This window comes from Felis catus, chromosome C2 (genome assembly GCF_018350175.1).
Source record: "Felis catus isolate Fca126 chromosome C2, F.catus_Fca126_mat1.0, whole genome shotgun sequence".
Taxonomy (NCBI): Eukaryota; Metazoa; Chordata; class Mammalia; order Carnivora; family Felidae; genus Felis; species Felis catus.
This window is the reverse complement of record NC_058376.1, coordinates 100,565,154-100,637,242: the sequence shown is the minus strand read 5'-3', so window position 1 is coordinate 100,637,242 and position 72,089 is coordinate 100,565,154. Positions and strand designations below refer to the sequence as shown.

At 35.8% G+C, this 72,089-nt stretch overlaps 1 long non-coding RNA gene and 1 pseudogene across 2 annotated transcripts; both read right to left on the bottom strand.

Moving 5' to 3' along the window:
• Positions 1–34,851: 34,851 nt before the first annotated feature.
• On the bottom strand, positions 34,852–35,142 carry LOC101080398 (annotated as a pseudogene).
• Positions 35,143–49,180: 14,038 nt separating this feature from the next.
• On the bottom strand, positions 49,181–64,240 carry LOC111562367. 2 transcript variants are annotated; one of them, XR_002745581.2, is made up of 3 exons: positions 64,098–64,240; positions 62,175–62,430; positions 49,181–49,441 (listed from the first exon to the last, which is right to left on the bottom strand). It is a non-coding gene; the product is annotated as an uncharacterized LOC111562367 (long non-coding RNA). The 2 variants fall into 2 exon arrangements; XR_006585288.1 differs by having other exon boundaries at positions 62,175–62,391; positions 64,098–64,221.
• Positions 64,241–72,089: the final 7,849 nt, after the last annotated feature.

The window sequence follows — 72,089 nt, the reverse complement described above, 5'->3', positions numbered from 1 at the left end:
ACTCGCTCTCTTTCCCTGGTATCTCACCGCTGCGTCGGTGCAGGTAGGGGATTGAGCTCGAGCTAGCTCGAATAAAGGCTCTTTGCTTTTGCATCGGACTCGGCTCCCTAGTGGTCTTTGGGGATCACGAATTCTGGGCATAACACCACCAGTCCGTGTAATGCGCACCACCTCTCCGGCCTTCCTACCCTCTTCCGTGGACCTCTCGTCCATGCTTGGCTCCAGAGAATCCGTTCTTCTAGTCTTCTGGCGGTTTTCTGGGTTATTTAGGCAGGTGTAGGTGGAATCTAAGTGATCAGCAAGACGCTGTGAGCCCAGCATCCTCCTACGCCGCCATCTTCCACCCAAGGTCTGTATATTGCTTTTAAAGTCTCATGTGATTAGATGGGACTCATCCAGTTAACCCAGAATAATCCCTCTATTTTAAGGTGGGTACCTTACTTACATCTGCAAAGTCATGTCACAGCAGTACCTAGACGAGTTGGTTAAGTAACCAAGGAACACAAGTTTTCTTGGACATCTTTAGAATTCTGCCTGTCACACCTAGTCACCTTGAATGAGGTGGGGAACCTTTATGCCTAGGCTTTACTTAACCCACTGACATCAAAAAGTACTTCATGATGAGGTTTTGCCCTCCTCAAGAGGTCTTCAAGGAGATGAAACTCCCTGATAATCAGCTAACCATAAACTTCTTGATTATCCACAGTCTGTGGGAAATCTATCCCTTCTCTCTCTTTTCTCTCCTCTCTGGCTTACCAGACATAATCTTCTCACTGAGATGAGGCTATCACAATGACTATGAGAGATATATCTTTTGTTAGTTTATGTTTTGTATCTTCTTAAACTCTATGTTGACCATTCCCTTGAGACAAGAAAATACAAAATTTCTGGTGATAGTCCCATAATAAGAAGATAGAAGTAGAACAAATGAAAGTTAATATCTCAAGAAATTATTCTGCCATATTAAAAAACTAGGTTGTGGCATTAGTAATTTTTATTGTCATTTATTTGAAATGCTTGCTATGTTTTTTGACATATGTTAACATGGCAGCGTGTTAACAATTAAAAAAATATATGGTATAAATAGGTCCAACAAAATAAGTAAATTCAAAAAGTTCACAGTTAGATTAAGGAAAAGTCAGATGCCTATTAGCTTGCTACAGCCACCGTAACAAAGTATCACAGATTCAGTGGCTTAAACAACAGGAATTCATCTCCAAATTCAAGAGGCTAGAAGTCTGAGGTAAAGATATCCACGTGTTGTCAGTCAAGGCACTAAAGGAAGATCAGTCTCAGGCTTTTCTTCTAGGTTTAGTGCTCCTTGCCTGTGTAACTTCAGTCTTCAGATAGTGTTCTCCATGCACGCATGTCAGTCTCTGTGTCCAAATGGCCCCATTTTATAAGAACACCAGTCATATTGGACTAAAGTTTACCTGAATGACCTCATTTTAACTTGGTTATCTCTGTAATGATGTTATTGCAAAATTATGTCCTATTCTGAAATACTGAGAGTTAGAACTCAAACATACCTTTATCTAGGGGGGATACAATTCAACCCTTCACTTTGGCTTTCTTGACACTTAACATGATATGCTATCACTTGCATGTTTGTTTTTATGTCACTCTAGGTATTTCACAGAAAGGGTATGTGTCTGGAGTTGAAAAGTGGACTTTATTTTAAGTTTGGCTACTTATCTACAGTAGCCAAGCTGTCTTGTGGTTTGGAGTAAGGTAGGAATGGGGAGACAGATTGAGGAAGGCTGAGCATTAAGCATCCTCATGGCAAGCTTCTGGCTTGCCCTCCCTGACAACATTCTTCTGGGATGATAAGACGACTAAATAACATTGCCCTACTATTATAGTTTGGAGGGGATCCCAGAGAGAACCAGGAGCCAAAATAAGGTTTCAAACCAAATTCCCTAAAAGAAGGTATAATAATGGGGTTGTTTTTTTTTTATCATGTGATAGCCTCAGAATTAGTAAAATTTTCATAGATTAGAATGATGGTTTTCTCTTCAAAGCAAAGTGAAATAATAATAAAAGAAATTTATATGACAGATATTTTTGAGAGGCAGTAAACAGGAGTTGCTTTCAAGAGACCCAGGTAAATCCACTGAGGGTAGTGAAGTGGACTGCTCAGGGCTGCTTGCTGCTGGCTAACTGGAAGATGCTAACTGTCACAGATTTTGAATCCAAATGTTGTGAATCCAATGTCTCTACAATACCCAATGGTACTCCCTTCCATCATCACTCATCTCCTACTTAGAGTATTGAGACCACTTGTTTATTGTCCTTTCCTCCAAATTTATTCCTCCTAAGAATGATATGCAGGGAAGCCAGAATGAGCTGGTCAAAACACAGGCATGAGCATCTCTCAACTTAATAATTATATTTCACTAACTAGCCATAGACTTACCCATTTAGTGACCTTGCTCATATAGCTCTTCTTTCTAAAATATTCTACTTCTTTTTCTGTTAACATACATCTACGTGATATTAAAAATTCAACTCAAAAGCCAGTTCCTTTCTCTTAATTTTGTAGAAAAATTTAAAAGTTCACTTTTCAAATGTTTCCAGAAAAAACACTTAATTGTTAACAATATTTTGGCTAAGGTTGACAGGAACCTGCAATAGAGAGACATGTGGGCTTGCATGGTGCCTAGTAATCATTTGGGAGCTGACTCAAATCTACTCCACAGTTGGAGCTTAGAGATGCACAGACATACCTAATTTACTGGAAGAGAACAAGGAGCACAAGACAGAGACTCTGTTTTGTTTTTTCCATGGTGTATATTACACACTGCTATAAGTAAAAGAAGGTCAGTTTTGTTTGCAGGGTAGCACAAAACGGCTTCAAGTGACCTTATCCCCCATCAGAATGTCTGGTGTTTACAATATCCTGTATTGAAATTGCTTTGGTAAAACTTTGTCTCCAGAAAATCCTGTTGAATAATACAAGTTATCTGAAAAATTCTGCATCTCCAGTTTCTCTTGTATCTATGCCCTCCCTTACATCCTTCTTGCCACTATTGGCGATAACATTTATTCTATCCTAGTGATGGTCTCCAGTCTTCATTAACTTCATTAAATGACTACAGAACCATCAGAGTTCTTATTTTAAAAACTCTAAGGAATATTTAAGTCTGATGCTCAAGAGAGCACATATCTCTCAATTGTCTCCTGAATAAAACCCAAACCTGTTTTCAATTTACAGCCCTATGGCCTACATTGGAACCATACCACATAGTTACTCTTTTTAGACCTGCTCTGTAGTTCTCAAAGGGCACCACAGAATCATCTAGGAGGCATGCTTATTAGTCAGATCACTAGTCCCCACTGTTGGAGTTTCTCACTCAGGAGGTCTGGAGAGGACCCAAGAATTTGCATTCCTAACAATTTACTATATGCTGTTGAAGTTTACAATCCTGGGAGCACAATTTGAGAATAGTTTCTTTAAACACTTATGTCTCCATGTTTTGTTCTTGCTGTTTCCATTACTTGGCCTTGCTTTTCTTTCCATTCACTTTTTACTTTTTAAAAAAAATATATGTTTATTTATTTTTGAGAGAGAGAGAGAGAGACAGAGTGTGAGCAGGGGAGGAGCAGAGAGAGAGGGAGACACAGAATCCGAATCAGGCTCCAGGCTCTGAGCTGTCAGCACAGAGCCTGACTCAAGGCTTGAACTCATGAACTGCGACATCATGACCTGAGTCAAAGTTGGATGCTCAACCGACTGAGCCACCCAGGCACCCCACTTTTTTTTAAATGTCAAATGGCACTTTCCTTAAAAAAAGTAATTCCAATAGTTTTTCTCCTTTGTTTCCATAACAATTTTTTTCCTAAAACACTTTGATACATACCTTGATCATAATAACCATTAGCTCATATTCCAATTATTTGTTTTTATATAATTGTTGCATCTTGCTAGATTTGAAATTCTCTTTTAGGCAATTAAATCCCTACAGTGTACCCTGAATATAGCACAAAGCAGGTATACTCTATAGATTCATTAAATGTATGAATAAATAATTGAATGAGTGTAAATTATGAGAGAAAGAGAGATCATATTGACTCTGTAGCATTGATTACAATGGGTTAATTTATTATAACTATTTACTACAGACTATAACAATTGAAGGGAAAAAAATCATCTGATTTTTGGAACAAGATAGAAGAATAATTCTGAAAGAAAAGAGGTTGGTTAAGTAAAGATAGCCTGAGTATAATCCCTGAGTTTTGGAAGTCCTAAGATAGTGGTAGGATTTGAGCCCACCAGGGCAATTAAAAAGAGGCTAAGGGGACAAGTAAAGATATACCTTGTACTACTTCTAAATAATGTCTATCTGCGGTGACACAGGCAGCCAGTGTGCAAATATTGTTAAAAGCTAGTAAGACTCTTCTCAGATCTGAGTTCCCAGATCTTCTTATTCTGAGTTGAACTGCCCCTACTATACTTTATCATTAAGCATTCGACTCTCACCATCTACACCCATTGCTCCAGATTCAATGTAAGTCTTCAAATAGATCATAGCTTGAATGACCTAGATGTGAAAGTGAAAGAGATCCCCACTACTTTCTAGGCTTACCATTCATAGTGGATAAGCAAATTTGCAGAACTTGAATACTGATTATTTAGGGGAAATTACTCTAGAAAAGAAAAATAGATAATTTCATTTTAAAGTTAAACTTGGAATAATTGGTTGCTTATGCTTTGTATTTAGAATCTTTATCAATAAATCATTGAGAAATGTTATCTTGGCAACATATCATTTTGTTGCATCAAATGATGTGGTACAAAAACAGTCATTGTGTTTTTCTCAGTCAGTGTTGTCAGTTATTCTAATGTTTCTCTTCATTCATCTCTAATGTTTTTCTTGGGCTGATAATATGACAAAATCAAGGAGAATATATTCTACTTCCAGCAGCATTTTCTACTCTGACTACTGGACTTAAACAATCTTGTAAAAAATTTTAAATAAAATTGTGGATTTCTTTTGCATGTATTGGTTTCACCATGAATCAGCTCAGAAATAGCTAGTCACTTAAAATTTCCTAGGAGATCACAGTCAAAATTTAGGTCATTTCTGAGTTTAAATTTTAAAAATAGAAAAAGCTAAAAAAGATCAGAATCAGAACAAAAGTCTGCCCCCAAACACCAGTTTATATAAAGGGTTTTCTCTTTTTTTAAAAAAGAACTCTTTCTTGACTATATCTGGATAAAACATAAAAACCTTTTTTCCTCACTTCCAATGCAGAGTTAATGTCTTCAAACATAAGTTGTTTATTCTAAGAGAGAAAAATATCTAAGAGAGAGAGAAAAAAATACATGTATATATAAAACTGTGGTGTTGTGTATGTGTGCATGCATGTGTGTGTATTAAGGGAAAGCAATGATAATTCAAAAACTCCTTTAGAAGTAACAAATCAAGGGTGCCTGAGTGTCTCAGTTGGTTGTGTACCCGACTTTGGCTCAGGGCATGATCTTGTGGTTTGTGGGTTCAAGCCCTACGTTGGGCTCTGTGCTGACAGCTCAGAGCCTGGAGTCTGCTTCCCATTCTGTGTCTCCCTCTCTCTCTGTACCACCCCCCCCGGCTCATGCTCTATCTCCCAAAACTGAATAAACGCTAAAAAAAATTTTTTTTTGAAGTCACAAATCAAAGTGGATTCAGCAAAATAGTGAGTTTGAAATCTGTCTTCTACATTTATTTCTTGTGTGCATTTGAGAGACTTTAAATTTTCTGCACATCCATTTCTTCAGATGTAAGATGGGAATAATGTCTACTTTGCATTGTGTCATTTGTGGAAATAACGAGATAATGTAAGTAATGCATCTAATAAAATAATTGAGAGGTGTAAACTTAATAATAATAATAATAATAATAATACTTATTATTATAACACACCTGTTCTTTGCAACTCCTCTAGTATTTCTGCTAAGCCCAGGACCAAAAAGATTAATTGGAGTTCTTCTCTTTTTTTTTTTAATGTTTATTTATTTATTTTGCAAGAGAGAGAGAGAAAGCACATAAGTAGGTGAGGGGCAGAGAGAGAGGGAGAGAGAATCCCAAATAGCCTCCGCACAGTCAGTGCAAAGTCCAATGTAGGGCTCAACCTCACAAGTGGTGAAATCATGACCTGAGCCAAAATCAAGAGTAGAGTCGGATGCTTAACCAACTGAGCCACCCAGACGCCCTTGCTTGGAGTTGTTACTCAAGCTCTGTACTAGCGTCAGGGACTTGAGAGAACTGCAAGAAAAAATATAAGCCGCATGAAATATCAGCTATTTTAAAAGTACCAATGGTCCATATCCAAGTTCAAGGATCCCCTTGTTTGGTAAACTTCTACAGATTGAGATAACTGGCTGGAAATAATGCCTTATCAGTAATCAGAAACCAGAACCATCAGTCAGGTGTATCTATTTTAGGGCACATCCAAAAAGACCACAATTTGAGGACCTCTATTTTGACAGACCAACAAATAAAGTAAGTATATCTGAGACCTACAAACACACAAACTCATCATGTGTTTTACTATGTTCCAGCAATTACCCCTTCCTAGCCTAACTCTTTTGGATTCACACTGATGTTTATTTACACCTGAAGTTATGTTACTGAAAATATGAAGAAAATGGTAAAAATTTAACTACAGTATAGTTTGCCATGAGACATATAACCACACATACATTTTTTCCTTTTGCCTATTAGCTTCATTCTCATAGAAATACTTGCTGCAATAGCAGCAAAGTTGGAATGAGCTTATAATGAATACCACTGCATCCTTTTAAAATTCACCTACAACGTATATACATTCATATTTTATTCCCTCAGAGAGTCTCCCTTAAAATTTCTTGCAGGGCTGGTTTAGTGGTCACAAACTCCTTTACTTTTGTTTGTCTGGGAAACTTTTTATCTCTCCTTCTATTTTGAATGACAGCCTTACTGGATAAAGAATTCTTGGCTGCATATTCTTTTGATTGAGCACACTGAATATATCCTGACACTCCTTTCTGGCCTGCCAAGTTTCTGTGGATAGGTCTGCTGCAAATCTGATCTGTCTTGCCTTGTAGGTTAGGGACTTTTTTTCCCTTGCTGCTTTCATGATTCTCTCTTTGCCTGAGTCTTTTGTGAATTTGACTATGATATGCCTTGTTGATGGTTGGTTTTTGTTGAATCTAATGGGGGTCTTCTGTGCTTCCCGGATTTTGATATCTGTGTCTTTCCCCAGGTTGAGAAAGTTTTCCGCTATGACTTGCTCACAAAACCCTTCTACCCCAATTTCTCTCTCTTCTTCTTCTGGGACCCCTATGATTCTGATGTTGCTCCTTTTGAATGAGTCACTGATTTCTCTAATTCTTAAATCGTGCTCTTTTGCCTTCATCTCTCTCTTTTTTTCTGCTTCATTATTCTCTATAAGTTTGTCCTCTATATCACTGATTCTCTGTTCTGCCTCATCCATCCTTGCCACCGCTGCATCCATCTGTGATTGCAGCTCCATTATAGTATTTTTAATTCCATTCTATTTTTTACTTCTTTTATCTCTGCAGAAGGGGATTCTAATCTATTTTCAACTCCATCTAGTATTCTTATTATCATGACTCTAAATTCTGGTTCAGACATCTTACTTATATCTGTGTTGGTTAAATCCCTGGCTGTCGTTTTTTTGTGCTATTTCTTTTGGGGTGAATTCCTTCGTTTTGTCATTTTGAAGGGAGAAAAGGAGTTAGTGAGGTAGAAAAATTAAAATTAAAAAATTAAAATTAAAAAAATATTAAAATTAAAAAGTTAAACGCACACACACACAAAAAAAATGGAATAAATGATGCTGGATCCTAGGTGTGTTTTGGTCTGCGTGTTGAAAGTGGTTTGACAGATTAGAGAAAAAAAAGGGGGGAGGAGAAAAAGAAAAAAAAGGAAATTGAGAATTTGAAAAAATGAATAAACTGAAGTAGACTAAAATGAGATGATGGGAGTAAAATAGAATTTGAAAAATTTACATAAAAGCAAAAAATACAATAAGAAAATTAAAGAAAAATATTTTAATAGAAATGTAAAGTAAAAATGAAGTTTTTCTCTTTCTGAATTCAAGAAAAATTATAGAAATGAAAAAGAGAGAAAAAGGAAAAAAAATTAAATCATTTGAAAATTTGAAAAGATCAATACACTGAAGTAGACTAAAATAAAATGATGGAAGTAAAATAGAATTTGAAAAAAATTACGCAAAAGTAAAAAATATAGTAATAAAAATTAAAGAAAAATATGTTTAATAAAAATTGAAAATAAAAATGAATTTTTTCTCTTTCTGTATTCAAGAAAAAGAAAAGAAGTGTAAAAGAGAAAAAAAAAAGAAAGAAAATTGAATAGATGGACCTGCAATCAGATTGAAGTAGGACTGAATTACTTCGTTTTCCCCTGGAAGTCAGCATATGTAGTGGTTTATAGTCCATATACTAAGCAGGCGGTGAGATTTGTGTTCTTGAAGAGCGAAGTTGGCCCAGTTGGGCGGGGCACAGTTTAATGGCTCAGCTCTCCACTGGATGGTGTTGCTAGCCTACTGGGGTGGTGTTGAGGCACTTGTAGGTGTGTATGCGCATGTGCAAGACTGGTGAAAATGGCACCACCCAGCTACCCAGTCTCTAGTTTTGGAACTCTGTTCTCCTGGATCAGCAATTGCACACCCATCCTCTGTCTTCAGCTCTCGTCCACTCATCGCTTTTTCATTCTCTGTGACCAGGCCCAAGGCAGTACCTCTTTCCTGGGTTTTGTCTCAGATGTGGCTGTTTTCCCTGACACATTACTTCGAAGGACTGTGGCTTTGACCCATTCTGCCCCTCTTCGGGAGGGTCTCACTGAGCAATGGCCGAATGAGCAATGGCCAAATGTCGGCTGCACCCAGGAACGCTTGCTGGACCCTGCTGCTGCTGGTGCCCCGAGACTGTGGCCAGGTGCCAGCCCACCCCAGAAAAAGTTCATGAGACAGTGTAGCAGCAACGTTTCAGGGATTATGGAAAATCACAACGCACATCTGGCACTAGGCTTCACCCTTAACGACCTTGTTCCAGCACCAGCGAATGTGGCCGTTTTCTGGGGTCTGCTGGGACCAGGTGGCTTCAACAGTCTCTACCAAATGTCCTTCCAGCAGTGGAACCGCTTTTCCCCGTGTGGCCCAAGAACCTCCTGGACCCCACTCTACTCCTGGGGATTCGCCCTTCCCACCAGAGCACCGCCAGGTATGGAGCTGCGGAGTTGCAGCCTTTGTGCTCCCCTTATTTACAGTCTTAATGGAACTTAAACCCTCTCCTTTCTCCTTTCTCCCTTTTTAGTTTAGTCCCTGAGGCTGTTTCCAATTTTCCACTTTCTCTCCAGCTCCTTTTGGGAAGGGGAGCTTTTCCCATATTTTCTCACCCTCACCGTCTCTGTCCTCTCTCCCCTTGCAAAAACACCTCCCTTCCTGCTCCTTCTTGCTCCCCAAGTTCACCTCTCCACACCATGTACATGCTGAATTCTGTGGTTCAGGTTGTGCAGATTGTTGTGTTAATCCTCCAGTCAGTTTTCTAGGTGTGTAGGATGGTTTAGTGTTGGTCTGGCTGTATTTCATGGACATGAGACACAAAAACAACTTCCATGCTGTTCTGCCATCTTGGCTCCCAACCCGTGCCCAAGGGTTTTTATGTTGTTTCATATTTACCGTTTCATGGTTTTCTTCACTTTTTTCCTGTATTATTTCCTTATTACAATACAGCATCATTCTCATCCTCACTTATTGTCAAGAATAGCACATTTTTATAATATGCAGGTCCAACAATACAATTTTATAATTGTTGTTTATATAATTGCTCTTTAAATCACATAAGGGAAGGTTGGAGAAGAAATATATAATTTTACTGTGTGTCATACCACCTATATAATTGCCTTTGGTTTTTCATGTGGATTTGAATTAGTCATTGGTGTCATTTCTTTTCAGCCTGAATAACTTGTGTGGCATATTTCTGAGTGCACATGTATGATAGAAAAAAATTCCTTCCATGTCTTCATCTAGAAATGTCTATTTCATCTTCATTTTAGAAAGATAGTTTTGCTGGATATTGTTTTCTTGGTTAACAGTTTTTTTTTTTCTTTTAGCACTTTGAAAATAGCATTCTATTGTCTTTTACATTCATTGTTTCTGACGATAAATCATGCGTTAATTCTCCTGAGGTGACCTTGTATATGTCAAGTCATGATTCTCTTGACATTTTCAGGATTTTGTCTTTTTCGCTTTCAAGACTTGTACTATGATGTGTCTGGGTATGTAACTCTTTGCATAGATACATTTTGGAGTTTGTTGAGCTTCTTGGAAGTGTGGATTAATGTTATTAACTAAATTTGTGATGTTTTAGCCATTATTTCTTTTAGTGTATTTTCTGTCTCTTACCTTTTCTTCTCTCTTCCTAACAATGATAATAACCCCATTTTATGTTTAATAATAACTTTAATTCTGTCCCACATTTCTCTGAGTCTCTGTTTGCTTGGCTTCATTTTTTACCTTTGTGTATTTCAGATTGCCTAAATTCTACTGATCTATTCCGAGTTTGCTGATTCCTCCTTCTGCCAGCTCCAACATACTCTTACTCATTCTGGTGATTTTTTTTTCATTTCTGTTATTGTAATTTTCAGCTCTGGAATTTCTATTTGGTCCCTTTTTATAATTTCTATCTCTTTATTGATATGCTAATTTCATTCACACATAGTTTTCCTTCATCTTTTGTCCATGGTCATCTTTAGTTATTGGATCTTAATTAAGATTTAAGAGACTTTACTTAAAGTATTTGTCTATTAAGCTCAATATTGGCTTGCTTCATCAGGAGTTTCTGTCAATTTGTTTTTGAAAACTGCATAGTTGGGATATTATAATGTGGTAAATCAAGGAATCAGATTCTCTTCCTTCCCCAGGATATGCTGTCATTGATCTTTAAGACTGAAGTTGTCCATTTGTTTAGTGGCTTTTTCAAACTGGTTTTCAAAAGTTAAGTTCCTTGTCATAGAAGGTCTCTGTTCTGCTATCTCAGGGGTCACCAGTCACCTGTCACAGATGTCCTTAAATGCCTGGAACCAAAAGAAAAAGAAAAAAAGAATACTGCTTTCCCAGTATTTGTAGCTTGGCTTGGAACTGGGGGTAGTCCTTCACTGCTAAGCCAGGCTGCCTACAATCCTGCCTTAGTTTTTCTCACCTTGTTTTGTGGAGTACACAGATCTGCCAGAGACACATGCACAGGGATCTCTTAGGACATTTCTGAGCATGCATCCAGCCATGGGCATGCACACTGGACTCTGTGCTTTATTGTATGTGTTGTTCCTTCTGAGCCCTTATTACTGCCAGAAGTTTCTTCCTCGGACTCCACATTCCTGGGCTTTTGGAACAGTGTGCTGCTTGCCTAATCTGCTGTCCCCTTCCTTAGGCAGGCATGAGCAGCGTGTATCTTTAAAATTTTCAACAGACATCACCACCAACATCCAAAAATCCATAGCAGTCCAAGATTGGGGGTGAGGGGGGTGATAAACCAAAGATCAGCCTTTTTTTTTTTTTTGCCTGTCCTTCAGAAAACCACCAGACAGATCAAAAGACACAACCACAGTGTTTTAAGAACAAGGCCCATATTAGTCTTCTATCACCAGCAAGCTACACCAGGAATGAAGGCCACCTTCACATCACCACCAAGGGAAGAGGGTGATGGTAAACTGCTGAGTGACAGTGGCACAGTACTCTCTTACTGAAATTCAGCTGTCCTTCTCTTCATTAGGCTGTCACTCGGTTGTTGTGTGTTTTGAATTAGATTACATAAATCCAAAAAATTGATTTTTTCAGTCTTTGACTGCTTATATTTTTTTCCTGTGGAAGGACTGATTCTTTGAACACCTTACTCAGTTATTTTCTCTGATGTCACTTTCCAAAATTAGGTTTTACTAATTTTTGCTGGCATTGAAAACGCAACTGATATGTTTGTATTGATCTTATGTCTAGCAACTTGCTAAAATCCACTGTGAATTTTAGTATTTTTCTGTGTATTTTCATATTAGTAATATCATCTGCAATTAGTTGCAACTTTATTTTTTCCTGTCTGATTCTTATACTTCTTATTTTATAACATTATGCTGTTAATGTAGGCAAATTCTATTCTGTTCAATTCTATTTTCTCTTTGGAATGGGAAGTGAATTATATACTCCTAAGAAGTGTGAGAGAGGACTGATAGGATCATAGTTTTAAGATAGTTAGAGCCCTGGAGAATGTGTTAAGTAGTCATTATAAAAAATTGCCAAAATGAATGAATAGGGAAATGTAATAGGGTTTCAGGGCAGAATTTAAGGTCTTATAGAAGATAAAGATCATGGATTTATTCTTCTACTGAAATGTACACTTATGAAATTTTTTCCAGCAATGCTCAGCTGCCCCAAATATAGACTAGGATAAAGTAGGATCAACATTAATTCAAAATATATTTCATGTATGTGGTTGAGGGAACAAAATGAAATATAAAATGTGTTCAATGAGGTAAGTGAAAAAATCTCAAATGTGCAAGTCAGTGTTTTTTACATAGGTTTACTCCCATGAACCATTACCCAGATCAACATAAGGAATATCTTGATAACCCAGAAATATCTGATGTGCTTTTACCCAGTTTACTCCCAACCCATCAGTGATCATTATTCTAGATTCCGTCACCATTAATTAGAATTGCCACTTTTTGAACTTCATATTACTGGAGTTACACATTATATATTATTTTGTACCTGGCTGTTTTTGTTCATCAAAATATCTGTAAGATTCATCAATGTTGGTTTGTGTATTAGTGGTTTGTTTTTAGTGCTGTGGAATATTCCATTGTATGAGTAAATTACTATCTATTAATCAGTTACTAATTGATGGGTGGGTTTGCACTTGCTGAGTTTTCTGGGAAGCAGATACTGAGACAGACTTAGATGTGCAAAAATATATTGTGGGCTAACCCCTAAAAGAAATGGGAAGGAAGAGTCATTGGACTGTGATCTCAACCAGCCCAAAGGAGGTTCAAAGCAAAGAGAGTCCAATAGAAGGACCCTGCATTGCCAAAAGACGGCTAGGTCCTTAGTTATTCATTACCGGGGGGTGGGGGAGTGGTGGAGGGGGGATTGGTCTCAAAAGTTTGTAACCTTGGCTGCTATTGCCTTGCTCACATATTGGCTGGATACTGCTCAAAGAAGACCTCGGATACCATAACTTCACTCAGTTAATTGCCAGGTCAACCCTGAGAAAAGTGTGACATCAGTCCAAAAGCTGAGACAGATTCTGAAGACCAGGAGGCAAGTCTTTGCTTGGAATTGAATCTAAGCAATTATGATTTCATCTCTATTTCAGCCAGAGTCCTCCCCTCCCTACTCTCAGTTTTTGACTATTATAAATCTGAAATGATCATTATTGTAAAAACTTTTGATACTGATCAACGTGGTTTATAGGGTAGCTATATATTTATCTTAAAGAAATACTATCTATATCAACTATACTTTAATAATTTAAACAAGGGAAAAAAAGGAAATGAAAAGAAAGGAAAAAGAAAAGAGAAAAAAGAAGAGAAGAGAAGGAGAAGAAAGGGAAGGGTAGGGAAAGGGAAAGGGGAAGGGAAAGGGAACGGGAAAGAGAAGGAAAGAAGTACTGTTAATTTGCAAAGTGGTTGGGCCAAGTTTCCTTACCACAAAAAATGTACAAGTATCTGTTGCTCTACATTTTAATCAACCCTTAGTTTTTTCAGTCTTTGAATATGTTCCTTTGTACTAAAGTTTGCTCATCCATTCATTGATAGGTATTTGAAGTGAATCTGCTATAAATATCCATCTACAAGTCTGCTGGTGTGTATGTGTATGTTTAAATTTTTAAGATACTGCAAACTGTGTTTTGATATTACTTGTACATTTTACATCCCTACTAGAAATATATGAAAGTTCCAGTTATTCCATATTTTTGTCAAAACTTGGTATGATTAATCTTTATAACTTCATCCATTCTGGTGGTGGTATCTTACTGTAATTTACACTTGGATTTTCTTAATCATTAGTGATGTTGAAAATCTTCTCATGTGCTTACCATTTATACTAATTCTTCACTGAAATGTTCATCAAAATGTAGACCATTTATAACTGGGATCTTAGTTTTCTTCATTATTAAATTGGAAAAGTTCTTTACATATTCTAGAGACAAGTCTTTTTTCAAATAGATTTTATATGTATATATATTACAAGTGTTTTTTTTTTCCCCAGGTCTATGGCTTGCCTTTTGATTATCATAGCAGTGTAATATGAAGAATAATTTTGATAAAGTACAATTAACTGACTTTTTCTTTTATATTTTGTACATTGTTTGTTATATGTCTTTGTGAAACCCAAGGCACTAAGATTTTTGCTGATATATTTATCTTGTAATTTAAGCTCTTACATTTATATTCAGGATTAATTTTGAGTTAATTTATGTATACTATGTGAGATTAGGAATAGAGGCTTTTTTTTTTCCTTTTTAAAAGATATCACTATGCAATTTTTCTACCACTTCTTGTTTAGAAGATTATCCTTTCCTGGTTAAAGTGCTTGGAAGGTATAAAAACAATCAGTAGGGGGATGCCTGGGTGGTTTAGTTGGTTAAGCGTCTGACTTCGGCTCAGGTCATGATGTCATACTCCGTGAGTTTGAGTCCCATGTCAGACTCTGTGCTAACAGCTCAGAGCCTGGAGCTTGCTTCCTATTCTGTGTTCTGTCTACCTCTCTCTCTGTCCTCCCCCACTCATGCTTTGTCTCTCTCTGTCTTTGAAAAGTGAATAAACCTTAAAAGAAATTTTTTTTAAACAATCAGTAGGCCATTACAGGTGTGGTGTAATTTCAGGACTCCTTTGTTTCTTTGCTCTATTTATCTGTATTTATACCATTATTGCAGTGTTTACATTATATCGCTTTATAATACATGTTAAAATCAGGGAGTATATGTCCTCAACATTTGCTTTTCTTTTCAGTCAGCCTTTTAATATCCATATCAATTTTAGAATTTTCTTCTCTATTCCCATAAAAATAGAGGCCACTGGGGTTTTAGTAGGGATGATATTGAATCAATATATCCATTCATTTAGGATATAGACAACTTAGAAGTGTTGAGTCTTTTCCCCATGAACAAGATGTATTTCTTTCTTTCTTTAGGTCTTCCATATTTTTTCTTACTGATGTTTTATGATTTTGGTGTATAGTTATATAATATCTTTTGCCAGATTGATCCCTAATTAATTAATATTTTTGATGCTGTTATAAATGGCATTTTTAATAACAATACTCTAAAACTTCCATTTCCAATTGTTTACTGCTAGTGTATAGAAATATAATTGTTTTGTAATTGGTCTTATATCCTGCAACATTGCTAAATTCACTTATTAGTCCTAGTAGCTTTATTTGTAGATTCTTTCAGATTTTCTGCATTAATGACTAAGCCATCTATAAATAAGCAATTTCAGTTCGTCCTTTCCAACATAGATGCCTTGTATTCATGTCTCTTGCCCCAGCTAGCTTGTTCAATAGAAGTGGCAGAATGGAAATCATTGCTTTGTTCATAATCTTAGGGGGAAAGTATTTAATCTTTCACCATGACATACGATGTTTTGTGCTTTCCTTTTATCATATTGAGAAAGCTTCCTTCTACTTTGAGTTTGTGGAGAGATTTTTATTACAAGTGAATTTTAATTTTCTCAAATGTTTTTCTCTGGACCTATTGGTATTCTCATGTGGTTTTTTCTTGTTTTGTCTGATAACATGGAAAAATTCATTAATTAGTTTCCAAATGTTAGACTAGCTGGGATAAACCCCACTTGGTCATGCTGCATTATTTCTTTATACATTTTACAACCGAGAAGTGAGATACCATGATATGTCAGGCCAAACATTGAAAGGTAAATGAGGTTATATTAAAATTTTACGGCTCGTGCCAAATTCAAAATTAATTATATGTAACTCAGGATATGAGTAAATTATCTTTAAAATGACATATTACATAAGTCACAAGATATATGAAAGTGTAAGTATTAACTCTTTCACAAATAAAATATAATGATAATAAGTAGAGCAAAAGCCAGTTTTGTACCCTGTTCTGTAGCACACAGATGAATATGCTGTAGTATGAAATTCCACTGTTACTACATGTTCTGTAGACTCCATGTTATTTTTTTTTAAGTTTATTTATTATTTTTTGGGACAGAGAGAGACAGAGCATGAACGGGGGAAGGGCAGAGAGAGAGGGAGACACAGAATCAGAAACAGGCTCCAGGCTCTGAGCCATCAGCCCAGAGCCCGACGCGGGGCTCGAACTCACAGACAGCGAGATCATGACCTGGCTGAAGTCGGACGCTTAACCGACTGCGCCACCCAGGCGCCCCGACTCCATGTTATTGTATAGATACCTTTAGTTGGGAAGTGTTATTTGGTGGCCAGAAGCCGTGATGACATAAGTCTTTAAGTTATTCTACATCTAAATATTTATATGTAGCTTATTCCAAATGAACTAATTGAAAAAAAAGTAACAAATATGAAAAAAAGTTAAAATAAGAAATACTAAAAATGTCTTAGACAATAACTAAAGCAAAGAATAAAAGGCCTAATGATCACCGGACATCTTCTAGTGAAAGAGAGAGAGAACATTATCTCCCTTATCACCCTGTAATCAGTTTCAGTAATAAAACTTGAGTGGTTTGTCTGTGAAAGTGTTTTTTCCCTCTCTCATGCTATTTGCCCTCAGTTACACATCTCTAAACATTTTATTAAATATCCTGCCTCTAATCATCCCCTTCACGCCTCTGAGCAGCCAAGCACCTATATTTTGAAAACGTAAACTTGACTCTTAGCACTTGATTAGTTTCTCCACTGAAGCCCGTGTGCGCGCAGTCCCCCCGCAGATCCTGCGGTTATTGTTATGTCATCTCAGACAGCCACTCCGCAGGGGCTCGAGGCCCTGCCAGTCCCAAGCCTCTGCCATTTACCTCTACTGATTTTACTGCCAAGTTCAGCGCTCTGAAAAGAGAATAACCAGCCATGAGCAACATGTTCTTTTTCTGCAGACTGACAGGGCTGCGCTTTAATCTCCTCTTGTGTCTCATAACAGAAGCTTTTATAACGGTTTTTGCTGACTGTCAGACTATTCTAAGCCACCGCTCACTATCCAGTGAGGGGGAGAAGACTTTAGAATTATTTACATTTAGTTGACAAGAAGGATGTTGAAAATGAAACGTACATATGGTAAGATGTTGGGGTATGCTTTAGAATTGGTATTCTGAATGGAGTTTTTTTTTTTTTTTCTTTAAAACATTCACACATATAGAAGTTTTTTTGGGGGGTGGAAGGGGTGGATTTTAAATTACTAATTGTGTTTTTTTTTAATGTTACATAAAATAATTTCAATAACTCATCCTTCTGCTACTCTAGGCCTGATTCCAGCATCTCACCAGCCATCTTTCCTCTTCTTATTATTCAACAAGCTGAGAAAACCATTCTCTTAACTGGGTAGAGTTGGATAGTGGAAAGAATACTGAAAATGGTTTAGTATGGTATATATTACAGTGTACAGTAATTGTTTATATGTTTTTCAACTTCACTGGAGTTTCTTGGAAGACCAATCCATGACTGGCTTGTGAATCCATCTAGTCTAAATATAGTATCAAACATCCTCTAAGCACTCACATGTTTGTTAACACTAAGATAGCCAGCTCTAGCACTAGTTGTTTTTTAATGTTTATTTTTGAGAGAGAGAGAGAAGGAGAGAGACAAACAGAGCATGAGTCAGGAAGAGGCAGAGAGAGGGGAGGACACAGAATCTAGAGCAGGCTCCAGGCTACAAGCTGTCAGCACAGAGCCTTAAGCGGGGCTTGAACCCACAAACTGCCAGACCATGACCTGAGCCGAAGTTGGAGGCTTAACTGACTGAGCCACCCAAGGCTCCCTTCTAACACTAATTTTGAGAACTTACTGCTTGACCTCCTGGACAATAGTTTCTTTGGTAAAATCGGAAGCTTGAACTAGATAAGAAGTTATAAATTTTATATTTATCCTGCTTATTATTCATATTGTGAAAATAAAGTTTTTTTAAATTAAGACATCACATAAAATCCGAACTAAGGAAGGTCTCAGTTATGTTTTTCTGTGTATTAAACCAGCCCAAATTTTAGTGAATTAGAACAATTTATTATGTCTGAAAATTCTGTGGTTGAATAGACAGTTATTCTCACAGGTAAGATACAGGCTGAGAGGCCAAGACTAGAGGTGAGTGTGGTTGCTCTGCAGGAGGCTACTGACTGGGTGTCTTTGTTTCTGTGTGTGGGCCTCTTCATTTGGCTGTTTGGGCTGCTTCATCTCACAATGGTGGGCTTCCAAAAAACACTGTAAGAGACCTGCCCCTAAGTGCAAGAATTTATCAGTTATCAATACTCTCTCTACTTGTGGCACACTAAGAAATATCCCATTGGGCAAAGCTACTCACATGGCAAATTCTGGAGTTATGGAAGGTGATTTCACAATGGCATGAATAATAGAAAGTGTGATTAATTGGAGGCCACCAAAGTAGCAGTCTACAGGAAGTCTTTGGGAAAACTGGAATCTCTACTTAAACTTTATAGAAGTTGATCTATCTATACCTGTCTATCATCTATCTATCTATCTATCTATCATCTATCTATCCATCTATTTTAAAGTTTATTTTTTTTTATTTTGAAAGAGAGTGGGGTAAAGAGAGAGAGAGAGAGAGAGAATCCAAAGCAGGCTCCACATGGTCAGCATGGACCACCACATGCAGCTCAATTGCACAAGCCGTGATATCATGACATGAGCCAAAACCAAGAGTCTGATGCTTAACTGGCTGAGCCACCCAGGTGCCCTGAAGCTGTTCCCTTTAAATAGACCCTGCATTCCCTAAAATCTCTTTGTCATTACCCCGTCCACTTCAATGTTATATACAGTTACTTGTTTCTGTATGCTTATGAGTTGTCTAATTGACAACTCTACTAAACGATTGCAACAATTTTGATAAGGCCTGGAGTATGTGCTGTTAAAATTACTTTTTCAAAAATCTGACATGTAATGTGTTCAGATACTTTACAGGAACTCAATAGTTATTTTTATAAAAACATTTATAATACTAATATTAAATAATTATTGCCTTAAAAGAGCCCAATTGTCTTGATTCTTTGCCACTGAATTAGTTCTACATGACCTAAAACAACCTACCTTTTTCTGGCAATCACAATTTCCAGTGATTTACTTTTAAAAATCTGATGTATTAATCTAGGTATGCTAATAAGGCAAAATCCAAATGTGAAGCTTCATTGAAAATGTATTTTTCCAATTTGCAAGCATATTTATTATATTTAATTTACTCAGTCTTTATTTTTGGTATATAATATAGTGAACCATACATAGTCCCATACTATATGGGACACAGCAAAATTTATACAAATAAGATAGATACTAAAATAGGTATATAAGTTTATATAATTTCACTTACAAGTAAGCAAAACCATGAATCTAGTTGGCTTAAAAATATAATACTCTATTGTATCTCTTGACGAGAAGTCCGGGGTTATGGCTGTGATCCAAAGCTGGCTTAACTGATTAACTAGTGATATCATCAGAGGTATAGACTCCATTTCTCAATTGTGCATCTTTATTGTTTTCCTTTGTCCTTAATTAAGCCTAGTGCTCTTTTAACTTGTTAATCAGATAGGCATTATATACAGCTTAACAATTTTCAGGTGGAAAAAGAGCAGGGTCCTCTTTCTCTTGTATCTCTTATTTTGGAGCAAAGAAAAATTTCCCAGAAGACAATCAAGTGTGCTTTGTTTCAATATGAGTGTCAAGAAATGCTTTACATTGCTATTCCTAAGCCAAGTAGTAGCAAAAAGAAAGAGAAAAATCACCACAAATGACTTAATCATTCAGATGAAATGGGTCTTAGAGAATCAACTACAAGGGCAATTACTATAAAATAGCTATTTTTTTCCAGTTAACCATGTATAAATTTTAATTGTATGATTGGGTACATTTTTGAATAGGAGATAACCTATTGTAATAGAAAAAAAGGAAATCAAAAAATCAGAACTATTCTATTCTAGTTACTCTGTTTCAACAACTTCAGAACCTTTTATTCAAAACCTTTAGTGAGATGTTTTCTTAATTCATGTGGTTTTTTTAACCTTAGATCACAATACATATATTATATATATTGCCTGCCACACTCAGCAGGAATAGGGCAAATCTCCATAACCAAATATATTAAAATTTTGGTGGGTAACTAGGGGTAATAGTGAGTGGTGCCACTCCCATTTCTAGCCCTTGATCCCTGGATCTGGAAATCATGGCTATTAGAGAAATAGCTCCATATAATGGATGCTGGGTCAGAGGACATAAGCCTTCTGGAAAACCTTGTCTCAGCCCTACATGGCATTGCAACCTAGCTGGTGCTGTAACTGAGTCTTCATAAGGCCAGTTAGCCTACCAATCCAGCTGCTTCAGAATGGTGAGGAACATGGGGGAATTCCATGAGAACAGGTCCATTGGTGTACTTCATTTCCTATAAAGTGAATTCCTTATTCAGAGCAATATTATGTGGGATATTATAGTGGTGTATAAGGTACCCTGTAAGTTTACAGATGGTAGTTTGATAAAAGCATTGACTGTAGGGAAAGCAATTCCATATCCAGAGTAACTGTCTATTCCAATGTAATCACCCTGCCGCCAGGTAGTTGGCTAATCACCTCAGGAAATGGTACCATTTCAGGGGCCAAGTCATAGTTGGTGAATATAAGTCCATGTTGCTAAGCACATGCATAACCTCCATCCCTGTCACGATGGCTATTTTTTCATGAACCGACTGAATGATAACAGGAGTGACTGGGAAAAGAGACTGGTATCCATAGTCAAAGTATGCTATTCAATGGATTATTAAAATCGTCCCCTGCTGAGGGCACCCTTTTGTGAGCATTCACATGTAGCTCACACATCTTAACATTTATTTGCCCATTCAGAGAAGGTGATTCACATACTTTTTCCCCTGATTTCTTTATCATCAATTTTCATGCTCTTTCCAATTCCCTGACCATCCAGCTAAACCATCAATCAGCCACAGCCCATGAACTGATAGCATGTTTGGCCATTTCTCCTTCTAAGCATAGTGAATAATCAGGCATACTGCCTGAAATTCTGTTCACTAGGAGGATTTCCCTTCACTACTGTCTTTTACAACTGTCCCAGAAAGGGGCTGTAGTGCTGTAGCTGTCCATTTTCAGGTGGTGTTTGTATATCATGCAGAACCATCTTTAATCCATACCTAACTCTTCTCTCCCTCTGTCACCTGATCATAGGGAACTCCCCATGAGCTGTAAGCACAGGCTGAGAATGAGATAGAAGTGTAAAGGAGCGGGGACTATGGCCATCTGGGCCATTTTTTTCATGTCACTTACTTATGCTTTCAAAGCCTACTCAACCTGATTATGTATATATCATTTCATTTTGGTCATAGACTTTTACTGTGCATGCTCAACTTTATGGCCTTGTGTAGTCAGATAACACCCTGTTTATGGTGAGTAGCTCAGGTTTCATAGTAGCTTGGTGTACAGTCAAGCATTCAGTCTATACTAAATCCTAGTAGAGGCCAAGAGCTGTTTCTCAAAAGAGTATTTATCTGAAGATGACGGTAAGGCCTTGCTCTACAATCCTAAAGGCTTATACTAAGATTCACCTATAGGGACCTCCCAAAGTTTCCAAGAAGCATCTCTATCTGTCACTGATACTTCAAACACCATTGGGTCATATGGCACAAGTGACAGAGCTGCATGCACAGCATCCTGAACCTGTTGCAGAGCTGTGTCTTCTCTGGGCTCCATTCAAAACTAACAGCTTTTGGGGCGCCTGGGTGGCTCAGTCGGTTAAGCGTCCGACTTCAGCTCAGGTCACGATCTCGCGGTCCATGAATTCGAGCCCCGCATCGGGCTCTGGGCTGATGGCTCAGAGCCTGGAGCCTGCTTCCAATTCTGTGTCTCCCTCTCTCTCTGCCCCTTCCCCGTTCATGCTCTGTCTCTCTCTGTGTCAAAAATAAATAAACGTTAAAAAAAATTAAAAAAATAAAAACTAGCAGCTTTTCAGTTGCTCAGTAGATGAGCTCGGTCACTCACCAAACTGAGTAATATGTTGGCCCCCAAATCCAAACAGGCCCACTAGGTATAGTACTGCCTCTTTCTTGGTTGTGGATGGATTAGATGCAACAGCATTTCCTTCACATTAAGAAACGATATCTCCAACATGTCCCACACCACTGGACCCTTAGCAATCTCACTGCAATAGAAGACCTTTGAATTTTAGTTGCATTTGTATCTCACGCTCTGACATGCATATGTCTTACCAATGTTTAGAGTAGTTGCTACTTCTCTTTTACCAGGTCAAATCAACATAGAAAGACAATCAAAATACCACAAATTAAATTATGACACAGAGGTCAAGCGTTGATATATTCCTGAAGTAGTATAGTGAAGATAAATTTCTGGGCTTGCCAACTGCAAGCAAAGTATTCTGGTGGACCTTATGGACAGGTATGGGGAAACAGAGACATATCATTAACTACATACCCAGGCACCAAGGGATGTATTAATTTTCTCAATCAATGAAATCACATCTGGTATAACAGCTGCAATTGGAGTCACCACCTGGTTAAGCTTATGGTAGTCTACTGTCATTCTCCAGGATCCATCTGTCTTCTGCACAGGCCAAATAGGTGAGGTGAATAGGAATGTGGTGGGAATCACCACCCCTGCAATTTTCAAGTACTTGATGGTGGCACTAATCTCTGCAATCCCATCAGGGAGATGGTGTTGCATTTGATTTATTATTTCCCTAGGTAGAGGTAGTTATAATGACTCCACTCAGCCTTTCCCATTATAATAGCCTTTACTCCACAGGTCAGGGAACCAGTATAGGAATTTTGCTAACTGTTAAATATGCCCATGCCAATTATGCATTCTAGAATTGAGGAAATAACCACAGAATGTGTTCAGAGACCCACTGAGTCTACAACGAGATAGACCTGAGCTAAACTCCATTGATCACATGACTTCCATAAGCTCCTACTCTGATTGGAGGTCTGCAGTGACATTAGATCTCCTGAAATCAGTGTCAGACCAGAGCCAGTATCCAAATTACCCCTAAAGGTCAAATTATTTTTTTTCCCTAATGTAGAATTACCCTGGTCCAAGGCCATAGGTCCCTTTGTAGAAGGCTGAGAGAAAGAGTGCTGTTATAAATGCTCTGTAGTATAGTGGGGTCCTTCCTCAAGGGAAGCTTGTCTCCCCTGATACAAGGAGTCTAGATCTATAAACTGGTTCAAGTCTGAGAACTGATTGAGGGGCCCTGACTTTCTGTTTTCATGATTCAGGCTAGACTTTCATTCATTTCACCTAAAGCTTTTCTGCTTCTACAGATCAAGGAAGAATTTAGTAGGCTTTCTATTTCACTTCTATGAACAATGTGATTAACTAGCCTAAGCTGCAGGTCTGCACATGCCAGACTTTCTGGATTCCAGAGCCATGAGTTATAACTTTAAGATGCCTTAAATTGTAAAAGCCTCTCTTGATTTTAAAGTAGACAAAATACTAAATTTAGCACCAATGAAACATTGTAAATGGTTTATCCTATTTTTCTTGGATTTCAGAGTATGAAAAATGTGGTATAAATTAGTTGTAATTTTAAGATTTATGATTAAAAATTAAACAGCTGTTAACTTAGTCATTAGTTATTGAGGTTGATATTGGTTATTAATTTTATATAAAATTTGTGGAATAGTAAATATTTTTCTTTCATATACTGACACAAACCAGATATATTCATACATCTCTCCTAGTTTGCTTATCAAGGGACATTTCATTGTTGACATAATATTATTAGGGTAATATGAGACATTTTACCCAAACAAATAAGTTCATAAATAATTAACTATTGGAAACTTATGGAACTTTTCATAAAATGTTAGCATACACTGTAATATGCATGTCATATAAAATGCTAAAAGACTGTATATGCTAGCAACATTTTTGCTAAAACTTCTTATTATATTCTGTAAAAGTATTTTTTCATGCTTTCCATCTAGAAACTAAAAATATATAAAAAGTTAAATTCTGGGGTTTCTAGCACTGTTTAAGTGCCATGGCTCTAGGAAAAAAATTTATAAATGAGAAAATCTCATTTTAAAGTCACTCTACCTTGTCATTTAGAAATACATAATTCGAATTTTATGCTTTTATCATATTCTTACCTAGTTAGAGACATTTTTGTGCTAGATATTTACTTATTTTATCCACTACTCGAGAGTAAGGATTTATTTAAATGGTATATTGAATGTGAGGTTAACATAAATTGCTTAATGACTGAGACTTGATACTTGTATATAAGCAACTCATCTAATTAACAGAAAATCAGGATGTTACTTCAAATAGGTCATTTAAAATGGGATGTGATCTGGGAAAAATTCCTGTAATGTGTTATTAATATAAAATTATACAATTCTTTTGCATGAACTGTAGCTATAGTTAAGTTATATTGGATGTCTTTTATCTTTTATATACTTTAGAAAAGTTTTATTAGTTCTAAGAAAATAATCTTTAGTGTCTAGCAAACAGATTCTGAAGATAAAATATTCATAAAAATAACTTTTTTCCCTTTTTATCCATCTCTCTTCCTGCCCATCCACATTGCTATTGTTTATGGTAGCACATCTTTCACTTCGAAAGTATCTATCTAGTCACCATTTTTTTAATTTAAAATTTTCTTTGGGTAAATACCCAGTAATGGAATTAATGGATTATATGGTAGTTCTGTTTTTAATTTTTTTGAGGAACCTCCACACTATTTTCTATAGTGACTGCACCAATTTGCATTCCTATCAACAGTGCACAAGGGTTCCTTTTTCTCCATATCCTCTTCAAACCTTGTTATTCTTGTGTTTTTGACTTTAGCCCTTCTGCCAGGTGTGAGGTGATATCTTATTATGATTTTGATGTGTATTTCCCTGATGATGAGTGACATTGAGGATCTTTTCATGTATCTGTTGGCCATTTGTATGTCTTCTTTTGAAAAATGTCTATTCAGATCTTCTGAACATTTTAATTGGATTATTTGGTGTTTTGTGGTGTATAAATTCTTTATATATTTTTGAGATAACATTTACAAATATCTTCTCTCATTCAGTAAGTTGCCTTGTCATTTTGTTGGTGTTTTCCTTCATTGTGTAAAATAAAGTATCTTTTTAATCCATGAAAAGGAGTCACTGGAAGGAGCAGTGGTCCTGTGAGCAGTGACCTCGGGTCTGAGTATTGGAGAAGGACTTCCATTAAGACAGTGTGAAGAAGCTGGTGAGTCCTTAAACACATATGTGCACGCTCACACACACACAATACAAAACTGAATAAACTTGCCAAAAGCATCCTTTCAGGTTTTGCAAATTGCTAAAGGCAGATAACAAATTGAAAGGAGTCTATTCTTTGAAAAGTATTAGAGCTTTGGGAAGGAACAGTGCTCTGTGCCAACTTGTGTGAGGTTCCTCCCACCAAGACTGCAGTTGGTTGGATCACAAAGGTGGAGGATGCAGGGACAAGGATAAGAGAGGAAAGAGAGCAGAACCTTCTAGAAGAGGGAAAGTGATTTGTGGTGGGACACAAATCCTTGTGGTGTTGTCAGGTCTAAGGGACAAACTTGGTAGAACATTAGAATGTGGAAAAAACAGTTTTGCTGCCCTAAGATAGCAGTCTCAGTTGGGGTAAGCAGAAGACTGACAAAAAACTTAGCAAGAAGATTCTAGAAATGAGAGCCGCAGAAGGGATGATAATATTTGAGCATAAGCTCTGCACAAACCATTGACCGCTAGTCTATGCAGCCACTAGTAAGCCAGACTAAAAAGTAATAATAATATGAAAAAGAAGAAAAAGGAGGAGGAGGAGGAGGAGAAAGATGAGGAGGAGGAGAGGAAAAGAAAAATAACCCTGAGCAGAGACATCAGCAATTATACATCATGAAGAAGACACATTCTGAAGTTCCAGTCTAGGTAAAAAAATAAGAAATATAAAACAGAATACAGATATATTATGTGCATTATGCCATATAAAATTTCCAGTTTTCAATGGAATGAAGGTGATTCAAATGATAAGACATGCAAGGAAATAGAAAAATGTGACCCATACTGAAGAATAAATGCAGACAGTAGAAACTGATTCTGTAAAGACATGGATATTAGATTGAGTAGTCAAAGACCTCAAAGAAGTTATTATAATACACTTAAAGAATTAAAGCAAATCATAAGGATAACAACTCAACAAATAGTGAATTTCAACAGAGAAAAAAAAAACTGCAAAGAAAACCAAATGGGAATTCTAGGGTTAAAAAGAACAAAAACAAAAGTGAAAAATTCAGAAACTGACTCAGCAGTAGACATGATATTGCAGAAGAAAAATCAGTGTACTTGTAGGATAATCAATAGAAATTAGTTCATAAAACAGAGAAAACAGATTGAAGTAAAATCAACAAAGCTTCAGTGACCGTGTAACAATCTGAAGCATTATATCACAGGTGTAATGAGAGTCCTAGAAGGACAGGAAACAGACAAAGGGACTGAAGAAAAGACTGGAATAAACCATGACTAAAAACTTCCTAAATTTGATTTTGAAATCACATCATTACAAATAATTTCTGTAAACTCTCTGACCCTTAAGGAAGTGGAAAATAACTATGCCTTAAGTGCCCACTACCTATAGCGACTTTCTTTCAAAGTGTGGAAAGGAAGGGGGAAAAAGAAACTTTATGGTGAAGAAACTTTGCAAACATTACCTAAAGCCAGGGCATCAAGGTTAATATCAACAGTAGTAAATCATATTGATAATCTATACTTTTAATATGACGTGATAAAAATGATAATTTATCTCTGTGATCTTTTTCCTCGAGATACGTTATTCCAGTCAAATCATGGGAAAAACATCAGACAAATCTCAGTTGAAGGACATTTTGCAAAAGAGCTGATCAGTAACTTGAAAATGTCAGAGATCAAAAATAAGAAAAGCCTAAGAAATTGTTAAACCAAGAGGCCCAAAGGAGACAGGACTACTAAATGTAGGTATTTTGAATGGGACCTTGAGATAACCAGAGAACATTAAAGAAGCACTGAGGAAATTTAAATAAAATTTGGACCTTAGTTAATAATAATGTGTCAATATTGGCTCATTATCTGTGACAAATGCACCATACCTCTATAAGATTCTAATAATAAGGAATACTGAGTGTGGACTGTAGGCAAAGAAAAATTGTTCCTCTATCCTTCAGGGTCTTCCAACTGGACTAATAATTAAATTTAAATGAGACAGATTAACAGAAGAAAAAAACCCAGTGCTTTATTTTGTGCACACAGAGGTTCAATGAGCAAGGTAGGGAGTTTTTAGACAATGAGACAATAAATTTTTGAGAAATGGACAGGATAAAGAAAATAGGTGTTTGGGAGCTTTAATTAGTAGGAAATTTTAGGCATAATTTAAGCCGAGGTAGTAGATTTGAAAAAAAATAAGGTTTGTTTTCACAGCTTTCTTGGCTTTAAAGTTTCTACCTCTGGTGATAAGGATCTCTTTTTTACTTATTAGGACATGCGGTGTATTTTTCATATGAGAGTTTTCTATTTCCTGTTTTCACAGGGATAGAGGAAGCTCTGAGTGTTCTTGCATTGATGGCTTCTTGAGTAACTTTTATTTACAATAATATGTCAAGGTTGCACATTTTGGAGCGGCCTGCCCTTGACCTCTATAGGGCTATTTGAGAATTCTCTGTACTATCTTCCCCAATTTTTTTTTTCAAGCTAAAATTCATCTAAAGTTAAAAGTTCATTTTTAAATGGAGGAAAAAATTGACCTACAGGTCCAAGCATTTCAAAAACATAACACAAACACAGTGATCCACTTCATGACAATTATATTCAAACTGCTGAATGACAAAAGATAAGCTTTTGATAGCAGAAAAGAAAAAAAAGAAACTTCATTACGTATAAGGGAACAGGAAGTGATTAACACCTATTAAAGGTTTTATATCCAGAAAAAGTATTTATCTTCATAAATTGTCTTCTGAAATTTAGATTAAAGTAGTATGATTGGTTAACTGAAAACACTCATATTACTTGTGCCAAGAAGAATGGAAAGACCATATATTCCTAATAATGAGCCTTGATCCCAAAGAAGTTTAGGAAGTTAAATATTCCCTTAATAAATCTTGCAAAACTTTGGTTTGTAATATGCTTTTTTCTTTACAAATTCTGCCCTCCTCACCAAATGTCTTCAACTAGATTGACATAAGGAATAAACGTACCTTAAAAAGAAATAGTCACTCTTTTAAAATATTACTGCATTACATTTCTCCCAATTCAATACTATTTTGCAGTTCTTTTTCATCCAGACAAATGTAGATAAAGGAAAAGTAGAAATCAATTAACCCAGCTTGTATTGTGCAGACAATAGAGAATCATTAGGTTCTTTAGAATAAAAAATGATAAGATAAGAGGTACTATGGAGAGATTAATCTAATAGTCTATGTGTATGGGATAAATGAATGAGAATCAGTTAATATATATCTGTTAAGAAGTAATTTTGTGACAATACTAGAATGACCTGATCTCTATAGACAGATAGAATTATAAGGAATAACAGGTGTTTTACTGGATTCAAAAAATGGGGTAAAGAATGTTTAGAACAAAATTAAAAAGAGAATGAGTGAGAGGAAAAGCAGGAAACAGGGTACAGATATTAGTATGCAAAATTCTCCATGATCTGATCCCAAATAACCTCTCTTGCCCTGTACTTACTCTCCTTTACTCAAATCTGGTGCTCCTGCCAAACAGAATTATGTGCTGTGTTCTAATTATGTCATGAACTTGTCATCTCTAAGGACATTTACTTGAGACATTCACTACACTTTTCAGTACACAGTACTGCTATGTTCAACTGGGTGATTCATTCTTTTAGTAACATTAAATAGGTATTTATTAAGTTACTACTTGAAGGAACAGTACTATATTCTGTGTCTGACAGCTTAGTAGGGAAGTACTGGTAAAAAAATGGTTTTAGTAGAACATGGCCAGTGAATCATAAAGGTATGTAAAAGCCCAGTGCAAAGGCTCCATTGCTATTAGGTGGGCAAAGACCAGTGAGCCTGGAGACAAAGTAAAAGAATTAGGAGAGCTTGCTTCAATGAAAATAAGTTAGATTTTACCCCTCAAGGTCCAATTTACTAAATTTGACTGATAACAAATATCACGAAGGCTACTTAAGGAGAGTATGTCTTTTGGGCGCCAGGTGGTTCGGTTAGTTAAGCGTCCCATTTCAGCTCATGTCATGATCTCACCATTTGTGGGTTTGAGGCCTTCATCGGGCTGTCTGCAGTCAGCACAGAACTTGCTTTGGATCCTCTGTGTTGCTCTCTCTCCACCCCTGCCCTGCCCCACTCTTCTCTCTCTCTCTCTCTCTCTCTCTCTCTCTCTCTCTCAAAAATAAATAAACATTAAAAAAAAAAGAGTATGTGTCTCATAGAGATTCTGTGTTGATGAGCCTTTGAAGAATTTTAAACAAGGAAAATTACATAATCAAGTTCGGATGTCAGAAGCTTTTTTGGAGATATATAGAAAGAATTGAGGGGGTGTTGACTTTAACAGCAGACGGAATACTTGAGAGAAGTAATTTAGACATCTAGAATTGTAGGACTGAAGATAAAAGGTGAAGATTTTTACAAAATATGAGAGGTTATTTGAATGATACGAGCTCATTGAGAATTTCATTGATCATCTTTAGACAGAAGGGATCTCTCTCATGAAACCTTGCATCTTGTTTATGCAGCTTAAAACACACTGCTAGAGATGATCCTTATTTGTGTACATTTTGCACGACTGAGATCTTTCAGACACACGTGCACATACACACACATGCACACACACACACACACACACACACACACACGCACGTCTCTGTGCTTGTGTACAAACATGCTTATATGTATTAGTTTGTAATGACTTTGTGGCTGTGAGATCAGACTTATCGAGAAATTGTGTTGTATCAAGATGTTGCTCAGCTACTACTCACTGAATCCTTGAATTAACTGAACTTACATGATTATAAGGTAGCTATTAAAAGAAAACTTTGATTGAGGGTAGGTCTATGTAATAGGCTAGAATTCTGCTTCAGGGTTTTGGCTGAGTCACTATTCTTTTTTAACCATTTTACCCTTTTTTCCCAAGTATAAAATGGGAATAATAATGGTTACCTGCCTCAAAGGGTGTTGTGAGGACTAGCTAGTTGACAGTTTTAAACTATTTTGAAGATGGAATGTACTATAAATGCTCCAAGGAAAGTTTTTAAAAGCACAATGGAATAAAACCCTTGAACCATGGCATTAGGAAAGTTAGTATGTCTTTTAGGCTGGCAATCTTCAACCGATAAAGAATTCTATGGGAAATTAACTCCACAACATTCTTTATTTTCTTGCCTCTTTTCTACTTTCTTTTGTAGCTAATATCTGGCTAGTGACTCAATTCAATAGGAAAGTTCCAGTTATGCCATATTTTGAAATAGATGTTACTCATAAAGAAAGAAATGCAATGAAGATTATAAAATGGTCATTAATCACACTGGAAAATGTAGTCTCTTCAATATAGCACGGTATTCAGAATTCACCAGAACTCTTTTAAAATTCACTTCATCATTAGGAATTCAAGGATATTTTGAAGTTGCCTAGAAGCAAATGTTCATTTTTGTGTGGAAATGTACTTTAATAATTTTCCTAAAACATAAATATCAGAACTAGGTCAGAACTTCATTTTTCAAAACAATTGCTTGTTTTCTTCCAAATGCCAAATGACATATTCAAAACTCTGAAAAAGAAATTATTTCCTCTAGTCGTTCTTATTAAGAATATTTACACATTTACATACCCTAGTTAAAAACAAAAATCCTCATGCATATAGGCTAGAGCAGAAGAACTGTACACTGGGAAATTTTTGTGCTAAAGAAATGTTTATAAATGAAACAAAATAACCAAGTTCATGTGTGCTTTAACAAAGCTGAGATGCATCCTCACCACTCTAGAAACAAGCAAACCAAAATTCTTAAGATTAACAACAGGAACAAAACCCCCAACTTCCTATGACATATCATTTAGCCTTGTGAAAGGAAGATATCCTGCTGTTTGCAACAATGTGGATCCACCACAAGAGTGTTAAGCTAAGTGAAATAAGCCAGACAGAGAAAGACAAATTCCACATTGTAACCCTTACATATGGAATCTAGAAAGAAAAAAATCAAAGTCACAGAAACAGAGAGTAGAAAAGTGGCTGCCAGAGACTGGGTGGGGCGCAGTGGGGGGAAATTTGGAAAGGTTAGTAAAAGGGTACACTTTCAACTATAAGGCGAATAAGGTCTGAGGATCTAATGTGTTACATGGTGACTATAGTTGGTAACACTGTATTGTATAATTGAAATTTGCCAAGACAGTAGAATGGAAGTGTTCTCTCTCACAAAAACAAACATAAATACCTGAGGTGATGGAGGCATAATTAACTTGATGGAGCGATTCCTTTCACAATGTATACATATAGTAAATAATCATGATGTACTTATTAAATATCTTACAATTTTGTCAAGTATACCTTGTAGGGGTGAAAGGCCAAAATGTGCTGCCCTGAGTATGCCTCAAAATGTGCCACCTTGGCATATTGATTATTTTAAATAAAAGTTGCTTAAAAGACAGCCTGTGTAAGGACACTAAGGCCCCCATCCATCCCCCTGAAAGCAGGAAATAAACTCCGTTTGTGAAAGGTATTTCTCCTGTACCGTGAGATACATGTACAGAGACATCCTTGTCCCCAGAGATAGGAAATTCAGGGCCAGAAGGCCTTATAAACAGCCCTTACTTTTTACTAATTTTCTATCCCAGCCCAAATTCTGTTTAGAATTCCTTGCTTTGGGGCACTTGGGTGGCTAAGTTGGTTAAGCATCCAACTCATGGTTTCGGCTCAGGTCATGATCTCATGTTTTGTGAGTTTGATCCCTGCATCCGGCTCCACACTGCTGGTGCAGAGGCTGCTTGGGATTTCTCTCTCTCTCTCTCTCTCTCTCTCTCTCAATAAATAAACTTAAAAAAAAAAAAAGAATCCCTTGCTAATCGAAGCTCACAAAGTTGAGTTATATTTTCCCTGTCAATTCCTCACAGATTTATTGTATCTTTGTCTAAAAACTATAAAGCTGCCTGACTTGGTAATTTCTTTAATTCTCAATTTCATTATTGGGTTTCTGTGCTCATGTAATAACTAATTGTGATTTTTTTTCCCTCATGTTAATCTGTCTCATGTAAATTTAATTATTAGTCCAGCTGGAAGAATTTGAAGGGCCAAGAAAGAATTTTTCCTTTTCTTCAACCTCAATAAAACTAAAAAAAAAAAAAAAAAAAAGTTGAAAGTCAAAGAACTGAAGAAACCTACATTCTGTAAGTGGAGGACAGTGAGGATATACAAAGAAGCAATGGGATAACTATCATAGACTTGAGTTAGGTAAACTAGATGCAGAATTTAGAGAATTAGATAAATAGGGGCGCCTGGGTGGCGCAGTCCATTAAGCGTCCGACTTCTGCCAGGTCACGATCTCGCGGTCCGTGAGTTCGAGCCCCGCGTCAGGCTCTGGGCTGATGGCTCAGAGCCTGGAGCCTGTTTCCGATTCTGTGTCTCCCTCTCTCTCTGCCCCTCCCCCGTTCATGCTCTGTCTCTCTCTGTCCCAAAAATAAATAAACGTTGAGAATTAGATAAATAGACTGCAAGGTTACTGAGCATGTCTGTGTTATTCACCAACGTATTTCCAGCCCCTGTAATGGTTTCACCCTATAGTAGGAACTCAATCAATATTTGTTGAGTCAATAAATAAATATGAATTTGTACCTTGAAGCGGTAAGCAGTATAGATCAATTGTAGCTCCTTAAGCAGCAGAGTGGCAGAATGAAATGTGTTTATAAAGGTTATTTTGGCACTGGTTATATGAGGTGACACCAGAGGAATAATCACATGGCACCGTTGACGGAACCATTTCTTTGGGAGTTTGCTTGACTCAGCCATGTTTTGAACATCTCATCATCTATGCTTTCAAATGCAAGAAAATTCCAACATTACGGATACTATCAATTGAATCAATCTGACATTTATGCTTTACGATATCTTGCTGAGCTATCACAGGATTTGCATTATACATAAGCAGTGAACCAAGAAGGAAAGGCTTTGTATCCACTACATTTGGCAGCAAAGCTATATAAAACAAAGCTCTTCTACATTTGTATTAAAGTTGACATCAGTGTGCCTGTGCCTACAGAAAATGGAAGGCCAAAAAAGAAAAGGTATTTGCTCTTGAATTTTATTTTATTTATTTATTTTTCACTGTTTCTAGTTTTGTTTTTTGTTTTTTGTTTTTTAATGACAGTTACAGAAAGATAATACAGGACCTCTTTCCAGAGTTCACAACCTAGATAAGAAAGCAAGAGCTATCACTTAATGGAGGCAAATTATTCCAGGAGATAAATGCCCATGAATGTGCTTTTCAAAATACAAGTCCTTATACAAATGCTTAACTAAATGCTGACTTTGCGGTGTTTCCATTATATCTGAAAGGGCTTTGAAAAATACAAAATCTTGTGATTGGGTAAAACCAGTGGTCCAGCTAGCCAAAGGTCCTTTCCAGTGGCACCAATAACCACTGGGAAAGCAGAGGTAACTGCCAAATAATTTTTAACCCATGAATTTATCCAAAGTTTGAAAATACTGTGGGAAATCTTAGGAATCCCATCAATCAGTGAATGGGTCATCCATATACCCAGTAGACCTGCATGTGCTATGCACGGCCACTCAAAATGCCTCTCACAGTAGCAGCACTTGAGAAGTCAACAATCTTCTGGCATCTTGTTTTGCCCTGCCCTCTCCTATCTTCAATCACCGGTGTCAAAGGACACATATCAGTAGTTGGAAAGCATTAAACTCTGATAATAAAGCAAAAATCAGGGGCGCCTGGGTGGCACAGTCGGTTAAGCGTCCGACTTCAGCCAGGTCACGATCTCGCGGTCCGGGAGTTCGAGCCCCGCGTCAGGCTCTGGGCTGATGGCTCAGAGCCTGGAGCCTGTTTCCGATTCTGTGTCTCCCTCTCTCTCTGCCCCTCCCCCGTTCAAGCTCTGTCTCTCTCTGTCCCAAAAATAAATAAACGTTGAAAAAAAAAATTTAAAAAAAAAAAAATAAAGCAAAAATCAGAGGTAACGGCAAATGTTTAACCAGTGACATTCAAACACAAGCTAGTGAATGAAAAATTTTAGGTTCAAAGGGCCAAATACTCTGCATTCTGGAGAAACCTCCATTTAAGTTTCTCATTCTGGTGAGTATGTTCACATTGCACTTTGCTGCCACAAACTGAATGGGTGTACATTTTTGGTGTAGATTTATCAATTGAAGATTTGAATTAGGAGACAGAAAGAAAATATTTTGTATTCATGCATTTTAAAAATATCCATCCAAGGGGGCACCTGGGTGGCTCAGTCCGTTGAGCGTCTGAGTTCATCTCATGGTTCCTGAGCTCGAGCCAAGAACTGGGATCTCTGCTGACAGCTCAGAGCCTGGAGCCTGCTTCAGATTCTTTGTCTCCGTCTCTCTCTGCCCCTCCCCTCTTTCCTCTCTCTCTCTCTCTCTCTCTCTCAAAAATAAATAAACATTAAAAAAATAAAAATACCCATCCATGGGAAAGGAGCCAAGGGTTAGTTTCCTATGGTGAGGGGGTTGGGGGGTGGAATGTTCTCATGGAGATACTATAAAGCTATGTCAGTTCATTTCCTGTTCTTTAACAGATTCTGTGGTGCAGCTGTTGTCTTGTTCAGGTTCAGGAAGCTCATTCAGAAGTATTGCAACGTCCCCATGTGGCAGCTTGTCTGTTGCCAAGCATCGTCAATCAAATCCAAGACCCCTCCATCTCTCTGGACCTCACTGTCCATTCTCCTGAAGCTTTAATCTTGTTCAATCGGTGCCAGATCCAGTGTTGCACTCTGCTCTTGAATTTTAATCTTCAAACAAAGTGAACATAAATAAAACCAAGACAAATGACAAAAATAATAAAACATAAATATTCTTCACTTTTATTATAAATATGCTTATCCACATAGAGCCTAATTTTGAAAGCAGCAAGAAGCAAGAGGCTTAATTTTCAAATATTTGTTTTGACAATGAAGAAAAAGTCAATATGGGGAGGCCTGGGTGGCTGTCGGTTAAGCGTCTGACTTCGACTCAGGTCATAATCTCAACGTTCGTGAGTCTGAGCTCCGAATCGGGTTCTCTGCTGCCATTGTGGACCCTGCTTCGGATCCTCTGTCTCCCTGTCTCTCTGTTCCTCCCTTGCTTGTGCACGTGCTCTCGCTCTCTCGCTCTCTCAAAATTAAACACACATTAAAATTAAAAAAAAGAAAGAATTACTTTCTACTTATTCTAGTTTTATCTCATTTTCCTATTTAATGAAAAATAGTTTTGGAGTTGTGATACTCTAGATGTCCTGAATTTATCATCGTTATTACGAGTAATACTATTGTGAATGTTATTATATTAGTAATTATTTTTGTCACTATGATCATGTAAAATATATATGTTATAAAATGTATAATAATAATGCATTCCATTAACATTGGTATTGGGCTTTATTTTCACATACATTATTTCATTTTTCACAAAATGCATGATCTTAGCATGGGCTTTGCCTGTCTGTGCCCACATATCACACTGCTTTAACCCTTTCTGACTGTTGTATGGTAAAAATGAACTTTTTCTATCTTAGGTCAGGTTTCTTGGAAATAGACTCTGAGAGAGAGAGAGACATGTGCTTAGGAGTTTAGGAGCTGAAAAGAAGTGAAGGAAGGAAAGGTTTAGGCAGAAGAAGTTGAATAAGGATACTTAAGCACCATAAGCCACCATAAGCAAAGTGTTTGGCTGGTGTACATTTTATTATCGTTCTTTTATATCAGGGAATCTGCTAATCAGAAATACTAGATGACTCCAGGTCACCCAGTCATTATAGAACTAGTCTTTCTTGTCCTATTTATTTTCCTCCACCATACTGCTATGCTTCTAGCTGCTTTGCTTTCACTAGGGACATCTTTCTTTAATCTCTGGACAAAATTAAAATTTATCACAGAAATATTGAACGTGCCCAAATTCATTATTGACCTTATTGGGAATAAAACATTTGTCTAAGCTTACAGGATGGAATTCTACTTTATTTTCAACTTGGTTACAGAAGATCTATATTCGACAACTTAATTATCTTGCATAAATAGATATAGTGTACTACAGCCCGATCATTTTTCTCACTTTTGCAATAAAAGGAAATTTAGAAGCCAAAAGGATCAACTGCATAATTTTTAAGAGTTTTTCGGGAACCCATGTTTTTAATCTACCTATCTGTCTAAGCCTCTGCATAGATACTTCTGTGCTTTCCTAACCAATAATAAATTCAGCAAGTTAATGTTCAATAAATAATGTGCTACTCTATAGAGAAGCTCTTTCCCTCCCTCTTTTTCCATCTGAGTAATTAATACTGTTACCCAATATTAGCTCCTAACACAAGGATTTCAAAAGGTATTGTCTGCTATAGAATAGAATTGTCACTCTTAAGTATTGGAGTTGAATCACTATATGGTAGTAAAATATGACAAAAAATTAGCTTCTACCTAAGTAATAAACTTCCTTTCCCTGAAATAACAAAAATAACATAAACATCTGAGCTAAATTATTAAATTATCATAGAGTTATGTCTGAGACAGGAGAAAATCATTCTAAAAGTATGAAAGTACTCTAGCAAGAATTGACTAAAACCTCATTAAAGTAATTAACATAATTAAGAAAAAGTATATTTCTTTAATGAGGACTCTGCTTGAATCTGGAAACATCAGGAAGTCATATTTCGCACATTCTTATTTAAGCACCAAGATACTTGCTGTCTTAATAAGCAGGAAAATCCTTATTTTGGATGTGAATGAATCAGGTTGTCTTAGTAGAATGACGCTTTTACCCATTCAGATCACAGTGACTTTCCTTTTTTCTGATTCTGTGCTTACCAAACACATTTCTGATTGTAATTTGACTTTTAGACTAGCACATGTACAGATAGCATCTTAGTCATATTTGGGCCTTTAGTATAGCTTGCTCAAGGAGAGAAAATGTGCTGATCTACCTTTGAGTTCAGGCATTAAACATCTGTCTCTGGGGGCTTGGTTAATATGAGCCAGCTCTCATGAGACAAGTCTATTCTTAGTGTGTTGATACATCCAATCCTTATGTTTGCCAAGGCTAAGGAACTGACTACAGGCAGCTGCAGTGAACACTCAGAAATGATGAGGACAGATGAGGCATCCTGGAGAGAGCCAACGCCTTACTTGCTACTCATGTGCCCAAGGCAACTTTTATTTTAACTTCAGTATCGAGCATTTACTATGTATTCAAAATCATGATAATAGCTCTTGAGAATTCACAGTTAGAAAACTTGAAACTTTTTCCAAGGAACTGAAAAACTCATTTATGAAATAATTTTATTCTTGTTCTGATAAAGGCAATAACTGAGAATTCTAAGTATGAAGGACCATACTGTGTTAAAACTACAATATCATCATGAGAGGAAAAGCATTCCAATTCCTTTATTTTACATCCATATGTGGGAAGAAAGATTTTCCCATTTTATTTCCCTACATTGTCCAGAGTCATTATTTTAAATCATATTTGCTAAGTCCGATGTTCAAAAAACCTTTAAAATGGCCTCTTCTGTTCCACTAGAACAAAATGCATTATCTTAACATGGGCTTTGCCTAACTGTCTGTGTCCACATAAGAAAACTGCTCTAACCCTTTCTGTCATATGGTAAAAATGAACTTTTTCCTATCTTGGGTCAGGTTTCTTGGAAATAGACTCTGAGAGAGAGAGAGATACATGTGCTTAGGAGTTTTATTGGAGCTGAACAAGGATACATTTAAAAACAAAGCCCAAGTTTGTCCCGGTGGGCACTCTAGAGCTTGAAAGGCCTTTCAGAATGTTACTAAACTGTGACAAGAGGCAGGAACCTGCACTTCCATCCTGAAGGGGAAATCTAGATAGTGCCTCACAGCATCTACTCTGGCTTTTCTGAACAGATGAACATCTTTCCCTACAGAGGAGTTTTTCACATGTTTTTCTGTTCCTCTTGTCTGGAATGCTCTCTTCCTTCACCACCCTGCTACTGTTGTCTGAAAATTTTGGGTTATTTGTCAAGTCATTTAAAATGTTATAAATTTCTGGGGCACTTGGGTGGCTCAGTTGGTTAAGTGTCCAACTTTGGTTCAGGTCATGATCTCACAGTTTGTGAGTTTAAGCCCTGCGTTGGGCTCCAGGCTGACATCTTGAAGCGTGGAGCCTACTTCAGATTCTGTGTCTCCCTCTCTCTCTCTCTGTCCCTCCCCTATTTTCACTCTGCCTCTCTCTCAATAATAAACATTAAATTTTTTTTTAAAGTTATAAATTCTTCAGAAAGATTTTCTCTGATCTGTGAGTCTAAAGTACATTTTTCTTTTAAGCCCTATCATAGCAACCTATACTTCTTATGTAAAATATTTTTATATAAAATTAATGAAGTACATAATTATATTCACTTAAAAGTATTTATTTGTCACTGAGGATATATGCTAACTATATAGATGTGACAGAAGCTATACTCTTCAAGATAACAGTATAATACAAATGAAGAACAGCAATACTAAACAGAAAGACCACACAAAAAATATAATTATGTACTTTATTAATTTTATACACTTTGGTGAAAATGTAAATTGTTTAACCACAATGGAAAACAGTATGGAAGTCCCTCAAAATAATAAAAATGGAATGAAACAATAACAATATGTAATAGCAATTCCACTTTTGTATATATGTCTGAAGAAAACAGAGTCATTTTGTTGAAGACATATCTGCACTCCCCTGTTCACTGCAGCATTATTCACAATAGCCAAGGTATGGCAGCAACCTAAGTGTTTGAGTAGATATATGTATAAAGAAAATTTAATATATAAACAAAATATTATTCAACATTAAAAAAAAGACATCCTGCCTTCTGCATCGCAGGAATGAATCTGGAGGATATTACATTAAGTGAAATAATCCAGAAAAGATAAATAGTACATGGTATCACCTATATGTGGAATCCAAAACACACACAAAAAATTGAACTCATAGAGTAGAAAAGTCATTGCCAGGGACTGGGAGTGGGAGAAATAAAGAGAGTTTGCTGAAAAGGCACAAACTTTCAGCTATAAGATGAATAAGATCTGAGGATCTAATGAATAACATGGTAACTGCAGTCGATAACAAAATATTGAAATCTAAAATTTACTAAGAGAGTAGAACTTAAATATTTTCACTAAAAAAAAGGAAATATACAAGTTGATGAATATGCTAATTAACTTAGTGGGGGGAATCTTTTCATATATATATATATTAGAAATATATATTTTTATTATGTATATATACATATATATATACACACACACACATAAATCACCACATGTACCCTTTAAATACCTTATAATTTTATCTGTCAATTACTTCTCAGTAAAGTTAGAAAAAAATAAAGGCTTACAAATGAAAAATGGGAAAAAAAGGAAAAAAATGATATGGTAACATGCATCATGAGAAGGATATGAAGCATATAATAAATTGAGATGGGATAAATTAGTCAAGTCATCAGTGTAAAAGTCATCTGCAACCAGGAAATGTCTGCATATTCTCCTTGTGTCCTCTGGATATCTTCTGTTATTTCACACTTGCACTGTGGATTCTGAGATTAATTGACAATCTTTATTATTGACTTCATCCCTTATAATCTAATAAATAACATATTCTAAATTGTCTAAATACTGAGTAAAGGAAAAGTGGGAATCAAAATTAGAAAATACCAATTGTCATATGGTAGCTGGCTTTAATAAATGAGAAAATGGGGGTGTAGAAGATGGTATTTTTCTTTAATATTAGTTTCTAACAGAGACTCCTAGTGTTTAATTGAGAGGTTCTGAACTTTACTCCATTTCCAAATGACCTCACCTTAACAACATCCCTGTTTATTTCAAAAGTGTTTCCCAATGGAAAAACTGAATTACAGATAGGAAATGTGCTTTAACTAACATTACCTTAGAATACTCTGCCTATAATCATGAAAGTGATTGATGCTCTTCAAGCCTCCAAGAACAAAGGAACTGTATTAGTTTCAAAGTAGGGATATGTTAAAATGTCTGTATTTCCCAAGGCAATCTACAGATTTGCACAGAGCTAGAACAAACAATCCTAAAATGTGTATGGAACCATAAAAGACTCTAAATAGCCAAAGTAATCCTACAAAAGAAAAGCACTGGAGGGCATTATGCTAAGTGAAATAAGTCAATCAGAGAAAGACAGATAGCATACATTTTCATTCATATGTGGAACTTGAGAAACTTAACAGAAGACCATGGGGTAAGGAAGGGGAAAATATGGTTACAGAGAGGGAGGGAGGCAAACCATAAGAGATTCTTAAATACAGAGAACAAACTGAGAGTTGATGGGGAAGGGGGGGAGGGGAAAATGGGTCATGGGCATTGAAAAGGGCACTCGTTGGGATGAACACCTGGTGTTGTATGTAAGCGATGAATCACGGGAATCTACCCCTGAAACCAAGAGCACACTGTACACACTGTACGTTAGCTAACTTGACAATAAATTATATTAAAAAGAAATAAAGAAATAAAAGCGAGACTAGGGCATCACAATTCCAGAACTCAAGTCTTATTATAAACTGTAGTCAAGACACAATGGTACTGTCAAAACAGACTCATAGATCAATGGAACAGAATAGAAAACTCAGACCCACAACCATATGGTCAACTAATCTTCAACAAAGCAGGAAAGAGTGTCCAATGGAAAAAAGACAATCTCTTCAAGAAGTGGTGCTGGGAAAACTGGATGGCAACATGCAGAAGACTGAAACTGGACCATTTTCTTACACCATCCACAAAAATAAATTCAAAATTGTTGAAAGACCTAAATGTGTGACTTGAAACAATCAAAATTCTGGAGGAAAACATAGGTAGCAACCTTGGGCATAGCAACTTCCTACTAGACATGTCTTTGGAGGCAAGGGAAACAAAAGCATAAATGAACTATTGGGACCTCATCAAAATAAAAAGCTTCTGCACAGTGAAGGAAACACTCACCAAAACTAAAAGGCAAACAAGGGAATAGGAGAAGATATTTGCAAATGACATATCAGATAAAGGGTTAGTATCCAAAATCTATAAAGAATTGATCAAACTCAACACTCAAAAAACAAATAAGCCAGTAAAGAAATTGGCAGAAGACATGAATAGACACTTTTCTCAAGAAGACATCCAGATGGCTAACACACACATGAAAAGATGTATAGCATTACTCGACATCAGGGAAATACAAATCGAACCCATGATGAGATCCCACCTCACACCTGTCAAAATGGCTGAAATTAAAAACTCAGGAAACAACAGATGTTGGCAAGGATCCAGAAAAGGGGAACACTTTTGCACTTCTGGTAGGAATGCAAACTGGCACAGCTACTCTAGAAAAACAGTATAGAGGTTCCTCAAAAAGTTAAAAAGAGAATTACCCCACAACCCACCAATTGTACTACTAGGTATTTACTCAAAGGATACAAAAATGCTGATTTGAAGCAGTTCATGGACCCTGGTGTTTATAGCAACATTATCAACAAAAGCAAAAGTATGGAAAGAGCCCAAATGTCCATCAGCTAATGAATGAGTAAAGAAGTGGAATATATATACATTGCAATACTACTCAACCACCAAAAGGAATGGAATCTTGCCATGTGCAATGACATGGATGGAGCTAGAATGTATTATGCTAAGCTGAATAAGTCAGTTATAGAAAGACAAATACCATATGATTTCACTCAAATGTGGAATTTAAGAAACAAAACAGATGAACATATGGGAAGGTGGTAAAAAAAAAAAAAAAGAGAAGTAGATGGAAACAAACCATAGGAGACTCTTTATGACAGAGAACAAACTGAGGTTTGATGGAGGGAGGTGGGTGGGGGTCGGGCTAAGTGGCTAATAGGTATTAAGGAGGGCACTTGTGTTGAGCACTGGGTGTTATATGTAAGTAATGAATCAATAAATTTTACTTCTGAAAACAAGATTACACTATAGGCTAACTAGAATTTAATTTTTTTTTTTTTTAGCGTTTACTTATTTTTGAGAGAGAGAGAAAGAGAGAGAGGGTGGGGGCAGAGAGTGGGAGACACCGAAACCAAAGCAGGCTCCAGGCTCTGAGCTGTCAGCACATAACCTGATGTAGAGCTTGAACTCATGAACCTGAAAATCATGACCTGAGCTGAAGTCAGCCGCTTAACCGACTGAGCCACCCAGGCGCCCCATAGGCTAACTAGAATTTAAATAAAAATTTGAAAACAAAAAAGTAGGGATAAAAATAATGCAATGTTATTAAGAGGGAAAAGGGTATTTCTGATTTTTTACACAAATTTGTAAAACAGTGTAAAGCCCAGTTTGGGGGCCAGAGTAGATGAACTGAGATGTGTCCACTCAAACAACAAGACAGGAAAAAAAATTCCTTTCCTCTACCTTTTGTTTTGTTTAGGTCCTCAGTGGACTGGATGATGCCCAGTTACATTGGGGGCAAGCTACTTTGCAGATCTACTGATTGAAATGCTTCTTATCCAGAAATAACCTCACAGTTACACTCAGAAATAATGTTTAACCTGGACATCTTGTAGCCTGTCAAGTTGACACATAAAACTTACCATCACAGCTATATAGCCATCAAAATTATTAATTAAATATATAAAGAGACTTTATTTATCTAATATGCATATCCTCATTCAGATATTCAGAAATTTAAGCTAAATGTAAGTTATTTCTCACCTTGTAAATTTTTTGCCTCAGTTAATTCTGAACATTAGTCTTTTTGACATGATTCATACACAAATAATCCTTTCTATTTAGATTGGGCATTGGCTTGGGGGCCTGAGTGGCTCAGTTGGTTAAGTGTCCAACTTCCGCTCAGGTCATGATCTCCAGGTCTGTGAGTTCGAAACCTGCGACAGGCTCTGTGCAGAGCCTGCTTTGGATTCTGTGTCTCCCTCTCTTTCTGCCCCTCCCCCACTCACACTCTGTCTCTCTTTCTCTCTCTCTCAAAAAAAATAAACATTAAAAAAATTTTAATAACTAAATAAATATTAGAGTGGGCATTGGCTATGTGCCTCATTCTAGAGTTTTCTTTTGAAAATCTGAATTTTTCAGAGAGTAACCTGCCTGCCATACTTGACTCTGAGGTTTCTTTAAATTTTCTTCAAGCTGATTTATGTGATTAACTGAAAGCTACTTATCTTAAGTCATTCCAAAACTTTTGCCAATTATACGTTTTAAAACATCAGAATATTTTCCTTTAGAATTTTTGAAAATTTTGTTTTCTTTTAAACTCTAACTGATGAACATGTTTGTTCCTGCCAACTCATCTCTGCTTTGTTTGTGTTAACTCTACATGTTTTTCAAGATATTTATAAATTCCATTCCCAAGTCCTTCTTTTAAAAGAGGGAAATAGTCCTTCTTCTTATTTCTTCTTTCTCCTGAGAGAGTAGAAAATCCTTCTTTTATATATAGAATGAAGGTTTTAATTATGTGGAAAGATACTTGAAAGAGAGGGATGAAATCAAGTGACTCTAGCCATAAAGTTAAAGTAAAAAGCAGAGCACTTGTGAATTGATTATTTTAATAAATCATTTCAATAAGCCACTAAATTCATAAGTAAAATATATCAATGCATTAATTAAATATTAATACAATTGAATTCTTAACATAGTCTTTATTACATTCGAGGGTTAGGACAATGTCTATTTGTGTTCATTTTTATTTTGTTTTACTTAAAATGTCTCTATGTCAATTTTTCTATGCAGATGAACTAATTGTATAATACTTTCTTTTAAAATTTTTTAATGGCAGTTACTTTTGGAAGACAGGACTTTTTATGTTTACAAAGTAAAATAGATGTTGAGAGAGATATAACATGTTAATAAAAAAAGTAATCTAACTTGCCTTTCCATAGTTTGAATGTTTTTGCTTGGAACACTGATTTATAAAGTAATAGTCAGAAGTGTCCTCTTAAATAAAGTGTTAACAACCAAATTTAACTTAAATTTAATTAAACTTAACTAAAGAGTTGCAATCATAACGCATATATTTGATAAGAGAGCTTTACTTTAGAATCACAAGAAACTGAAAAATATGATAGCTTCTTATTTTGGTAAATGCTGAACATGGATAAGAGTAATTGTGGCATATTAAAATCACAACTATATTTGTAAGCTCTGTTTCCAGAGAACACATGCATTACTTGGCAACATGTGAAATGTTAATTACAGGTTAATATTTCACTTACATACTGCACTATTTTCTACTACGCACAACAAAATATTCTTCCTAAACATCAATGATGAATTCCTATTAACAAGTAATTGCTAAGCAACAAATGGACACAAATCTCATGACGTGTTGAATCTTCTAGTGTGGTAAAGTGAGCTAAAAAAAACAAACAAGCAAATAAACGAAATACATTTGCAAATTAATGTGGTGAAATAAAAAAGGGTTAGGCTGACATAGATGATGTTTTCATAAAAAGTCTTCTCTAACTTGCTAGTACTTAAACTGACAATTGAGGGGTGCCTGGGTGGCTCAGTAGGCTAAGCGTCTGACTTCGGCCCAGGTCATGACCTCACGATTTGTAAGTTTGAGGCCCACATCAGGCTCTGTGCTGATAGCTTAGAGTCTGGAACATGCTTCAAATGTCGCCCTCTCTCTCTGTCCCTCCCATGCTCACGCTCTGTCTCTCTCTCTCAAAATAATTAAACATTAAAAAAAAGTTTAAACTGACAACTGGATGACAGGAAAATACAGAGGGAAATTATAGCAGGCAAAGGGAACCACACATGGAACATTACTAGGCTGGAAAAAGGCAATGTGTATTCATATTCTATAGGCAGTCTGAGCCAAGGTGATAGCCGTTGTAGCGGGAGGGATGCTCAGGGCAGATAACACTGCTGTTTCGAGGCAGCAGTGAGGGATTTTATTTTATCTAACAGTAACAGGAAGCCATTGAAGTGGGAGACGCAGAAATATGACCATGTCCAATTCATATCTTGTTTGTTACAAAGGGAGAGATCTCTCACTTCAAGGAAACTATAGTTAAAAGATTCCTAGTCTTAGAGGAAGTATAAACTAAAACTCTCAAAAGCACCTCAGGAAATAAAGAATAAGCATTTAGAATATTAGAATACACTTTATCTTCAGAGCACCAAGAGCAAATGATTGTTCCAGTCACATAGGGTTTTTCTCTTTCCTACTACCTGTTCAAGCTCCAGAGCTGCCACATACAGCCTGTGAATGGGCAGAAAAGAGTGGAAGAACAAGCTATAGAAACAGGTCTATACTGAAGACATGTCTATATTGTCATTTCAATTAGATGAGAATATTTTTGTTTTTTTAAAAAAATATTAGAGTGACACAATTTTCACTTACCTATGCGTGACAACGAAGCAATGGACCTATAATCAAGTTTATCCTGGGAAGTGCATAACCAGATACCGGAGAAAACGATGAAAGTCCTATTTGGGCGTGCCTTATTGAGGCTATGTCTGTAAATAAACACTTCATTTGTAATGTTGAAAGGGCAGGAAGGAATTGGTCATTTCACAAATTGCAGTTTAAGCAACTTTTTACAACATTTAAACATGAGCTAATTTTCTTTGAACCCTAGGTTTGCTGTGTTTGTAGAATGTGTCACATGAAGTCCGCCAGGACGTAAGCCCCAAGACAGGCTTTGGCATTCTTTCTCACTTGCTGCACCTCCAGTGCACTGAAGAATACCTTGAATACAGTATGTGAGTCAATATTGAGTCAACTTGAGCAGACTACATAGGACTACCTCATTCCTATCATCCTCAGAAATTTTCAAAATGAAATCTTCTTACTGTGTAGTTGAATTTGATGTTTAAAAATATAACTGAAATCTTTTAAAGAAGATATTTATACAAATTCCCTTCTCAAATATTTCAAGGCAACATGATTATTGTAGCAAAGCAGAGAAAAACTGAATTTATTTAGATCTCTTCTGGGAAAAGTACTATTTATGATTTTATAGAACATGTCAACCCACAAAAGTCATAGTCCTATCTTTAATGATCTAAGAATTTGTCTAATGGGAAGTATTAATGCCGTCTTTAACTCATTGGTCAGGAATTCATTTCAGTATCTTGGAGAAAAGCACTTTGTATGATACTGTGGAATATGTAAACATGTTCAAGTCAGTCACACACTCAGGAGTCTAAGGATTTAATAGTAAAATTGGAGAGTTTGTGAGCATCTCTGGCGAATTGGTAAAGTAAGTCCATTGGATTGAGATTTCTCTGTAAGAATAAGTCTCTAAGCAGAGAAATCCAAGCAAATAAGCCAATTAAATAACAGTGCCTAATATCACAAGGAAGCAACTTGGTGACTGTTATTCACTACTGGGTATAGCCCAGGCCCAGGTTTGGTACGAGTGGTAAGTAAAATGGAAAAAGCCTTTTTACTAAACCTCTGTAAGTCACTGGTGCTGTGAGCAATACTTTGTGCTCAGGTGGAAGAATAAGGTTCTCAAGGGAGAAAGCTCTGCCTTTTCACTTCTGAGTCAAATAGAACGTGGCTTTTGTACAAAAAATGCTAGTTTAATCGATACTGAAATAATCCAGAACATTGGCATTAACAGAAGTGTTCAGTGCAGTTTGGCAATAGTTGAAAGATTCAGCACAGTCCAGAGGAAGCAAAAGGGATGACTGGAGAAAGTTATATATGACAGAAGTCACAGTATCTGTATATCTTGAGATATTGCTGTATTCCCAAAGTGTGGAAACCACACTTGACATTGACAGGAATATTCACTGGAAGAGGCCAAAGGGGAAATTTCAGAAGAAAAATGGCCGAAAACATGTGATAGCTGCCGGGTATGTTTGAGAAATACCAAATATATTTAGATGGGGACCGCATAGGGATTGCTATGGTAGGTGGCTAAAAGAATAATTGAAATAACACGTTTCAGCTAAACTGATAGGTATATCACTTGGAATATACAATTTATTTATTCTGTATATATATTTTTTCTTCTTGATGCCCTTATCTCAATGAATGACACCATCAGCCACTGTATTCCCCATGTCAGAAAATTGCTAGTCATTATTAAGTTAAGGTCTTCTCGCTCTTCACATCTGGTGCTAGAACCAATACTGTAGATTCTACCTACTAAAAAATTTTGGCAAATGCTCTCATTTAAGCCTTTGCTATTTCTCGTATGAAGTACAGCATAATTCTGAGTAGTGTTCCTGCCGCTAATGCTTTTCTCTACAATGCTCCAGTGAGATCATTGTAAAAAAACAGTTATCATAATTTAAGTCCCCTCCTCAAATCCTTTAAGATCTTTTATTATTAGTAGTAATTATTAGAAATTAGTAATTATTAGAAATAATTATTAGAAATAATTAGTAATTATTAGAAATTATTAGTAATTTCAACATAAATTTCAAATCCTCAACATATCATCAAATCTATTTCAAAAACTAGACCTTGCCTATCTTTTATAGAATGCCTCAACATGCATAATATTCTCAATATGCTTTACTCTTTCTTATTTAATAATTTATACAAACTGTTCACCTATGTTCAGTTATCAAGCATACACATGCCCGCATCCTTCAATTTTTTAGCTTAAATATCTCTATCTCTAAGAAAGTTCCATCTTTTTATCCCCATCTGTAATAATAACAAGACACTTTCAATTATAAGTAGAAACATTAACTAGTTTTAAAAAACAGATTGCGGCTGGAATCTGAGCTCAAGTTTTAAGAAACTTGTCTCTCTAATTTCTTGGCACAGCTTGCTTCTGCCTGGTTACTTCCATGAATTAATTTAGGGAATCAAAATTGCCATCAGAAGCTTCCTCCTCTGAACCTCTTGTCTTCTCTGGCCTGTTTGGTTTCATTCTTCTCCTAGCATGGGCAATACAGCTGCTGGCAAACCTACGTTTACATCATCCTGGCTTAGTAATGTCAGTTCTTTCCCAGTGCCTGTGTCTCAATCACAATGCCAGGGAAGAGTCAGATAGGCCTGACAATCCCAGACCCAAATAGAATGTCCTTAGAGTTGAAGAATGCTTCTTGGCACTCTTAAATTATTGGCTTACTCCTAGGTGGTAAAGTAATACAGTAACTGACAGTCTCCTAAGAACCGTATGTGGTAGAGATGGACATATTTAAATAAATCAGAAGACTAGATGGATTAACATGCACATACAAAGTTACAATAGTCCAATAGCCCCTTTACCTCCAAAACTTAGGCTAGTCATAGCCCCTGTATGCTCTTGTGGTAGCTTACATACACCTTTATCATGGTGCATATCTCATTGTACCATGTTTTTAAATTTGCCACACCCTCTGATAAATTCCTCAATGATAGATGATGATGACAGTGATGATGATGATGATGATGATGATGATTTTATTTCTGTATTATCAATACCGTGTATGGACTGTCAAAAAATAGATATTGCATAAATGTTTGATAAATAAATAAGTGTCAATATCACAGCATCTGCACCATGTTTCTCTCTTAAATTGCACTTAATTGAGATTTGACTTTCCATTTGCCTTTTTGTCTTTTATTGAACAATGGAAAAGACTAATTTTGCGCCTTTAAAATAATTTATTGTATGAATTACATATTACATTTAACATAATCAATTTCATCATATTTAACAGTGGTCTTCCCCAGAGAATAACATTTTTATAAACCCTAATATTAAAAATGTTCTTTTTAATAATCTCAGGACATCAGGTTTGGAAAATATGAGTATTTCCATTTAATCTGCATGATGTATTGTATATTAGAAATAGGTTTTTTGCTTCTTTGTCGGTACCTATTTTGAATAACTTTAAAAAAAGAACCCAAGACTAGCCAAAACCACATCATTTTTTTTATTATTATATGACAGGAAAAATGCTTGTGCATTTACAATTACTGAGTACATTTAAATCATTATTCATTTATGGAATAACATTAATTTCTGAATAGTGTGGCACCACATATGAATGATTCAAAACAAAGCAGAGTCTCTTCAAGTCTTTTAGGTCCTCATATCAACCTCCTATTCGCTGTTGCCACCCACAGATACTTCTCAATCTGAAGAAAAGCCATTATCAGTCAGATAACTAGATGAGACTTGTAAAAAAAAAAAAAAGACAATAAATTTAGTTAAAGAATGGGGCGCCTGGGTGGCGCAGTCAGTTAAGCGTCCAACTTCAGCCAGGTCATGATCTCGCGGTCCTTGAGTTCGAGCCCCGCGTCAGGCTCTGGGCTGATGGCTCAGAGCCTGGAGCCTGTTTCCAATTCTGTGTCTCCCTCTCTCTCTGCCCCTCCCCCGTTCATGCTCTGTCTCTCTCTGTCCCAAAAATAAATATTGAAAAAAAAAATTAAAAAAAAAAGAATTAAATCCTCAGAAGACAAAAAAAAAAAAGGATATATAACTATTTTGAAGCTATTAGCTATGGAAATTCCAAAACACCTTTAAATTAATTTTAAAACAATAGTATTTTTCAGTTATTTTTCTCACTCAGAACAAATTCTATTTTTCATTTTTTAAATGGTTCCTTTATTTTAATGCAAACAAGCAACATATTGACAAAAAAGTTATTCTCAACATATAAGGATATTTATTATCTATTAAATTAAAAAATGTTAAACATGCTCAATGTATTTTCTGGCTTAGAATGTAATCACTGATTCATCCACTTGTGTAATGTACATTTATTAAACAAGAATTGAGTTATACAGTTAAATGTTGAACTATTTAGTTGATATAAAATTTAATATCTATTGACTATGTGTGATAGTCACCTGTAGTAATATTTATCTAGTTTTCTAATGATTATAAAAAATAATAGGTATTTAATATTATATATTAAAAGATAGTCCAATGCAACAGATTAGTTAAGAGTTTGCCTCCAGAATTCTGGACAAAGAATTCTCTTCCTTATCCATATACAAGATACTGAAACATTCTGTACTTTGATTTATTCATCTGTCCAACTAGAATGGTAATAATGATACCTAACTCTAGGAATCCTGACAAAATTAAATTTTAATTAATACTAGTATTTTTCTTCTGTCACTGGACACGATGAAAATAGATAAGGTAAACATTTTCTACTAAGTTTCAAAAGAGGGAAATGTGGGGCCATAGTGTCATTTTAATAAGTAGCTAGGAAACAAATTAAGTGCATTTGAAACTAAAAATATTTCACATAAGGTTTTTAAAGTATTCTGTCAAAATTAATACCTCAATTTAAAAATGAAATTAAAATATTTCCAACATTAATTTTAAGGTTTCAGGATCAAAGTGAGTGATTGTTTTTCAAACTGCATCTGTTTTTCTTTATTATATCTACCGATTTAAATATTCCCTCAAGAGTCATTGACAGAATTCACTGGCATCTGAATCTGCTTGGGAATTCTGGTTTGGGACTAAGATCATATTAAGCCATGTCATTGACCACCTGGTGTTCATGAACTCTGAGAGACATATGACTGTGAAAAACAAATAAATAAATAAACAAAAATACAAGCCAGCCATGTATAGAATTATAGTTTTATGTAGGACTATGTAAAAACTGTTTTTACGTAGTCTGGGGGAGACTATGTATTATAAAAAAGTATAAGTTTATTATATATGTGTGCTAATTAGTACAGAGAGTGGTCCATAATAAACATATATACATCTTTGGCTTTAGGCTTCATATGGGATGATGAAGAAACTGTGATTGGAGGCTGGAAGGGTAGTAATTTATATTATTTTGTGGTGAAACATTTTATAAAAAGTATCACTTGTGATAACTTGGAAGGCAGGTGACATTCTTGAATGAGCTTTGACCTATAGTTGGGGAGGCTGGGAAATAAGATGTAAAGAGTACTTCTAAGTTGCTATGGGTATCATTTGACAAGGTATTACAAGAAAGAAATGAACTCAGAAAATAATTGCAAGAGAGAATAAAAGGAAAATAAGATAAAAGAAAATTAAAAGGATTCTAAAAATTACAGAAATATACAAAGTTGGAATACGGAAGATTCTTTATCCTATAACAGATAAAACTGAGATATTTGAGCAAGGAAAGCCAATTTAATTCATGGAAAAGATGTTTGAGTCAATTAAACTTGTGCTCAATAAAACTTTTCTATTGCACAAAATGGTTCAATTAAAAAGAGACTGGGGACACCTGGGTGACTCAGTCTGTTGTGCATCTCACCCTTAATTTCAGCTCAGGTCATGATACCAGGGTTGTGGGATCGAGCCCAGCATGCTGGGCATGGAACCTGCTTAGGATTCTGTCTCTCTCTCCCTCTGCCCCTTTCCCTTGCTCTTTCTCTCTCTCTCTCTCTCTAATGATAATAATAATAATTAATAAAGAAATAAATAAAGGAAATAAAAGGAGAGACACTAAGGCAATGGCTCTTCATGTTGGCTCACAGTTGCTTCAGGATCCAAGAGATGACCAAGGTCAGCAGACATATTACTCAAAGCACTAACAGACGTGACATCTCCTGAGTTCCATGACAGATAGTGGTGGTAGTAAGACCAAGGCCATATGGGACTATAGCCAACTCTATAGGTAGATAGGGCTGCCTCTGGGTCTCTAGCTCCAACCACCATTAGTGAGCTTGCCACTTGGGCATAGGTCTGCTTTCTTAAAACAGCCCTCCTCAGTCTTGGGCTCCATCAGGGCTTCATAACTTCCACTTGGATCCCAAAGATCCCACAAGCCACCTTTATCTGTGGGCGGCTGCCAAATTATTGTTGCTCTGGGACATATGAAAATGGGCCCTCCAATTTCACCATCTTGCTGATGTCCTGATTATATTGTTCAAAATCATTTTCCTCACCATTTTATTAGTTATTTATTTATTGCTTAACATTTTTTATTTATTTTTGAGAGACAGAGTGCAAGCTGGGGAGGGGCAGAGAGAGGGAGATGCAGAATCTGAAGCAGGCTCCAAGCTCTGAGCTGTCAGCACAGAGCCCAGTGCGGGGCTTGAACCCACCAACCATGAGATCATGACCTAAGCTGAAGTCGGATGCTCAACTGACTGAATTACCTAGGTGCCTCTTCTTCACCATTTTAAAGGAAGATTATATCCACCCTTTAATATCAAGCTTGGACATGTAACTTGCTTTCGTTAAGAAAAGGTAAGCAGGGATGACCTATATTACTTCAATGCAGAAATGTTAAAGGCCAACACATAGCTTGCCAGAGTCTCCTTTCTTTTCTCAAGATTGAGAATGTTTTGTTTTGTTTTTTAATTGTTTAAAATGTTTATCTTTGAGAGAGAGAGAGAGAGATAGAGTGTGAGCAGGGGAGAGGAAGAGAGAGAGGAAGACAAAGAATCAAAGCAGGCTCCAGTTTCTGAGCTATCAGCACAGAGCCCCATGAGGGGCTCGGACTCAGGAACTGCGAGATCATGACCTGAGCAGAAGTCAGATGCTTAACTGACTGAACCACCCAGGTGCCCCAAGATTGACAGTGTTTAAGAGACAATTCCTATTTTAGCTTGGGTCCTGGAGTAAACATAAATGACAAAACTATTCTGTATTTTTTTCATTATTTTTAAAACAGCATAACTTAATCTTATTTAACTGACACTCAAGGAAAACAGCCTACATCGCTCACTTGTACGCAAGCTTAAATCCAAGTCTTACATAGGTTCACTCTTACATAATGAGACAGATCCATATCACAATAGCCAAAGAGAAGAAACAAATGAAAATAACTTAAAGTAGACTTTTGCCCAATCCAGCCTTATTAAGGCTACATTCTTGAAAATGTGGCAAAATCTGTGAATTTGCACTTGATCAGCCAATACTACTCCTTGCAAAAAATATGGGTTTAGATGACAGGGCAGAGAGGATAAATACCATAGAGGCCATACTTATTATTAATAATATAAAATACAGACTTTCCATATAAATACCAGTAGAGTGTGTCCAAACAAACTCTATTTGAAATATTCTCTACACTTTGGATTGTTAAAATTACTTATATTCGTGCTTTATAATTTCAATGCATTTTTTTTTTGAGAGAGAGAGAGAAAGAGCATGAGTGCGGGAGAGGGGCAGCAGAAGAGAGGGAGAGAGAGAGACAGAGAGAGAGAATCCTAAGCAGGCTCATTTCTCAGCGACACTGGGATCATGACCTGACCCAAAATCAAGAGTCAGATGCTCAATTAACTGAGCATGGCGCCCCTCAATGCAAATTTTTTAAATTAAAAAAATTTTAATTTAAGTTTTTTAATTACATCCAAATTAGCATATAGCGCAACAATGATTTCAGGAGTAGATTCCTTAGTGCCCCTTACCCATTTAGCCCATTCCCTCTCCCACAAGCCCTCTAGTAACCCTGGAACTATTTGTTCTCCATATTTAAGAGTCTCTTATGTTTTGTCCCCCTCCCTGTTTTTATATTATTTTTGCTTCCCTTCCCTTATGTGCATCTGTGAAAGACATTTTCTCTCGGTTACTTGGTCAAAGTCAGTGAATGCTCTCAATAAAAATCCTTAGCACTAACTAGTAGCAGAGTTTTATTAAATGGTTTATAAATACACAGATGTTCATTATCAAGGCTTCATAGGGTCTCTTTTTTCTCTACTCTATATTTCATTTAGTAGAGATTACTTCTGCCTGTACACACCGCTACCATTATTCAAGATCTCCATATTTTTATACTCAGACTTAGCACTCTCTCAAGTCTGAATATTTGTTTTCCTTATTAGCTGCCACACAATCTTAAGTATATTTCCTCCATTCAACCCATGAAGGTATAAGATATGGGCAATACAATTCATAACAATTTATCTTTACTGTTACACAGTCAAATCAAGAAATCCAGAACATGCAAAATTGTTCTTAATTTCCAGACTTGATTTGAAAGTTTAAGGCCGTGTATAGTCTACAGATGGTAAAAGTTGGTCATGGGTCATATTCAAATGAATGATCTTAGGACCTTGGTTCTAACAGAAAAAAAATAATATTTGTAAAGGACTGGTAATGGGTGTGGCTGAGCCCGTAAGTGAGAATCAATATTGTGTTTTCTTCTTCCTTCAACACTCACAGCAAGACATGGTTTTTCTGCCTCCCTTAAAGTTAATGCCACCTTTTCCTGGGTTCTGGCAAATGGAATCTAACTAGAATTAAAGTGGCTAATGCCAGATAACCTGTAAAAAATGTCTTGTGCTGTACTCAGTCTTTTTCCTCATCTGCATGTGGATTTTCATGACACTGAGGTGGGAAAGGCAACACAGTAGAAGAACCCTGAGTCAGTGAGTCCTATGAGGTACAGAGCCACTTTCTTGAAGTCACTTACTCCATCTGCATCGAATTGAAGTAAAATTGAGAAATAAACTTTAACTATTAAGTTACTGATAGCCATTGGAATTTTGGAAATGTTAAGAAATCAACCTTCTCTGATTAATAGAAAGCTAGAAACTGTTCTTAAAGCATTTTATCTTTTACCACAATTATTGCTCACAGCGATCAAACAAAGTAGAGGCTTCATTTGCAGGTAAGGAAACCAAAGCCAAAAGAAGTTAAGTTATCCAAAGTGGCAGAGATGATGAGTGGCAAAATTGGAACTTGAACTCAAGAAGCTTGCTTCCAGATCCAGCTTTCTTAAATATTACACATCTCTTTAGGCATTACCAAAAGACAACCTCTTGTAACTGGCAGGGGAATTTCTATTTAGAACCCTTTTGTCCCTTATTTTCCCCCTGATAGTCCCTCAATCCCTTTAACCACTCCATTTCCTTTGCTGTGTGCCACATCATTTACTACTTGGTCATAGTCATTCTGCTCTGTCAGGTTCCAATGTTGGATGAAGCTGAGATAAGACAGGAAGGACTGGAAATTCTTTAGATACAGAAAAACGGTCTCAATATTGCATTTCTTCTTTTGGTCAAGAATTTATAACACTTACTTGGCATAGTTTCCAAAATTTTTTTCTCTGTATCTCTCTGTATGTAAAGATGAAATTTACCATAATCCCTTACCCTTATTAAGGGAATGTATACAAGCATAATTAATCTATGTTACATTTGAAATTTTTTTTCATTGCTATTTCGGACCAAAACGCAGTCTGTTGTCCATGTCTGGCTGATTATTACTCTGAACTTCACCAATGATAATCGGTTCATTGGTGGGCATTTTAAACCAGGTGGACCAAGCTGTATTTCTGAAACTTTTGCCAAACTATTATTTTTCAGAAAAGAAGCTGTAAAGGCCATAGAGGCATAAACCAGTATAAATCTTGCTGGTGATGATGCAGAGAGTTTCCTGAAAACAATACTAATAAGAGAATGTAGAAATAAAGATTGGTGACCTTGAACAAGGATATCTCTGAAGCTGTCCATACCTCCTTATAATTCTAGCAGATTAACATCTACTTCATAATATTTGCTAGATATCCACTAATATCCATAGCTTGATAGTAAAGTATCAAAGGTCAATACCCTGAACCTGATATTGGGAGAATGCAATCTTAGGACTTGATGGGAGAACTTTTCTCTCTTTGTAGGAACTTCCAATTTTGTTTTTCTCTCCACCTTTCAAATGTTATTCAGGATTTATTCCCAAAAGTTCTGATGCAAAAATGCATACAAGAAGTATATTTCTAAAGTAATAACAACAATGATGCTAGAGAACTATCAATCTTTTGAGTTTGAATCTTGTAGGAATGGGGAGATCTACCTACGTTAGACAGACAACACTTGAATTTAGATTGACAAGCTATACACACTTTCCTTGGGCTAGTGACAAAAAAAAATTACAAGCTTTTTGGTTTGCTTTCTTTGCTTTGCTTTTCATTTTTCTTTAGACTTTGCTTTTCTTGCTTTTAACCCCAGGCTAAGTCTCACTCCCTCACCCTGTGTTCTAGGCTATAAACTAAAACCCAATTCATGCATTTTATCCCTTGCAAATCAAATATTTTCAAAAAAGTAAATGAAAATGGGGCACCACAGAAAGTTGAAAGGATTTTTTTCAAGTTTCTTTTGCTTCCAAAGTGATGACATATATATTATATTAGACCAGGTGTTGGAATTTTTCAGCTGGTTTGCAAACCCAAACTAATAAATATGTTAAACTATTATTAATATTACAGACTTTACCTACAATGAGACCATTGCCCATGCCAAGTCATCAACAGGCCCAACTCATCCCTGGTTTCTGCCTTTCCATGGAAATAGTCCATGTCAATTTTCCTATCATTACAAGGACAAGTGTTTGAGATCACAGTAAGCTAGAAATGCATCACAGCGTCATAAGGCCAGCACAGCTACTTTTGCCCACAGCCTGCTCTCTGTGCATAAGTAGGCACTGCAGGAACTCTGATACTGTAGAGAATGGAATTCTTCTGCTCCTCCATAGGCCAAGCCTATTCAGGATGCTATATTGTCTTCCCTATACTTCTCAGTGCTCCATGACTTAAAAGTTCCACCACTGCATGAAGACCTCTTTGGATCTGTGTGGTGGATCTGAGGAACGATAATGTGCATTCTGGAAGTTGACTTGCATGTGCCAGTGCCTGCTCCTTCCTCAGGGACCTTCTGATCTTCTAGCTTATTCGCCACTTGGCCTCAATAATAAATAAAAAAAATTAAAAAAAAAAAAGGCATGACATGAGGGGAGGAAAGAGTAATAAGCACTTAGAGTCCTTACTTTACTATGGGCACTTACAGAAGGTAAAGGAAGGTAAAGGTTGGTCACATTTTGCTATTCTTTTAGTATATTTGATATCTGTTCTCAAGACAATTATAGAACATTTCTTGACCATAGAAAATCACAATTTTGTTATGAATATCTTTTAAACCAAGTTAAAAAATGAATTGCACAAGTCAAAATTTAAAATGTTTCCAAAGTTGCAACTGGAAATTTTCTATATCAGTAATGGTGTTTCTTCTAAAAGGAAGAGGGTGACAAAAAATTGTTAACACAATGTTGTACTAACAAAGTCAATTCTTATGTTTTTCATTAATAGCTATAATAAAGTAAGATTCGATAAGGGGATAATTGGGAGTAAGTGGGGATCAACAGGACCAATATTTATTTAACACTGCTTTCATTCCCTTCTTCAGTCTTTTGAAGTCAGCTTAAGATATTTCGTAGAAAGGAAGTGTGTAGATATCTCATTTCCTTTCTACCAGCTCTTTCTTCCTATCTAATTACACCAGTTTGCTTACAGATTTGTATTATTGTAACTTTTCTGCAATGAGCAAAGTGAGTATTATTTAACTTCTGATTTTGATGCATTCATTTAGTAGCAAAATTATTAAAGTAATTCTCCATGAGTCTTATTGTATGATGCTAACTAGCTTTAAATAAGTTTTTGAGAAATAATGTACTTTTTATGGTATAAATGGTATAATTGACTATTTCCATGATGATTTTTAAGAGACACTCAGCCTTATACAAAATATTTTGATTAGACAATCACTACCTAAATGAAAACAAATAAAATAAATAAATTTGTGCAAATAACGTGCACTGAAATAAATTAAATTAATGTTTGATTTGATGAGCGTATCATGGAGATTGCTCAACTCCAGAGGGGGGGGAAATTAAGAGAACTACAATATCCATAGAATGATGTTATTTGGAGAATGAATTGTTTTCTTCCTTTCCATTTTCATTAAAGCTGTGTTAAGAATCTGAATGTTAATTGAATGTTGATTCAAAAAGAGAGAATTACTTCCCACTGGAAATCAGTGTTACAGGGAAGAGTCCAGAGCATCCAGCACACTTCCCGTGACCAGGAAAGAAGAGCTTATTACTTTGGTGGAAAATATATACCTTCCAGAAAATATTTCCTCAATGGCAATTTTGCAAAGTGAGAGAAAAAAATCTGTGTTGAGACTGAAAAATGTACAAAACACTCATCTGTGCTGCAAAATAATAGACATGGTTTCTTGACTGTAGACAATGGCACCTATGTTTCTTTTTAGAAGTTCTTGTACTGTTAATATTGTGATATCTTTGAAAGATATAGCCTTTAATTCTTTTTTTTTTAAGTTTATTTTGAGAGAGACAGTGCAGTCAGGGGAGGGGCAGAGAGGGAGGGAGAGAGAGAATCCCAAGCAGGTTCTGTGCTTATAGCATAGAGCCCAATGTGGGGCTCCATCTCACAAACTGCAAGATCATCCCTTGAGCCAAAATCAAGAGTTGAATGCCTAACTGATTGGGCCACCCAGGTGCCCAGCTTTTAATTTTTGATGTATGTGTGTATTGATGCCAATCTTCACCAATAACAGATGGACCATAAACTACAGAACCCGTCCTTAATTGTAACTCTGAAGACTCAGTGCATATCCTTTCATTTTCTTGATTAATACTGATGTGGTTTGAAGTGCTAAGGTTTGGCCAAGAGAGATTTTTTGAGACATTTTCAGTACAAAATGTGTTCTTATTATAGCACTGGGGCAGGACCCAAGGACTGGGTGGAGGGGAGGGGGATAGGAAGCACTGCATTGGGGATGTGAAGAATGACTGATTATATGCTTTGGAATTGGGGGAGATCAAGACAAAGGAACTTTCCAAAAGGACTTTCATATGTTAAAGAAGACTCACAGGATTCTGGAGGCACTAGCGGTTGTCAAGCTAGGGTTGTTTTTCCTTTTAGCAAAGTATTAACATTAAGACATTCAAGAGTTCCTAGAGGAGTGTCATATTCTGCCTGTCTCAAGTATTGTCAACGGGCTGCAGATTATAAAGAAATTTAATTTTATCCACATTTTCTTTTCCTGTGTTCCCCACATCACTACTATGATGTGGTGGAGCTTCTTGGCCTTATACAATAAAGGCTCACACAGAAACACACACAATTATAGATTTATATGATAAGTTGTTAGTATACATTTTTCTTAATTTCATAATCTTTGTGCAAAGGACTACTATAAATTACTACAATTTTGTGTAATTATTTATATTTGTATTTGTTAAATTGAACAAAATCATCACTAATCTTCAAAATTTTAGCCTACAACTCATTAAATCAAATGGAAATATTAAATTTTACTAGTAGAATGACTTAGATATTTAGACTTTGTTTATTTCTGAAATTATGTCTATCTATCTACCTATCTAATATGCACTATTATGATATATAATATAATCTATATTGAATATATCTATGTACATAATGTTTATATGTATATAACTTAACACTAAATTTAAAAAGAGATTTTTTTATATGTATTTATTTCTTTTGAGAGAAAGAGAATGAACAGGGGAGGGGCAGAGAGAGAGGGAGAGAGAATCCAACCCACAAACCATGAGATCATGACCTGAGCAGAAATCAAGAGTCAGATGCTCAACCAACTGAGCCACCCAGGCCCCCCAAAAAGAGATATTTTTTAAAGCTACAATACAATAAAATAATACCTATTTTCAAATGTTTTTTTTAAAGCTACAATACAATAAAATAATACCTATTTTCAAATGTTTTTTTGATAGAAAGGTTTTAGGTTTTTTTTTTAATTTTTTTTTTAACGTTTATTTATTTTTGAGACAGAGAGAGACACAGCATGAACAGGGGAGGGGCAGAGAGAGAGGGAACCACAGAATCCGAAGCAGGCTCCAGGCTCTGAGCCATCAGCCCAGAGCCGACGCGGGGCTCGAACCCGCGGACAGCGAGATCGTGACCTGAGCCGAAGTCGGATGCTTAACCGACTGAGCCACCCAGGCGCCCCAGAAAGATTTTAGGTTTTAATACATACATTGTGATAAACATTACACTAAGACTTTTCCCCAGACTCTTAACTATAGAGAACAAACTGGGGGTTGCTGGAGGGGAGGTGGGTTAAGTGGGTGACAGGTATTAAGGAGGGCACTTATGATGAGCACTGGGTGTTGTATGTAAGTGATAAATCACTAAATTCTATTCCTGAAACTAATCATTACACTGTATGTTAACCAACTAGAATTTATATAAAAACTTTAAAAATAAAAAAAAATATAATAAAACATTTCCTCAGATTTGTTGAGATGTTTATTTAAAAATGTCCAGAACATATTCTTTATCCTTAGGCAATACATTCTTTAAGGGCACATCTGTCACAATTTTTTTTTTAATTTTTTTTTCAACGTTTTTTATTTATTTTTGGGACAGAGAGAGACAGAGCATGAACGGGGGAGGGGCAGAGAGAGAGGGAGACACAGAATCGGAAACAGGCTCCAGGCTCTGGGCCATCAGCCCAGAGCCCGACACGGAGCACGAACCCACGGACCGCGAGATCGTGACCTGGCTGAAGTCGGACGCTCAACCGACTGTGCCACCCAGGCGCCCCCACAATTTAAATATCATTAGAAAAATTTACATTAAATTGAGACACAGGCAGAAAAGAAATTAATGAATATAGTTCACTCATAGAACTAATGTTAAGTAGAAATCACAGAAAATATTGAAATACAAATTGTCATATTCATTCCAGTGTGTCATGACTTCTAATTTTCAATATTAATTTATCATTATCTAACATTCAAAGGCATTTATTCAATTTATATATTCTGAGTGCCAACTATGTGCCAGGCTCTATTCTAGGCACTGGTAATACTTCACTGAATAAAATAGATGCATTTCCTGTCTAAAATTTTAATTCTAGCAAAAGAAAATCAAGTAAGTATATAATGTAATATTTGTTTGTGACAAGCAACTTTTGGAAGAAACAAAGCAGAACTCTAACATTGCACTATGTTAGTGCAGGTGGTTATTCCCTACTCCCTTGACTCCCCACGATCACGACTTTACTTCTTTATTCTTAAATTCTCTTACTTTGTCCCTGTTTTGTCACTTCCTCTCTGAGGGTCTTACATTCAATTTTCCCAAGAGACTAAGAGTTGATTGGGTCAGTAAGTTACTATGGAATATGGAATATCATTTATCTCTCTCATGTTGAACCTGTAGTTAGTTGGCTCTCTTTGCCTGGGATGTTGATTCCTTGTCTAACTCATTGTCCCCATGATAAGAGTGTCATATCAGACTAAACATATCAGACCTAGAAATAACTGATAATACAATTTGAAAAGATCTATGAAAAGAGAAACTACAGGATCCACATAAGAGAGACATTTTTCCCAGACTAACAGAATAGTGAGCTCCACAGAAAATAACCAAGTGGTGTCTTGAATTCCCTTGAATATAAATCACTCTTTCATACTTAAAAGATCTGTAGAGATTATTTGCTTTGTTGGGAATGCCTTTCTTTTCTTCTCTAATCATTGCCTGGGATTCCACAGTGGATTCTTGTTATTCATAGTAGTTGTATTCTATGATGTCTTTGCAAACACTGAATTAGTGAATACTGAACAGTTGTTCTCAGAGGAGATGCAGGGTTAGTTTCCTGTGAGCCTTGGCTCATAACATTTTCATTAACTAATCAATACATAACCCTGTTTTATATGTGTTTCTGTTTAAAGATACCTTATTTAATATACTTACACAGGACTATAAATTATCCCTGGATGAAGCTTATCAATATACATATTTTCCCTAGAAGTACATCAAAGCCTTCTTGCACTTAGGTACATTAGAAGATGCTTCACTATTATGTTTAGGGGACATTTTAAAAAGTCAAATCACCAACAAAATGTAGAAATTGTGGCTCTAAATAGACCTTGAAAAGGAAACATTTTCAGTATGAGAGTTACAACAAGAAGGTGGAATATTACTTAGTTTGACCTTGGCTGGAAACATGGGTGCTAATCATCTTAATTTTTTGTCACGCTGCACATGTTCTTAAGTGACCACAAAATCATCATATTGATTTTGGGATTACAGACAAATTTTAGTCAGCAGGAAAATTTGCAAATATGGACTTAGCAAATAATGAGGATCAACTTCTTTTCATGGCTTCTACTTACTCTTCTCTGATTCTTTGCTTCTTTCTCTTCTTCTAGCATCTGGTAAAATTAGCCAGTTTTTTACTACATGTGTCATAGTACTTCACTGACACCTGTTAGTATAACACTTAATTTACTGTAAGATTGATCTTCAAAGTCATCAGTTTGAAATCATAGATCATGGATAGATCATTTTGATATTCCCACTGTATTCACATAGTAGGTATTCATTTAGGATCTGTGAAAAAAGGGAGGGAAGAGAGAGACAGGGAGGAAGCTAGGATGGAAAATTAGCAGTTCATTATTAATAAGCTGTTAACACACAACTCTGTCAATAAAACTTTTTATTTTACTGCTGTATCACAATGTGCCCTGCAAGAATTCATTTCAATTCTTTATTTCATTTTTCCATCTTTGAAATAAGAAAAATAATTCTTTTTACTTATTTCTGAAATGTCTGAAGACATTCAAGAGGAAAATCAAATGATTTTGTGCTCATTGGAAGGTCTTATCTAAATTTGAGGCCAGTGATATTGTTAGTGTTATTAATTATTTTTGCCAAAGGAACTTAAGAGACTATATAAGTAAAATCTTCTGAAGTTGTTCATTTTGTTTGAAGTGGAATAAAATGTAATGAAAAATTTTCATTTGTAAGCAGAAGGTCTTACAAAATGAGTCTTCTTGGATTGAGAAGGAAAAGAAAATACAACAAGCTTTGATAGAGAGCTTTGATACAGTATAGAGGCAAGCTGTTCGGTTCGGTTTAGTTTGGTTCTCTGGATTGAATTGGACTGTGCCCTTTCAGGGCTCCTTGCTTGAGAAACATAACTTTGTACAAGTTTTAATATGCATGTACAGAGTACCAAACTACTTTTCTCTCTTCACCCTTGTTTCAGTAGGCTAGAACAAGATTAGTAAAAGCCCCTGCTGTTCAACTGTATCCTATTAAGATCACAAGAGGAGGAAATGAACCAAAAAGTGGTGACAAAAAAGTGATAGTCTATGGATTAATGGGTAAAAAAAAGGTTTATCTCCATTCATTTAGGACTCACTTCTTATACTATTCTTAGATATTTCTTTAAATTTTATGTAAGGGATGCATGTCATGATTATAAAAAGGCACAATCAAGTTTATTTTCCTTAATAAAATAGGTGATTATTTTTATTTGTGTATAAATATTTTTTAAAAAAACTAAAAAAGTTGTCACATTATGTGTTATACACATCATACCTTTAAGGTTTACATAATTTATGTAAAATAAATGAGACATTAAATGTTTGAAATTACTTCAACAATAGGGCTGATATGCACTTTAGAATAAACACTATAATCATGATTAAGAATAGAAAACATATCTTCCACTTTTTCAAGAACACAAAACAATTAAGTGTGTTACTTCTTTCAAAATAAGTTTTTAAAATAAAGCAATCCTCCAGTAAACACAAAGGAATAAAAGTTTAGTTGTCACACCATTCTAGATACTTATAGATATTAGGACTATGCTATATTTAACTCAGTTTATTTTAAAATCTTGGTTACCTAATAATTATAAGATGTGTGACTACTTTATCTCAAATTACTTGTGTATATGTTATTTACTTATATGGGGTTTTGTAGAATTAATAATGGTTATGCCCAAATATGCAGAAAGATCATGACTAAACGTCAACAAAGATAATCGTGATTTCCACCCTGACTATATTGCCTTTACTATTTGAATAACACACATGACTAATCTTGTTTCAAAACTTTTCCCTCAAATTCAGTGTTCCTATTATATATTGATAGATTACCAAAAAAAAAGTTCCAAATGTAATATCTGACATTTATTTTGCTTAAGAACCTGCAATTTGAACGGGATTCCCTAGGAACAGCTCACTTTTGTTCCACTTGTCATCAGAGGCTCAGAGACTGAGGGCTGGAATCATCAGTGTCTTACTCACATGCCTGAAAACTATTTATCAGCCGAGGTTACTGAATAGCCCACGTGTCTTTCTATGTAGTAAATGGCTTCTTCATAGTATGGTGGCTGAGACTCAAGAGTGAGCCCCACAAGAAAAGGTAACCATGTGGAAGCTCTATTGTCTCTTATGAGCTATCCTCAGAAGTCATAAAGTGTCACTTCTGCTGTATTCTATCTACTTAGAAGTGAGTTACTAAGACTATCTCAGATTCAAGGGGAGAGGAATTAGGCTTTATATTACAAAAGCATGTTAGAGGGCATACTTATAAGTGTGGCTAAGCTTAGAAAATATTATTTGCCACAAACTCTTTAGTTTAAATAAGTACTGATCTATCCTAATTCTGCCTCTCCATCTTATGTTGTTATAGCTGTCGTTTGACTTATTTCTGATCATTCAGTAGGTAGAAAAAATTTATCTTTTTCCAATTACTTGGGGTGAAAATAAAGCATTTTCCTGGGAAATTGATGATAAAACCATTTGTTGTTTATCAGCTAATAAAGCTACACCTTAGAAGTGGTCATACTCAGTTGGAGAAAAGCATTATACATTATTGGAAATACAAATATTTCTTTTATTCATTTCTGATGTCTGAATTACATATTTTTTATTTCAAAAAAAAAGAAAAGACATCAAAATTAAATTCAATAATAGCAAAATAACATTCCCAGGATTGGTAAGTAAGTAAATCATTGTTCTCTGTAAATGACTCTTCAGTTTGCACCTTAAAAAAAGGTTTACGTAGGTGCCTTTTGAAGCTGATGATGAAATTACTTTGATGCTAAAATTATTTTCTAAGAAATATTTCAAACTCGCAATCTCTGTTGTTTCCTGTCACCTGTAGCTGTGGCAAAAGACTGCTTCCATATAAATGAATGAGAGAAGGCATCATAAAAGATTTATTTCTGCTGCCCCATTTTTCTTATTTATTTCTAACATTCTGCCCATTTACCATGAGCTTCCTCACATTTCAGAAACAGCTAGTCGTCTTTGAGAACAAATTGTGCTATTTACTTCTGTCCTCAGAGAAAACGAATGGTTTAGTGGGTGAGATGTCCAGAACAATAAGGAAAACTTGTGCTATGTATTCCCAACAGAAGAAATAGATCTTCTGTAAATAACTCCCAGAACAATCATGGCAGGTCTCAGCACTGCACAGAGTTATACATATTTTTTTCTTTACATAACTTTAAAACCTTTCAAAAGAAAAATCAGCAGAAGGCTTTATGCAGATGCATAGACTTACCCCAAAGTTATAGAAACAGAATATTTGAAATAAGGAAAATGTTTTAGTTATATTCCTATATAATTTAGTACACACACACACACACACACACACACACATTGATTTTCAACTTCATGGACAGAAAATACTTTAGATGAAATGAATACAACCAAATAATAATATTAGGAAAAGAAAAATAAGGTTATTTTGTATAAATCAAAGGGAACTAATGATGAAGTTTAATAAATCATTATATTTTTGTTTTGTTTATTTGTTTTTGTTTATTTTAAGTGGCTTCACACCCAGTTGGAGCCCAATGTGGGACTTGTGTTCATGACTGTGAGATCAAGACCTGAACTGAGATCAAGCCAGTCACTGAACCGACTGAGTCATCCAGGCCCCCCCCCCAATAAATTATTATATTATTTTAGTCAGAAAGAAGAGCTAGATTTCTAACATTTACTAAATCCATAACACATGCCAGACTTATTTCATAAGAGATTTACATATTTATAAAAACTTAACTGAAGGGGTGCCTGGGTGGCTCAGTTAGTTAGGCATTGGACTCTTGATTTCAGCTCAGGTCATGATCTCACGGTTTCTGGGTTCAAGCCCTGCAATGGGCTCCATGCTGACAGTGTGGGGTCTGCTTGAGATTCTCTATCTCTCTCTCTTTTTCTCAAAATAAATAAATAAAATTTTAAAAAGCCTTAACTGTTACAGATATTTTATATGATAAACACTTTTATTCTCATTACACATATGAGAAAATTGAGATTGTAGAAGTTAGACAGCTTTTCCCAATCCCCTAAAAAAGAAATAGGAAATTATTATTCCCAAAATAATGGGAATCTCAAGACCACTCTCATATCTGACACCTATTGCAAGCTTCAAGGTCCTCAAACCCACTTTTACAGTCAATAATTTGCTAGAAAAACTTGCAGAACAAAGGAAAAATATTTTACTCATAGTTAGGGCTTATTGTAGTGAAAAGATACAGATTAAAATCAGTATAGGAAAGAGTCCATAGGGCAGGGTCCAGGAGACATCAAAACATAGAGCTTCCAGCTGACCTGTCCCAGTGAAGGAGTGCAGACAGCACTGATTTCTCCTAGCCATGATGTGTGGCAGTATGCATGGAGTATTGTTAACCAAAAAACTCATCTGGTCTTTAGTGAGAACTTTTATTGGGGTTTAATCATATAGATGTGATTGATCACCAACATGGCTGATCTTGGTCTCCAACCATGGCATACATTGAGTTGATACTGAGTGGTCCAAGGTCCCCCACTGCATTGTTAGCATAGATTACTAGACGTGGCCAAAGACCACCACGTGAACAAAAACATTATTAGGGGCGCCTGGGTGGCTCAGTCGGTTAAGCGTCTGACTTCAGCTCAGGTCACAATCTCATGGTCCGTGAGTTCAAGCCCCGTGTCGGGCTCTGGGCTGATAGCTCAGAGCCTGGAGCCTGCTTCCGATTCTGTGTCTCCCTCTCTCTCTGCCCCTCCCCTGTTCATGCTCTGTCTCTCTCTGTCTCAAAAATAAATAAAAGTTAAAAAAATAAAAATAAAAATAAATTATTATCAGACAGGATAATATTATTATCAGACAGGGTTTTGAAATAACCTTCTAGAAGCTGAGCACAAAGCCTAAAACTCTCTTTGGTCAAAGTTATTCATTTGATACAGTTATCCTAACACAATTAAGTAATAAGTAGAAGCATAACCAGTGATACATATCTTACTGATTAAGCAAAAACAACAAAGCTTTAGAAAATTTCCAAATGGAATAGTTTGGTTGCATTTTCATACCTCTTCTCAATTTACCAAAGATTATTTTTTAAATTCAATTTTGACCTAAATTGTGTAGTAGGGGAAGGTATTTGTATAAATCCTACTATGAAACTATCTGGCAGACTAATACGATTTCTAACTTTAACAGAACTTTATTTTAAAGTTGAGTTTATATATTTTAGTTGAATTTATTATTATGGGAGAGCAAATTCTAGTAGAACTAATAAATACAAAAAGTTCTCTGTGACATTCTACAATGCTGTTTTCAGGTCCATTTTTAGTTATAAGATCAAATTTAGAATATAGTCCTGACTGACTTACTTGTTTTATCCTATGAAAACATCAAGTCAGCAAAAATTTCATCTTCATCATTATACACTGATATATTACTGTGAATGCATGTCCATGTTTCAAATAAAGTGAACACTTGGGTGTAATAGATCTAATTAAATAGAACATGTTTTGGTTAAAGAATTACAGATTTCAAAGAGGATGATGAAGTTTTCCTAGGTAAACAGTGCTTGAAAATTTCTACTCTCAAGTGCTCTGGTAGAGAATTAAAACATTAATGGCATTGCAGTTGTAATTTTATTATTTTTAAAAATGTTATTATCTCATCCTATTAAATGATTGTTACTAAATTAATGTTTGATAACAAATATTAAATGAAGTTATAAAACAATGGTTGTATACATGTACTCCTATATGTGTACATAAGATTATTATTTCTGACATAAGATTTCTTATTTTACAGTGGAGCTATTTATTAGTTTTAAAACCCAAAACTAGTTTCTTTCATGCCTATCTCCTTTCTGATTACTCAGTAATAGAATTTGTTGTATTCCTATTTATTTGAATTGTGAAGAAAGCAATTATTTGGGGGAATGGAAGTGCAAGGGAGATTTCTGGACTGAATGGAGATAAGGCTTGCTGTTGCCAATGTCAGATTGCATCAAGTTATTCGGCATCATATAGTTTACAAGGATAATGGATCTTGATTCACTTTGACAATATGTCTGGTCTGAATATAATCTGCAATATGTGTCATGCTGCCTCTCAAATTCAATGGAACACCTTGTTTCCTTAGGAGTACAGTATGTTTCATGAGCCTTTCTGGATATTTCATATTGTTCATTGTGACATTAGGAGCAGAATTTACCATACTAAATGAGACTTTATGAGAGGGACTTTGTTATTTGGAGAAGAAGGGGAGGAAGATTTAGCCTAAAATCACAAATTCTTCAAACCTCCTATTAATTATAACTTTCAATTTCCTATATAATTATATAGTCATATTTCATTCATACAGGAAGAAAAGCATGGAAGAAGGATAAGCAGATATTTTAGATCTCTGTAGATTCTTTAGGACTTAAGAAAATCCTTGGTTCTACCAAATAGTAGTGTGAAAAGCTCATATAAAATGAAGTTAATACATCTATAAAGGTGGGCTAGAAAGAGGACTTCTCTTACATAATTCAGAGTATTACATATATTTAGTTTTTAATTGTAATTAGGTTGAGCTATCCAAAATCATTGGTAGGCAACTATTTTTGACCTACAGAAACTGTAAATTTCATATGCCTTCACCTAATAAAACCATGGATAGATACTTGTCTACACAGTTGTTTTTTTCAGACATGTCTTTACCCAAAACTTTGTCCAGTTAGGTTTTTAATAAATGATTTTTGACAATAAGGTCAGAACATAGGTTAAATATTTTTTTAGGAAAATCACAGTAAAATTTCTTGGTGCATAGTAACTTCTAACATTATGTCTTCTCTTTAAACCATACACATCACAACTTTGTCATCAAAGAGTCACTTGACAGTAACAAAAATATGTCTGGGTAAACAAACTAAGAAATGCATGCTGATTAGGTTCACAGGTCCAGTATTGTTTAATCAGGTATACAGTCAGTGAGAACTGAGAAAGAGACCTTAGTAACCAACTCCTTTGGCTTATATACTTTGTCTAGTAAAGAACCTACCTCACCTCCTAATTGCCTGTTTGGATACTTCTAATGTTATTATTAAAACTCTAACTTGATTTTTACAATGGCAATGTAACTAGAATTCAAATCATTTGTTAAATTTTAAATCTAGATGAGAACTATATTTTTAAGAATTAATTAGGTGGGGTGCCTGGGTAGCTCAGTTGGTTGAGTTCAGCTCAGGTCATGATCTCACAGTTTGCGGGTTGGAGCCCCACGTCAGACTCTGTGCTGACAGCTCATAGCCTTGATCCTGCTTCAGATTCTGTGTCTCCCTCTCTCTCTGCCTCTCCTCTGCTCACACTCTGTCTCTCTCTCTTTCAAAAATAAATAAACATTAAAAAAATTAAAAATAAAGAACTATCAATTATAGTGGGATATTTGCCAATATTGCCTTTGGATTACCATTGGAGTATTCCACATGTTTCATGGCACAAGAGTGACTTTAATTTTTTTTTCCTATCTGCTGACAATAATATTATACTTTATCTTATTATGTTGTAAGTGTTTTTATTTACTAAATCTTAAGATTGCTTAAAAAGATAAATCAGTTAGGGTTCACCAGTCCCCGCCTCATAGAACTTGAAGTTGATGACTAAAATCACCTTTATGGTTTGGACCTATATTCTTCTTCCTTTACACTATTTTCAGGATGCCTTTGTCTTATCCCTAAGGTGTTTTGTGATATTTAATAAACATAACATTCTCCTCTTAGATATCTGCATTTTCCTTGAATGTACAATATCTTGGAGGATAACTCTAAGCGTTAGAAAAGATAGAAATTTGTCGCATTCTACTTATTTACTATACAAAACTCTCAAACCAGGACATCATCTTTAGCTTTGATGCATGGCTTCTAAAGGTAGTTGAACAGTACTTGGAAAATATACCAGAGTTGGGACGAATTGGTTGGGGCTGCTTTTTAAAGAATTTAAAGTCCAAACTAGAAAGATATTAACATACAAAGATAACACCTAAATTTACTCCTTTTCTTTTTTTAATATAGTGCCACATAACTTATTATGGGATGTGGATTTCATAGCATTGAGAAGGGGGACTAATTTGGCAGTGTTATAAACGATAATTGGAAGGGAATTCAGACTATTCAAAATTAATTACTATTTTGTGAATAAAGCCATACAAGAAGTAAACATTTCCAAATTCAGTTGACTATACTTGTTTTTATTGTCCGAGTATTACCTTCACAATCATTTTGTAGGCATAGAGATATTAAATCCTCTAAGATAATCATTTTTCATAAGAATGAACTGTTTCTGTGGGTTCTCATATGGTGAAATAAGCTACGATGATATCAAATCTCAGATAATATCTGTAAACTCTGATTTAAAAATCTTCTTAATTATTTGAAGGTCCTGCACAATGAACAGAAAGAGGTATATTCTATTGGTAATCCAACTTCAGAAAAATGAAATAACATGGGATGAGTTATCCATCTTGAGAAAAAGTCACAATTGGTATTGCCTAGAGCTAAAAAAAAAAAAAAAAATGAGAGAAAACTCCAAGAAGAGAGGGAACCAGAAAGACAGAACTTCATGCTCTCTGTATAAACCATTCAAGTCTCTGGACGACTCAAAGAAGCTGAGATAAGTATAGAAAAATGAACCACAATTTGAGCTGCTGCCCAAAAGACAAAGTTTGCAGTTCGAATGCAGTTTGCAGTTAACTCCTTGTTAAAACAAACAGGGTACCTGGGTGGCTCAGTCCGTGAAGTGTACAACTTCAGTGCAGGTCATAATCTCATGGTTCCTTCAGTTCGGGGCCCTGCGTCTGGCTCTGTGTTGACAGTTTGAAGCCTGAAGCCTGCTTCAGATTCTATGTCTCTCTCCCTGTCTCTCTCCAAAATAAATAAACGTTAAAAAAAATTAAATTTAATTTAATTTAAAAATAAAAAAAAAAAAATCCAGAGTCTCCATAATATCAACATTTACCATGCCCAGGATGCAATTGAAACAAACAAACAAACAACAAAAAACAAAAAAAGTCAACATACAAAGAGCTAGGAAAATATGACCTATGCTTAGGAGAAAAAGCACTCAACATAGATCAGCCCCAAGATAACATAGATAGGCTTAGTAGATAAGGATCTTTGTTTTTCTTTCTTTATTTTTGAGAGATGGAGCCCTAGCAGGGAGGGGGAGAGAGAGAGGGAGATGAGAATCTGAAGCAGGATCTGCACTGTAAGCACAAAGCCCTACTGTGGGGCTGGAATCCAGGACTCTTGAGATCCTGACCGGAGCCAAAACCATGATCTGAGCTGAAGACAGACACTCCACCAACTGAGTTACCCAGGCACCCATTAGCAGATAAGGATCTTAAAGGCTATGTTACAACTGTACTCAAAAATGAAAGAAAGACATGTTCACAATGAATGTAAGGACTGAAAATTTTAGCAGAGAATTGGAAAATACAAAAACAACAGAATGGATATGTTAGAACAGAAAATTATAATATCTGAAATAAAAAACACTCTGGGCTAAAAAGCATGATGGAGATGGCAGGAGAAAGAATAACCATCGAAAGATTATTTACAGCAATTATCCAATCTGAAGTACAGTGAGCAAAAAGATTTCGAAGTGTTTTAAAAGAATTGAATTCAGACATACCATTTAAGATAAGAAAGTATTTAAGTGAAAAGTTACTTTTTGACACTAAACTTTAAAATATAGTGCTATTTCCTAGGTGTTGTATGTAAGTGATGAATCACTGAATTCTACAGCTGAAACTAATATTACACTGTATACCAACTGTAATTTAAATAAAAACTTGAAATTACAAAAAAAGTCTGCCTATACAGAAAAAATATAGTGCTATTTCATTAAAAAAATAAACAAATAATATTTATTTTCTCTGACCTCTTTCTTAAATCATTATTCAACAAATCAGTTACTTTATCAATTCTTATATATTTAAATGTTATAAAAATTGTATGAAATGTTGTTCAA